The sequence below is a fragment of the Falco cherrug genome, chromosome 3, assembly GCF_023634085.1.
Source record: "Falco cherrug isolate bFalChe1 chromosome 3, bFalChe1.pri, whole genome shotgun sequence".
Taxonomy (NCBI): Eukaryota; Metazoa; Chordata; class Aves; order Falconiformes; family Falconidae; genus Falco; species Falco cherrug.
Window position 1 is genome coordinate 116,932,991 of NC_073699.1, and position 54,493 is coordinate 116,987,483.

Genomic DNA, 54,493 nt, shown 5'->3' on the forward strand with positions numbered 1-54,493 from the left:
AAGCTGCTCTCATTCGTTAGCGTGAGCCTTTTGCAAAACACAAGCGGGTTCATACTTTCACACGACCTTTGTTCGCTCCGAGGTGAATCGCCTTCATCACTCGTATCTTAATCTTCAAAAGGAGCTGGGGGGCTCCAGGCAAAGAGTCAAGAATGCTTTCACATATTTGGGAGCTCCGCTTTACGCAACCGCTCCAGCAACTCACCTTTGCTGGGAGGGATGAACGATACTGAGCCAGTCAGCAAAACACCCACCCTGGGCAGGGGCGGTGGGGGGCGGCGGGGGGCGGCGACTGTGCCTGCTCTTACTCTGGCGTGAATCAACCGGCGTTTCCCTGCACACACCGGAGTAGCCACGATTTACAACCCCACCGAGTGCAGGTTACCCAGAAAAGCACAGAAAAGCACCTGGTTCTCTGCCTCCGCCCCACGAGCAGGAGGTGGGAGGAAGGAGTCTGTGCTGGGTGGACATGCAAAGCTCCAGCCAGGGCAGCTCTCACCCAGCAGAACTTAGGACAGGCTCGTAGCCAGTGTGAAACGACCACCATAAAATCCAGCAAAATCCATCGCTCTGCTGCTGGGAGCCTAAAGTTACAACGCGAGCTGATTTTTGCTGGTGTAGATTTGGAGTAAGGCTACTAGAGTCAATGGCGTTAGGCTGGCGTAACTGAGAAGCAGACGGCTCGCGCTGTGTTTACACTGGTATGAAGTTACCCCCAAGATCAGACTTTTAGAACAACTCACTGAGGGACAAGAGGCCACCAAAAGCCCATAAAATCACACACACAAAACACCCCCCAGCTGCCTGCAGCCCCCCGAGACCAGCACAGCATCCCGCCTCCGCCACCAGGGGCTTTCCCCGGTGCCCCAGCCTCCGCCAGGGCACGGCAGCTCCTTGAGGAGAGCACCAGCACCCTGCAGAAACCTTGAGCGAGCCACCACGGTGCTGCCAGCACTGCCCGTCTGCTCTTTGTACCGATCCCTGGCGTTCAGGCCTCTCCAATGGCGCGGAGGACGCGGTGCTTGCCCTGAGCCACCTGCCCCCTCGCCTCGAAGGGGCTGGGCGCTCCCTCTGCCACAGGCAGTGGGAAGTGTCTGCTTTCACCTGAGCAGCGAGTGCTCTTCACCCTCCGCAGGATGAGCCCTGTGCGCAGAGTCCTGCTGCTGCACGGAGCCCCTGCGCCCACCTGATGCATCAGGGAGATGAGGGGATTCCCGGGTGTCACAGCCATCGATGCTCAGCAGCGGGAGCTCCTGGTGTGCCCACGTTTAACTGGGACTGAAATCCTGCTGTAGCAAAGCTGCAGGTGCAGCCTCACAGCGTGAACGCTGCAGCGGAGAAATCCTGCTGAAAGAGTTTGTGATACGAAGACGAAGGAGCACAGAGTGCCGAGAGATCATCAGAGGTTGATAAGCCTTCAGACTTATCTGAGAGGCCTTCCTCATCGTGATAACGACACTGAAGTGATCCAAAATTCACCAGCCTGATGTGTTTCCACATTGTGAAAACCCCTTCCCAGTGGGAGCGGTGCTGCTCCTTCCCAGTCACGGGACTCAGGTGCAGCTCTGACATGGGCAGAAAAAGCAGAGGATGAAGAGGAAGGAGGAGGAAAGGCCCCGCTTCTCACTGGTCAGAGGGTTAATTAGAAAATCAGTGCTCCCCTTGGTGTTTTTTTAACCTAAATGGGAAGCAGCTGCAAAGCTTTTAGCACAGGGTGAGGGACTGGTGTGAGAGCGAGCCGGTGTGAGGAGGAGCAGCACGTGGAGGGCAGCACGGCTGAGCTGCGCCTCCTGCCAGCAGCAGCAAACCAGGGCATTTTTGACTCACTGAAAATTTCACCAAATCTGTGTAATCCCTCCACCAAAGGGATGTGCCTAGAACCGCTCAGGAACCTCCAGCCACCCACAGCACCGTGCCGGCACGTCTGTGGCGGAACGGGGAGAGCCCTGGCTGGGCTGCGTGCGCTGGTGGAAGCAGAGGCGCAGAGGCGAGCAGGTCGGCAGCACTTGCCGTCTCTCAGCCCTTCACAGCTCAGAGGGACAAACCCCTCGTGCTTGGGCAGCATGCGGTGCTCCACCAGCCTCGAGTCCTTTCTGTGCCTCTGAGGTCACCTCCCTGCCTGGCTCCTGCCCGGCCCTTCCCGACTCCGGCCTCCGGAGCTGGGGGAAAACAGGTCACTTTCCGTCTTTGAACCTTTATTACTACGGAATATCCAAAACAACAAAACCAACAACACAGTTACAAAAGGAGTTCACAGAGAAATGTGAAGCAGCCTGTGTTTGAAATGCTGTGTCACCATACTGAGTCAAATATAAAACGATGCATATTTATCCGTATATAAAATATAAAAGGAACAATACATCAGAAATGTATAAACAAGGGCTATGGAGGCCTTTGTGGTATTTACAACCAGAAATACGGCGGGGGGGGGGGGGGGGGGGGGGGGGGGCGGGGGAGCAGGCAGTGTCCGTTTAACAGGGAGTTTTAAAAGCATCTGTGAAAGTCTCTGTGGACAGAGAGAAGCTCAGTGCCGGGCTCAGCCCAGCTGGAAATGGTTTGAAGGTTCTGCGTGACTGGTGGGGTGGGAGAAAGCCAAAGCCCGGGGTGGCAGCAGCCCCGGGCCAAGGCAGACAGCACGCAGCGGCCGTCCCTGCCTCTGCCCAGCTCTGCCAGCCGTGTTAGTGTAGCTTCGCGTTCCCAGCTGTGAAACAGGAGGTCAGGCCCATCGCCAGAAGGGAATAAAATAAAATAAAATAAAAAATAATAATAATAATAAACTCAACAGAGAGAAGTTCCACGTTCACATCGATAACAGATCTTCCAAGCAGTCTCCGGCCTGGCCCGAGGCGGGTCCCTCCCCAGAGGCCGGGGATTCAAGTAAAAGCAACCAGTTGAGGCACGAGGCTGAGTTCTGTTGGGTCAAACTTGCCGGCTTTGAGAGAAGTCCCAGTAAGTGCTGCCTGCGGCTCTTTATAGCTCCTTGAGGATGATCTGGAACTTGTTCTCTGCTTCCACCATGTCCAGGAGAAAGGCCATGTGGTTGCTGTAGTGCTGGATGATGTTGTTGTCCATGTTCACCAGGATCCTACGGGAGAGGGAGGACGGCTGGGTCAGACAAGGCATGTGGAAAGGTTTGCGGAGTGGCTTGCTCGGGAGGGCTGGGTGTCACCGCACACCCGGGATCCCCTGTCACGAGTGGGAAATCACATCACCGGCAAAGCCTCATGGCATGGGGGTGGCCCTCTTTGAAATGCCTCCGCACAAAATTCCCATTAAAACCCGCCGTTAGCGCCCTGCTATCGATCAGCGTGGCGTTACCGCAGCCGCGCTCCCTGCTGCCTGCCCACCGGGCAGGTTGGCCGCTGCCAGGCTGCTCCGGGAGTCATGGCCCCGGGGAGGAAGAAGAAAGCCCTGCAGCATCCACCCTCCCCAATTTGAGGGGCTCAGCCACGATTAATTAATTAAAGCCACAATACAACACAAAAGGAACATCCTGCAGAGCTTTTCGCAATTCTACCCTCGACATGCCTAGGCCCAGCGTTTGCTCCACAGGCAAATTAGTCTGGATTATGGCAGGGTGTGAATTTAGAGCAGAATTGCTCACTCCTCGCTTCTTGCCTGGATGCTTGTAGGGCTGCGTTATTCGGAACAAGCTGAGACTGCTTTGGGAATGGCTGGAAGTGGTTTGGAATGGAATATCCAGAACAACCTCCCATGCAGACGTGCCCTGAGCCTTGCCTGGGAGCCCTTTCCGCGAGGAACACACGCAGGCAGGCTGAACTCCTGAATTCCCAAGGGCACACCTCCAGCCCTGCTGCGGATCACACCGCTTCTGGAACCAACTACACGGGAGATGCGGGGAGAAGGAAACATTTCAACAGCTGATTTCAACCTGAGGCTGCAGTTCTGTGCCAGGCAAGAGCCCCTCATCACTGTGATGGGAGTAACGGGGCAGCTTTGCGTCGCCCCACTGTGTTCCCATAAATCAGACGTGAAATTTGTAACTGTTTGGAGGAAACAAAGAGAACAAATTATCTTTCTTTGCAGAAAGCACATCCCCTCCAGGTTCCTGCTGGGGTCATTAATGGGGCAATAGCATTAATTGTGCAATGCTCCACAAGCCAAGATTAAAAACAGAAAAAGAAAAGGCTGAGCATCTAACAAACCTAACGGCTTAACAAGCACAAACACGGGGCCCCGCTGTCCCCCCGAGCAACGCCTCGGAGGTCAGCGCAGCCACACCGGGCTCAGCGACCGGCACCTGCCCGTGTGATCCCAGCGTGCGCGGGCAGGCGCAGGGCAGCCCTGCCCCAGCGTGCCCAACTTCAGGGGGGAAGGTGGGAGCTGTGTCCTCGTGTCCAGCCTGTTCTGGTGTGAGCCACGTCCCAGGGCTTGACGCTGAGACACAAACCCCTTCACCAACAGGCTAGCAGTTCTGTCACGGCGCGGCTGGGGAAGGGCATCGCACCCAGCGCAGGGGGAGGCTGGCACAGGTGCTGACACCAGCCACGGAGCTCCCTGGTGAATCATCTCACCCCCGGCACCGGCCAGCAGCGGTGCTGGGGCTGCTGCGGGGCGAGGGGCCCAGGTCCCCGAGCCGGGGATCCCAGGGATGCCAGCCTCTGACAGTGCGGATTCCCAAGGGTGGGCTGTCACAAAAAGCCTTGCAACAGAGCGGCTCCAGTCATCGCTGGCTAGCTTAGAGCAGGAAGCCGGAGAAGTCACCTGTACCTCCTGCCACCGCACTTCCATCTGATTTCTCAACCACAAAAGATTCAAGGGAGCGTTGATGAGGAATCCGAGCCCTGTATTGTTTTTCTAGACCAAACCTCACCAAGATACGAAATTACTTATTATTGCTCTTGAGTCACCCTGAGACTAAGTTCATCTGAATGAGCTCATCACACGAAGGAGGCCCATGGCTGACAGCAGGTCCTCACCTCTGAAATCCAGGTAGCACCGGTGAGCTTCACTAGCTTACACCAGATGAAGATCTGACCCTCAAGCTGTAATTACCAAGAGAGGATTGTTTAGGGTGGAGCAAGAGGATAAGATATTCAAAGGAAAATGAAATCTGGGGGAGCAGGAAACAGCATCTGACCCCACCATCTAGCAGACTAGAGAAAATCTTGTATGACTCCCACCTTCAGCCATAAGCTGTGGCATCAGTCACGTCCAGCTTTCATTAAACTAGGTGTCAAATTTATTCTTTTTTTTCATCTTCATTTCCAGGTGTTGCCTTTTCTTTGCATTAGACACCTCTCTGCTCCTCCGTTTTGGGAAAGAGATGGAAAGGACATCTGTTTGTTTTCCTTCCCGATCGTTATTAAATAACATTCACTACTTATCAGATCGAGTAATGAACCAAACCAAAGCAAAACAAAGTAGAGGTGGCCTCTCCCCTGAAGCGCTGCCATTTCCTGGTCCACCTGCAAACTCATCCCTGCTTGGATCTCTTGCCATGCAGATGCTCACAATCAGCTGGCTCAGAAAACTGCAGCCCAGCTGGAGTTACGCGAGGAGTTGCCCGCTGACAGCCTGATGACCTGTGATGGTCACATCACACGCCACGCCACAGCTGACACACCGGAGTTTTGGCTCAATCCTGAACCTGTGATAATAAACCATCCACCACCCCCGTCCTCTGCAGTTGTGCTCCGCCACCAGCTGCCCGAGGTGCTCCGCAGCTGGAGGTCTGGGGGCAACCCCTCTCCTCAGGCTGCCAGTGTTGCTTTTTTTCTTTGGGGAGAAAATTTCCATTTCTGGGGCTAGTGGATGAGCAGCATCTGACAACGCTGAGCAGTTCAGGAGCAGGTGGAAGAGCCTCCTGACAAAGTTGGGTACCTCCCTATAGCTCATCCATCATCTTAAAATTAGGACCATATCTAGAACCCCTCCTAAATGGGGGAAGGTTGCTCAGTTGTGGATTTAGAGGCGGGGGGGGGGGGGGGGTGTTACAGCTTCCCAGTTCAGTGGCACCACATCAAGGCGTGGAGGAGAAGCCACGGCCTCGTCTGCTCCCACCCGGCAGCTGCCCCCAGCCTCACTTTAGCTCCGCTCCACTCCAGGCACACAGGCTGAGTCCCGTGGGGACCGAGTTATGGTGGCACCAAATGAGCTGGAAGATGCCACCCAAGGAGCTTTAGGACCTTCTCACTGCACTGTCACCAGAAAGCAGAGGCAGAAGCAGAACTTTGGACTAACCCTCGGCTCCCAGGGGCTCTGTTCCCTCGTCCCGTTACGCAGGGGTCCCCTCGGGGCCGGGGGGCCCAGCTAGTGAGAACAGCAGGGCTGCCCAACGCGGGACGGCACCAGCCCTGCTCTTCTTCTGTCTCAGACTCAAACCCTGGACCGGGGCCAGCAACAACAATGAGTTCATCTCCCAGGCAGTCACCGCTGCTGGCAGAGCCCGATCACATCGCGCTCGCTCTGCAAGAAAGGCTCCAGGTTCAGCTTTATGAAAATAAGCTTGAGAGTTGATGAGTCGTTCGTTCCCTTTCTGTCAGCTGAAGGGAGAACTCGCTGCCAGAGATGGGGAGAACCAGAGGGAGTTCTTACTCCAGAAAACGTTTCTGAAAGTAGCACTTGGCCCCACATCTGGACTACTGCCCTCCGCGGAAGACCAGCAGCTGGTTCTCAGCTCACGCAGACCCGCACCATTCCCTGTCAGCCACGGGGGAGATGCACGTGGATCCTTCGCTGATCAACACCACGAGGAAGCTGAGAAGCCATTTCACATTTGCTGCAGACCTCAGTCACCCCCCAGAGCTGTGCTGGTCTCAGCAGCGCCTGGCAGGCGCCTCAAGCAGGACCTGCATTTCTGTACTGGGGCCGCGCGGGAGCCACCAGTGCCCAGAAGGGTCTGATCCAGCACCTCCCAAAGGGAGTGTGAGGTTTCCTATTGACCTCCCTGGGCTGGGGCTGGGATGGCAAAGCTGGGGACAGACGCCCCCCTTTCAGCAATCCCCTCTCCTCCACCAAGGCCACCCATGCTGCTGTTTAGCTGGTACAGTCTGTTTCTGAGCCAGGGACATTTAGGCACTCGATTTGGAGAAGCAAACATTTATACCTCTCTGATGGCAGTAAGATAAGTTCTCCATAACCTCAGGCTTTTAGACTGAGGCACAAAAGATCACCCATTAAACTACCCAAACAATTCCTCCTTCATCCAACTTCCTTTCCTTGGGAGACTTTACACTCCAAACATATAATACAAACAAGCATTATCCCAAATCTTTAAAGCCCAGAAAGATCTGAGTTTTATATGCTCCAAATAGCACAGAGTCACATGGCTTCACTTTTTATTATCTTGTTAAAAGTCTATTTCAGCCTATGGCAGGGTACCAAAGAGAATGGGGGTTTAGAGGCACAGCATTAAAGCAGATGAGAGATTAGCTTACCCTCTTTTGCATTTTTTGTAGACTTTGTAAATGCTTTCTTCAGGAAGCCCATATTTTTCTGAAATCTGTAAGAGAAAACATGGCAATTCTTTGTACTTGTAACATGAAATTCCTATGATAAAAATCAAAGATAACACCAAGCCAGGGGTATTTGGCAGCAAAGGATTCCCCGTCCCTTTTATTTGAGAAAACCGGGCCGAAGCAATGGCCTGAACGGGCCGATTTGAACATGGCTGTGGCTGGCAGTGGGCGGACAGACGGATGGGCTGCGGCTTGGCCTCAGTTCTCTTTCTGATGGCTACTGCCAGGCCAGGAACCCTGGGAACAATCCTCATTTTCTTCCTCTCATTCCCTGGCCTGTTTGGGCCTTGATGCTTCGCCCTGCTGGGCAAAGAGCCTGCTGAGCTCCTCCTCTGCTGATGCATCCAAAGGTGAGAGAAACTGCAGGAGGTGTTTGGCCGTGGCTGCTGTGGCTGCTCTGACGGCAGCTTTTGCTTTGGCTGATGGCAAAGCTTTCCAGAACTCTCTCAGGCAAGCACAGCTACGGCCTTAGGGTGACAGGAGTTCTGAAGCTTTTTCACACGCATTTTCTGTAGAGGTTTTTTGATTCTTTGTGGTGAGGGATGGGGGAGGGAGAAGATGGCAAAGAATCCTCCGTGCTGACATTTTTCAAACTCTCTATTTTTAAAAGTTTGTAAAACAACAGAGCTTAAAGTGCAGCCATAAAGCCACCCCAAATCTGGGAGGTTTATTGTTTGTTTCCTTCCCAGCAATCTCCAAAGACAGGGGGGTTATCAGAGATGCTGCTGATAATCATCACAGAAATATGTCAGTGTGCTCCTCAAACACAGCACAGGGAATTCCAGCATGAGGCCAGAATCGGCTTCAGATTGCACATCTACAGCCTTGAGAATGGAAAGGATGTTTTACAATGGAAAACATGAATGTGTTTTCACAAGAGGAGACTTACAGTGTGATCTGAACAAAACATCTTGCCATGAGGTGTGTTCTTCTAGCAACACACAGCCTGTGCCAGGAGCTGTGGGCAGAATTCACCTGCTGCTCACAATTTCCATTTCCATTCTCAAGAGAAAGCAGGCACGAGATATAAGCAGACTTATGTCCAGCTTCCTATATACCACGTGGCATTGCCCTTTTATCTGCCATTTGTTCATGTGCCACGAGTGTTTTGATAACACTTACAGCTGTTCTGAGGCCCTGGAGATCTGGTGTCTTCAACATGAGAGCATCAAACACTTCCTCTGACTCCCTCCGCACGTACAACAGGACTGCAAGAGACAAAGCACAGCACTGAACCAGGGCTCCTCACAGCGTGCGCTCAGAGCCACGTGGCCTCACGTCATTCCAGATCCAAGGTTACTTGAATCAAATGGGCCACCGCATTCAAGAAGAGCTCCCATCCCAAGGGCTACCTCTCTGAGGATCTTCTTCCTTGGTCTGTTTTGGAGGTATCGGGTCAAACTCGTCCGTGAATGAGGCCCCACTCCGTTTTAAGGGCAGCCTACGCAAAAGGAATACAGTGCTCTCAAGAAGACTGAACAATAGTAACAAACAAAACAATTCCAGCAATTGAACTTTTGATTGAACAACCAATTACTCCAACAAACATTCAGCAATTAAATATCGGGTTTGTAATTACAGCAACTCTACCAGAGTTGCAACTTCCTGCCTAACACATACAGGGACGTCAGTGCGCACAGGCAGTGGTTTTGGGATCACATCATAATCAAAAGCCTTTTGCACCTTCATGTCATTGTTTCTGTGTTGATATCACCGGACAGCGGATCAAGCCCAGGGCAACTACTGGTTCTCCCCACTCCAGACACATTACAAGTGTGATTTCTGCTTCATTCCAGTTTATTTTACAGCAGTATCTGTCTCTGGTTACTCAAATCCTTCAGTGATCTTCCTCCCCTGCCCTTTCCAACATTGTCTCAATAAGAACAGCGGGACGGTCATGGCCACACTCATGCTGGAGTGGCTCACCGATAGGGAAAGGAATGTATCCGTGTTTCTGCATCCCTTGAGTCCATTCTAGGCCAAAGTTTAACACATATTTTGACACTCAGGGGCATCAGGGAGACACCATGCTATGTTACTTTACACCTGTAGATATATACTGCCCGTGGATGTATATATCCCACATATATCCCATACCCAAAGAACCAAAGCAGCTGGTGGATGGGCAATACAACCTGCTGCATCCTTACCTGTTTGCAGAGTTGGGAACAGCAGGAGGGAGAACCTTGAAATGGAAAGGAAACATCAATCTTTCAGTTTGCACAGTATCATTGTGTGCCAGTGAAGCTGGGGAAGGCAACACGGGCACATTTTAAACATGATTTCCCACCTCCCAGTCCATCAGTTTTCCTATGCAATTAAACCCAAACATCCCTATGTGTTTCTTAGATTAAATTAAACCTGATATAAAGAACCTCCACTGCCTGGAAGAGGCCTAACACATCTAGCTAGACCCAAAAGCAGGTCAAATCTCACAACCTGCTTGGGATCTGGGACCAAGTTCTTTGGTTGTAAACCAGAATTCTTCTAGTCCCTGGTTTTGATGCCGATACCTCAGTACAGCGGCCACTACAACAGGATGCTACAGTGTTGTCAGAGGTGGCTTTTCCCCCCTTTTTGATAAACTGAGACAGTTGTTGCTTGCAGGAATACTGCTGAGCTCTGAAGGACGCTGGGTCTGGGTTTCCTTAGGCTCAAGGGGACAGACTGGGGCAGAGGACAAGTGAGAGATGTCCCACACATGCAGGGACTGAAACAGTCACATTTTTCTATAGTTTACTTTCTGCTACCACTCCAGTCCTCTGGAAGCTGCAGGTGATTCCTGTAAACCACAGGAATATCGGGCTGGAAGGAACCTGGAAGGGTTATCTTGCCCATCACTGTTGCATGACTATCTAGGCCACTCCTGACAGCTACATCTTCAAGTTCACCACATTTCCACAGAAGAATTGTGGTTTGGTTTGGTTTTTTTACATAACACAAGTCATGTCTGGGGGACCGATCAGTTTGAAAATGACAGGGGTGACAGATGAGGGCAAGAGGTTGGTTGTTTTTTTGAAGGGACTTACCGTGCCACACCTCTGCAGGTTTGAAAAATGGACGTTGGGGATAAACAGGACTGGCTGGGTTTCGAGGTCAGTCTCTGGCCTCAGGAACGTGATTTCATTCCCTCTGAAGCCAGAGAGCAAACAGCCTTTCAGACCTACAGATGGAAAGTCCAGTTCATCTCAGTTCAGATGGCATGTTAAGAGGCAACTACATGCAGAGAGGGGAAAGCACCTGCCCAAGGCCGCCCAACAGAAGTATTAAAAAAAAGATGGGACCCTGCAGAACCAGGTCTCAAGGGCTCGCCCAGTGCCATCTCCCCTCGGGAAGGCTCCCTGCCAAGACCCCGGGACAATTCGGCAAGGTTGATTAGTGTTAATGAAGGGCTTTGGTAGGAGCCCAGGCACAGACCTGACTGACAAGCTATTTCTGAATGGTGCTGATTTCATCAGGCTTGGAAATACCCAGGGCCAGATCTTGTGGAAGTTAACGGACAAGCCTACATGGATTTCAACACCCTTCTGATCAGGTAACAAACACTAGCACTGACCATTGTTATTGGAGTCCAGGCATTTTCCTTTCCTTCTGAACTGTTTCCTTTCGTCATCCCGCATTTTCCTCTCTGCTCCCTGCGGGGAAGATAAGGCAAAAATCAGGACGTTGTTCTGACATTGTCAAGAAAAAATCAGTTCTGACATTGGCAAGAGAGGGTGTACTGACCATCTCTGGGAGGTAAGCACGCTAAGGTAAAGGCAGCCTTTATTCAAAACTGCTCATCTCAGAAACCTACAGGCCACCCAGAACTTTCTGATACTTAGAAATGAAAAAAAAACCAACCCAACAACAAAAATGAAACTTGCTTTTAAAAATGAAAGGTGCAGACAAAAATAGCTGAGAGAAATTTTTCTGTGGGAACATATCTGAGGGGAAGAAGCTCTAATGAGATTCTCATCTCTTCTGCTGCTTAAAGACTTGTCAAAAATAGAGTTTATTATGAAGCACAATCCCATGTAGGTCTGATGTGGGGAAAACTTTCTAATGAGACTGTTCTACAAAGCCTCAGCAGTGCAGACACATCCTTGCTGTGCTTACTCAGCCGAGGTGGCTAACCACCTCTGTTCCTCAGCCCTGACTGTTCCAGACTCTCACAACCTTTCTTTTTTTTCTCCTGGAGTCACCACACAGCAGTTTAAAATTCCTCTTGGACAACCTGGTGGAAAAGCGGCGTTCTACCTTATCACAGAATATCTTGATCTGGCAGACGGCGCGGTGCACCAGCTGGCTGGTCCCATTGCCGTAGTCGTAAGTGTCTATCTGGAGGTTGAGCGGGACGCCCTTCACCCCCTTCTGAGAGGAGAAGTCAGTGCTCAAGCAATTCACCCCAATAAATACCTGCAAGTAGGAACAGATTGATACAGCTTGTTGGGGCTGCAAATATTCCTGTCCAACAGCGATGACAGCAGCGGGTAGGGGCAAAAGCAGCTACTGAAACGTCCTCCCAACCCTCACAGCGTCAGCCAAGCGTATGAGCTGTGGGTTTCCCACCCGAGCGCAGCCACCAGCCCTTCCCAGCCACAGGCTCCCCCCACACCGGTTGCAGCTCTCCATCTCTTTATTTTAGGCTATCCACCCCCATCTGCCTGGGGATGTTCTTGCTGATATTTCTGATCTTTCATTTGAACAAGGGACCCTCAGACAGCAACACCCTGGAGGAAGGGAGGAGGGCTAGACTACAGCTTCAGGAATTACAAATCATTGCTGCTGGTGAAATAAATATTCATCACGCACCGGTCTCCTTTATGATTAGGATGGAGTTACCTCCAGTGGAAACTTCTGAAAAAATGCTGAGCACAGATATAATCCCACATTGTATCTCCAAATTATAAATTCATTTGTGTGACCTTGAAATTTCCCCTGGACTCTGGGGACAGATTTGCAGCTGGAGAAGCTCCCACAGCTCCCTCAGCAGGGCTCTGGCTGAGGATTTCAGCCCTGAAACCTAATGTCAGATCTAGTCAGTACCTATATTTAGAAAAGAAAACCACTTCACTGTGGTGTGAAATTTAATTGGAAGAAGAGAAGTAACAGGTGCTACAGACGACCCAAATACCTGACCCCTCCTGTCGCAGCTCCCAGCCCTCACAGCTCTCTGAAGTCTCACCTTTACCTGCCCCAGGCCAGTGCATGCACAGAGTTTCTGCTAAGAGTTAAACCCAGTTTTGCTGAGGTGCCCCCGAGGGCTTGCCACATACCTGACATATTTCCATTTCTGACAACTTTGCCTTGAAGACATTTGTTAACCTCTTGGGTTGTAAAAGACCAAGGTCGCCTTTGGGCTAAAAGAAGGGCTTATTGAGATCCCAAAGCAAACCAGAGTTTTCCCAAGCTACCAGCTTCAGAGAGATGGGGTATCTATGCTTTTCTTTTTTTTCTTCATGACTTCATCTTGTTTTTATATGCTTCTTTCAGTCCACACTAGATACAAAGTGTTAAGGAGAGACTCTGAAGGGATGCAGAAGAGACAGCAGAGCAGGAAAGACGTGGATATAAGCTTTATAGATTTTAAGGTCAAAAGGGATCTTGTGACCTGCCTGGCTCCCTTCCACATCACACAAGCCACAGAAGGGTGTCAGTCATTCCTGCCTCAAAATGCTGCCTTGAAAGAAGGGTCTTTGTTTCCTAAGCTGTGGTTTATTTAAATAGGCTTCACCTACATGTGAGCAGAGCCCTGATCTAGGCTGCCTGCTGCAAAAGGCTTTCTTCAGAGTTATCCATCAGCACTAAAAAAACATCTCTGAGCCAGTCTCAGGTATACCCAGAGTGTTTATTAGCTAATGGCAATGCTTAAACACACAGAGAAGCATGGTGTCCTTCCCGGCTGTCCTGGCAGACAAACACTACCTGGGGCCACTGGAACGGCATTGTTTGGATTTGAAACTCTCTCTGTCTTTCAGCTGAGGCATGGGGGGAGCGCGCCTGGGCCGTCAGAAAGGAGGCTGCAGGTTTGCTTCCCAGATCCCTTCCACAAGCAGTTTGTACCTTTGCTTCTTCGTGGATGTTCCACACGAAGGACAGCGCGTTGTAGGCTAACTCCTCGATGTTCTGCACCGTGTTGAAGTTTTCTTTACAGTCAGCTGAAATGCAATGGAGAAGCAGTTTGCATTCTGGCTGCAAAACTAGTTGCACCCCCTAGGCTTTCCGCGCCCCCAGAACCTGCCTCTCACTGACTCCAAGGCTACAAGGAGCCTTGTAATGTAACAGAGGCCGCCCGTGATACCGCTGGATAAGCCTAAGTGCACATATGTAAGGGATAGGCCAGAAATGAGTCACACGTATTGGCTGGTGACTGCTGTGTGAGTAGTGATGTTATGCAAAATCAATGCAGATTACTTCCAAATTCAAACAACCGTGTGTGTCTCGCTGGGAGCCACAAGCTACTCAGCAGGGTGCTCTGCTGGACAGACAAAACCTTCGTCTGGCCAAGCACAACACGCTGTAAAGCCTGTGTGGTGGCAGTGGAGAAGGACAGGCAGTACCAAAGCCTGTTCTAGCTCAGATTCCTAGATTCCAAGAAGCCATAGCTCACACCTGTAAGAGCCAAAATTGTGTCGCAGTTTCTATCTCTCTGACTGAGGCTCTTCTTGACGTCCCTTGGGCTCCTAGTGCGTGTCCCTACACTTGGCAAACAGCCTTAAACCCGCAAGGGCTCCTCAGCCAGAAAGGCTCTGAAGCCAGCAGACCAGCCTGCTCCTCCCCGCTTTCCCCCAGGCCAGATGCTGGAGCTTCAGCTGCGTTACCGTGTATCGGAAACGCAGTAAAATGGTGCTAGAAGTTATTGACCCCACCCAGCCATCGCGATCAAACAGCCCCGCTCATACCGACATCAATGACTCTCTGCTTGGCTGTGGGCTGGCGGGAATGCCAGTGTTTCCAGAACTTGAGCTGCTCCGTTGGGATCTTTTCATTGTCAAAAACAATCATCACAACGCTCTGTAACACAGCGAGGATATCCCGTATCAGGATACACAGCAGCCTAACGCTTGGTGCCCTCACTGCCCTTTCCATCCAGGGCCAGCTTGGCGTCACTGTTAAAGTTTTATAGCTGGGGAAACTGAGGCAGGTGAGGGAAGGGACTTGAACACGGTCCTGAACACAGCCAGGAGCAAAACTGAGATGCCCTGTATGCCCTCTAACTGCGCTGCCCTTGAGTTTCCGCTGACTCCAAGGCATACAAGGATCCTGCACTGGAGGAATGTTTGCAGTGCTCCAGCAGGTATTAGGCTGGGACAGCCAAAATGGTCTTTTTCTAGACTTTCTCAGTTTCAGGAATCCTTTAGGTCTTGAGATGTCCAAAGTCGAGCCCCTAAATACCCCTCAGGATTGGAGGAGCAGGTTTCTTTGTGGGGAACTCAAGCTCAGCTTAGTCTCAGGGATGGCTCTGGGGCTTGTCCACACATCCCAGGAGCAAGATGGGGAACCTCTCTCCAGCTCAGAAGTCTTCCCACCAGGGCCCCCAGCCAGCCATCGGCTAGGGAGGCCTTTTGTACATCCCTGACCATACCGTGAAAGGTTTCAACTGCCAGGTAACATGAAGGCTGCTGCTCTGCATCAGAGGATTAACTTGCTATAAGTGAATCCATCCCATTCATTGCTTTAAGCCAACATGAGCCACAAAGCCATTACTCTTCACGCTCAGCTCTGTTCCCAGGCCAGTACAATTGCTGGATGTCTGATTACAGTGTGTGTCAGCAAAATTGTCAGTTTGTCTCTTACCTTCACTTTATTTGAGGACAAGTGTAAACATTTGCTGTCTCCAGCTGTCCGCAGCGTGATGGGGTAGAACTGTCCTTTGTTGAGGTAGGCCATGGGAGAGTCCCCAGATTTGATGTGAATGGCTTTGGGTGACCCCAGAGTGTATTCAAAGTCACTTGTATGGAACAAAGAGAGAATGATGAATAAGCACACGCTGCTGTTTCACTCCAAAAGCAAAAGAAGAGACATGCAAGTCTCCACCACTACAGGTTACAGACACTGTACACACAGGAGTCTCTGCCCTATTCCCCATCTCACATGCCCCTACACCATCAAGCACCTCCCAGCACAGCACGTACTGATCCTCCCCAACACCCTGTTCTCAGATATCCTCATTTTACCCTTTAGTTTTGGCTTGAAAAACCCAGCCCTGTAGATTATTGTAACCCCTATTTTTCTGTGGATGGCTACAGAACCATTGCATAATCAAAAGCCTCAACAAACCAAACAAAAATAGGGACCTGTGATGAGATTTTTACAACAGCCTCAACTCAGATTCCTGTCTCTAAATTCACACCCATAAATAGCTGGCCCGGGAAGACTGTGTCCTAATGGGTCCTGTAGGAACAGAACGACCTGCAGGACACTGACATCCACTTGTTTATCCAGGTCCTTAAAAATGGACTTGGAAGCCCGCTTGTTGAACTCACGGTCTGGTGGGCAGCAACTTCAGACTTTACAGAAAAGATTTGTAGTGTTGCACAGAGGAAGGTGTCACTGTTGACAAGCACATTTAAAAAAGGAGCCTGACTTTCAAGAAGCCTTGCTCTTGGGCATTCACCAACACCCATGAGGATTCAAACCATGAGGCTACAGCTCAAGCTATTTTCTTCTGTGAGGAATCCGTGCAAGCCACCAGCTGTACACAAGCCTTCACACAGACCCTTCAAGCGCCCTGGAGCTGAGGATCATCGTATTCCTGTTTAGTCACCAACCCATCTCTTTTTCCTGCTCCACCTCCCCTGCGATGCCATCTCTGAAGATAGGCTTGGCAACTCCTCTTATCTAGAGCCAGGAGTGCCAGAGAATGTTAGTGCACAAATAAACAGCAAACAGCAAAGCCTCTCGCTCACAAACACGAGCTGCTGTCTGTGTGAAAATCCCCACGTCTGACAGCTGAGTCACAGAGTCAGGTGACTCAGGAGGCAAATAAAAAGTGGGAGGTGGAATAATGTTACCTGCTGGGAGGTTTGATGCGGTATCTAGAGCAGGAAAGCTCTGCCTGAGAGAGGGGTGGAGAGCAGGAAGAAATCTCTCGCGCGTTTTAGGAATGACAGGCAGTGGCACCTTCTGAAATCAAGGGTCACTTACAGTGCTAAACCCAAAGCGAGAGCCTAAACCTTAGATTAGGAGGAGGCTGCTTATCGCCCTTATCAACTGTCATCCTCATCTTCTCTGTCATTTACCCCATTCCAAGTAGCTTGTGGAAAAATGGTGCAGGAAGCAAGCAGGGCTCCCTGGGAAGGGGGCTGTAATGCACAGCAAACCCTCTCGTGGAAAACTTGGGTGCAGGTCAAGGTGCTGATGAGACGTGACCACAGCAGTGGGAGCAGTTGGTGCTGGAGGTGCTCTGCTGGTCAAAGTGGTATAAAGCCTGAACCCCACACCTCTCCAGCTAAAAACATGAACTGGCACAACTGCATCTGCTTAACTTGAATGGAAGATTGGGTTTGACTCCTTCTCAGCAAAACATTTCAAACCCTAAGCCCCGCTTCATACTACAAACACTAAAATTCATCGCTGTTTTGTGTCTAAAAAGTCACGGAATGGCAACTTGCTCCTAAGGCACCAGGAGACAACTTGTCTCTGCAAAAGCATGAGATCTGTAGGTTTGCAGTGGTCATCGTCAGGACTGGAGTGGGGCGAGGAAAGGGACGCGGTCTTTCCCGAGGAAAGGGACACAGCCAAGTGCACTGGAAACCCAGAGGCTGTGGATCGGTAATTACCTCTTAACACCGTCTGCAGCGTAAGTCTCAGGGCAAGGTGGCTCTGGCTGGGGTTTGAGGATATCACTGAAGAGCAGCGACTGTAGACAAGTGGAAACAAAACAGTCAGAAGTGGAATCTTTCACCGCTTTGTCCATCCACCTTCTCCCAGACCTTACAACAGAGGCCACAGATAAAACATGAACCCTCGTTTCAAAACCTTATCCTACTTCCAAAATCAATGTAACCCCCCAACAATTCCATGGGAATGGCATCAAGCTTCTAATGCAAAAGCAAAGCTCCCAGTGACTCCAGCACGAGCAAACCCCACACTAGACAGCCTTGTGCAGCACCCCCTGGGCAGCACTGCCAGCACGCAACCCACTAACGGCTCTGACCTCCTGGGGATCCTCTTTGAAAGTGCTGTCTGGCTGCCACCTCTGCTGTGGTGGGGCTACAGGGATGGTCTCGAAGAGGGAGTTCAATGAGCTGTTGTCGTATACATCCCCTGGAGGGACCATGTAGTTGTCTGGGGTGACATCCAGCTTGCTAGTGCCTGGTGGAAGCATGACTGGCTTGTGAGGAGTAGGAATGCCTTCAAGACTTAAGCCGTTCTTCTTCTGTGGCTCACAGTATTCTTGGGTCATGGAAACATTTTCAGACAAGAGCTTCATGAGATGGGCTGAGCCATCAAAGGATGCGATGTCTGGGTCGTACTCCATTCCGTGGCAGTGCCTAGTGGAGAGAGGGTCCTGTCTCAAACCAGGGCAGAGCGTGGGCAACCCCAGCAAGCTGTCACAGCAAGAAGCAAGTGCCTTGATGTGCTGCTGGGAAGCAAACTGCACAGTCTAGCTACCAGGTGACCTTGAGTCAGCTGTGTACATCTGCTGCTTGATACGGGAGATCTGACAGGCCCATGGGTGATCTCCACCCACCCACACACCTCTCAGTGCAATCAGCAAGAGTCAGAGGTGTTCAGCAGATAAGGGATGATCACATGGAACCAGAGAATATGGTTTAGATGTGGTTTGGGGCTGCACATCCAGGGCCTACATCCATTATTTCTTTATTTAGGCTATTAAACACGCAGGGCAGCAGGGACAATAAGAAGGATAACTGCTATGTGGTCTTTCCATCTTAGTCTTTTTAGGGCTCATTGACACTGAAAGCTGATTTTTTTAAACTTTTTTCTTTTCCTTTTCCTTTTTTTTTTTTAAGGAAATCTGATTCTTGTGCAAGTTCACAAACTCCAGGAGCTTAGTAAGCAAAACTCCCAGAGAACATGAGATCAGTGAAAAATTGACAGGGCTGCAGTATTGGAAGTGAGGTGTATGGTCCAGACTTCAGAGCAGAAAAGACTAAGTACAGGAGCTATGAGGCGATAAAAACACGTACAAAACCGCACTCCTCTTGCACACAGAAACCATCCCTTTGTGCAGCACCTCAAGAACTGGTCCCTTCTGCAGCAGTGACTTTGTGACCCTGCTGACTCTGCGTCCCTAGCTGAGCTGGGAAGAGATGGCTTATTGCCCCTGTTACCATGCTCAGAAAACAAACCAACCCCCACATTAGCAACCCGCACACCTCTTGGCAGCGCAAGCTACCCCCAAGGGAAGTAAAGCTGAATGAGTAGCTCCCACCCACTCTGCTTCCAGAGCTTCACCTTCAGCTATATGGTGAAATTTCCACAGTTAATAAAAAAACATGCCACTGTCAAGAATGCAGTGGCCTTTCAGAGAGGAGAAAACAGCTTAACTCAGCTTACTTATGAAGAAGGAATGAAGTATCGTTCAGGAGGCTTATTCTGTCAAGTAGTTAAAAACAGACAACCAGAAAGGGTTGCCAAAGTACACAGCATCCAGGAAGGGGAACTGAACTCATAGTGGCAAATGAGCCATTAATTTAATAGTTAATTATCCAAAAACCTCAAAGGACAAATGGGAGTCACTGGAAGAGAATCCTGGGAGACTGGAAGCAAGTGAAACAGAAACCCTTATCAGCTAAGGGAATGGAAGAGGACTTGGTCATTCCCTTCTTGCTGCCAATGCTTAATCCCTTTCCCCCTTCCAGTTGTCACAAAGTAGGAAATAAAGACAAATTCTTCAGCTGCTGCAAATCAGTGCAACTCCCCTGAACACAGCTAGACAGATCCTCAGTTGTGTAAATGGGTGTAGCTCAATTTATACCTGCTTGGGATCTGGCCTAAAGAATTTTAATATATGTCTCAGGGTTAATAACCTCCACTGTTGTTGGTAATAACACTGTGCTTTGATGTCTATTTTATGCAAGCTAAGAGACCCATCATCCATGCAAGCAGCTGCAGGAGAATTAGACAGCTATAGAGAGCAAAAAATGAAGCTAACCTCTTTCCTAGTTCATTGCGTCCCATCATTCCAGATGGAAGAATCCTCTTCTCCTTTGGGACCTAGAACAAGGCAGAACAAAGAGTTTGTTTATTGTTATATTTTATTAATGGAAAAGAGAGGAGAAATTAGCCTTGTCTGTGTGGCAAGTGAAGTCTCATAGATAAAACACTGGGTGAATAACAAACACCGGGTGAGGACGCAGGAGACCAGGGCGCTCTTGCTGGGCTGCTGCCATGGATTCCCAAGGTAACCTTAGGCAAGCCACATCGTCTTGTTCTGGGGAGGATTTTCAAAAGCACCCAAGTGAATAGGAACATCAGAGCTATCGGCTTCAGTTAGGGCTAAATCATATCCACATTTTTTGAAGCTCCACCCTACAGCAGCACTAGAAAAATAAAGATGCTAGGGGCTGCAAAGCACTTTGCTATCGCAGCTCCATGTCTCTCAAAGCATTGCCGTTTCTTACCTGAAAGCTGTCAGGGGAAAAACCCATCAGCCTGAGACTCAAGACACCCAGGTTCAGTTTTCCACCCTGTTCTGGGTCCCCTCTACGGTATAATGGTGGTTTGTGCCTCAGTTTACCACCTGCGCTACACAGATAATAGTGGCACGCTATACCTGTGGGTGTTATGAGGATCACTGCGTAAAAAACACAGACAGCTCAGCAGATGGGTACCCTCCTAAGGTGGCTGAGCGTGTATTTTACCTTCACGCTTCTCCCCTGGTACAAACTCTCCCAAGACACCCAGCCCCAGTGGGCACATACCATGTAGTAGTCATAGAGGAGGCTCAGGGCAGCCACACTGTCGTCATCTCCATTCACCCTCATCATAGCTTTGGTGGCTGCGGTCAGCGGGTTCTCTAGGTAGGTTTTCCAGGCTTCGTCTTCATTGGTGTAGGGGAATTTCTGGAAGTTCATGGTGTCATTCTTCATCAGACGCACAGATCTAAAACTGAGCCAGACAGAGGAAACGGGCAGTGAAGGATACTGATCTTCCACAGCTATTTCCATGCCACCCAGCTGAACACACGAAGGGCTTCCCAAAGGCACTGCTGGAATGGAGAAGGGATGCTCTGCTGGCTCTTAACTCCCACAGTCGTTGGGATTACCAATTCTTCTGCCTGTAGCTATGTACAAGATTAGGCCTGAGCCTCTCTGGTGGGGCCACGCAGAGAGGCAGACGTACCTCTGCTTCCCTCCTCCTGCCCCAGGGATGCAAAACACCACATCGTCGGCAACTGCTCCTTCATCAGCAAGCGCACACTACCAGGCAGCCAGGTCACCGACCGTCAAGGCGGGATGTTGGTCAGTAAATTGAATGCAATGTGACCAGGCAACTTGGCAAAACTTTTTCCTTGAATTTGGAGCTAAAGGCCAGCTCAGCCCACAAATACAAACAATCGCTCAGTGTTCAGAGAACTTGACCTACCCAGATAAAACCAAACCCCGTCATATTTCTTTGCTGTAGTTCATGGTTTTTTGATTTAGTTCCAGACTAACTTGTTTTTTTTTCAAGCATTTGTATATGATTTTACTTAGAGGGAAGTAGACAGGCAGATCACCACGCACTCCCTTCCACTATAAAATTCCTGACAAAGGTGAGGCTCATGGGACTACGTGAGCTGAGAAGCGACATACCAAAATAATGCCCTGCCTGTCCTCTCTTCTGGCACTTTCTCCAGGTCTCTCCCATCTTATGTTAATAAACTGTCAGACACTTAATTACCCAAACATTGGTCATCTTTCCTTTTTCTCCAGCAAATCCTACTAGCAGCCAGCACAGAAGTGCCTCCGCACAGTCTCTGGGTGCTCTGTGCTGCTGGTTCCCCCCTGCTCCGAGAAGAGGATGAATCGGTGGCCACGCTCCTGTCACATCCTTCAGCCACGTGTATATGGTATCACCACAACAGCTCATACTATTCATCATAAGCAACAAGTTTGTGGACAAAAATTACTATTTCATCAAAATGGAAATATGCAGGAAGGGCAGACTGTTTCTTTATTAGCAGAGGTTTAAAAAAATTGTAAGAAGATTTCTTTAAATATTCAAAGCTGCCAAGCGCAGACTTTTTTTAATTGCTGATTTTTTTTATGGAAAGGCAAAGAAAATCTACAGGAGTTTATGAATGAATGCTGCACTTTAATGGCCTTTCTATAAGGAATATGTTGTTTCCACTAAGCTACTCTCCATGTGTTTATAACAAGTCTTGGGCTAGACTTTTAAGTGAATCATTTGCAGAACAATAATTCCTCTCGAAAGGAATCTGGCATCTCTGAAACTCCCAGTTATTGCTAACCACGACAGATACTGCCAGCCCATTTGGTGCGAGCTGCCCACGCTGACAGGGTGAAAAGCCAGGTGCTCAGCAGATGCTCCTGGGCTGGAAACTAGACGGGCACAGAGGTGGACCTTGGATGGAGTGAAGGATGCTGGTCCATCCTCCCTGAGAGCCCAGCTAAGATGGCTTCACTCCTGGCCATGCACCGATCTCTCACACTGCCACATCTCCAGCAGGGAATACACATATAAACCGTGCATGGATAGTTTTGGTGACGCTCCTGGATCAGACTCGAGAGCTCTCCTTGGCTGAGCAGAGTAGCAACTCTGTGCTGGTCCACAGTCCCTCCCAGAGCAGCCAGGATGAAGCCATCAAGGGCTGCCTCTGCTGTTCTTGTTGACTTTTTATTAAAGAATATGTTGCTTCCACGCAGAGTCCCTCCCCATCTGAGCTGCACAGGAGAGCAGCTGGTAACAGCTTTGCTAACGGCCTCAGGCATCCAATTCCCACTGGTTTCTGTGCTCACGTGGCAGCGGGCTCTGAGCTCAGGTTGGTACAGACACCAGCTGCTTCCACCTTACGGTTCTGGCCACCGCCAGCTTCCATCACGCACTGGTATAACGGAGACGCTGAGTCTGGATTGCACATCGGGATGATCCACTAACACCGGTTTCACCCCGCGCATGAAACTTCACCAGGTGTTTTGCGAGTTTCGTTGTCTTTAGTGTTTCTCACGCAGCCCTCCCGCCCCTTCAGTGCCGCTGCTGTCTCCAAGGGAAGCAATCGGCATGACTCAGATTTCACTGCTGTCGACTTGGCGATGGGCTGTTCAGTCCTGTCTGGACAGGAATCCTCACCCGTTCTCAATCCGATCTTCTCAAGGAAGACTAGGCAGCAACAGAGCTTGCTCTCAGGGTGAGACTCAGCTCCTATCACTCGTAATCAACATAGATAAACACACCACGGTAAGATGTAGCAATAAAGCATTCAGGAGCTGAAAAAAAAAGGGATATTACAAGGAAAAATGCTTCGGAGCTTTATTCTCCCCCAACTGAAGCACTCCTTGTTGTATGACCCCATTCTGCCTCCCTGCCTTGTTGCTTTGGCGTGACACAACCACTGCATGCACGAGAGGCTGATGTTTTACTGTTTTATCACCTGGTCTGCACTCTGGAGGCAGAGTGAAGTTGGAGAGGAGGCCTGAGAGCTCAGCCACTTGTAGCTGTGTCCAGTTTATGGAGAATACAAGTTTGACAAGTGCCCTATGAGCCTGCATCTCATTTTCACATGTGGCTCCTGGCTTTGCTGGGTAGTTCTGGCTGTGCTGCTTGCAGACATCACCACCTCATCACTGCCTGCCCCAGGCCTCTGCTAGGAGAAACTGTCCCTGTAGCAGAGATGGCACAATGGAAAATCTGTCCTACCCTCAGCCTGGCACTTACCTAAAGTCATACGCCATGCCCTGAACTTGAGAGCGCAAAAACGTGGGCATACGCTGCCTGATGGCACTCCTGTTACAAAGCCACAAACACCAGCAGAGAGGAGGGACCGGAAGATTAGGATAGCAACATTTTAGGCTACTCCAGCAAGATTCACTGGAAGCTTCTGTCAGGACCCCGTAGTGCTTAGAAACAGCAAAGTCTTTGAAAGTCAACGAGCCAATGGCAGAGCAACGCAGCAGCTCCTCCCATGCACTGAGAACTGCTTTGGTCCAGGGGAGCCTGCACTGATTCCGTCAGCTGAGGACTTGTACAAAGGTGACATGAAGGGGATTGCACATTTATTCCATCTTGTTTATTCTCCAGAGTTCGTATGATCCCTAGCCATCACTGAAATATATTTGAGTGCAGCCACGTTAATTGCCTCAGATAAAACTCTGCAGCTGGGACAGCTCTGCAGATACGACGTAATGCCACTCCATCCCACCTTACTTTTCCAGAGAGGTCACCTCTACTCTGACCCTATTCCAGAAGGTCAACAGGGCTAACCAATATCTGAAGAAAGAAGGTGATCTGAGAAGATAAGCAGATATGATGACATATTTAGAGGCACCTTTTTGACATCTGATGCATTTCAGTTCATGCAGATACAGGATGATCGTGTCAGTTTGCTTCTACAGCCTGCTTCCGACTCAGCATTAGCAATCTCTGGGAAGCAGAGATGCAGGAAAGAGGTATCTAAATCCAGATCCAAATACACGTGAACTTTACTTTCATCACTCCTTGCGACGCCCCTTCCATGTGACTATGGCATATTTGTCCACTGCAAACTGTCTGCTCTCTGGCAAAACAATCTTCCCTTCTGCAGGTAGTTGCCTTGATGCAGCGGCTCACACAAAGCGAGGATCAGTGAGTGAAACACAAACACGTGGGACCAGCGGCCTCCCTTCTTGTGTGCACAGACTCACCCGGCTGGGGCCTCGGGGTCAGGTGCAAAGCAGCGCACGATTTCGGGAAGGGAGCAGTCTATTTGTTTCCAAACTGTTTAGAATTTGACACAAGGTGATACCAGCCCCCTTTCCCTGCTCCATCCCACCCAATCTCTGTTTCCCCTATTTATCTGCCAAGTCTACCATAACAGTGGCCTCCTGATTATGAATAAACACTCAGGGCTACACTGAAACAGGAGAATATGCCCAGTGGGTCTAGGTGAGGAGATCAGCCAAGCAGGAAAGAAAACGCTTGTATTCCTTTTGCCTTTTGTTGGGTTTCAGTGGGTGGTTTTGCTGGCCTTTAAGCTTTGTGTTACTTGTCTTTGTTCTCCCCCCTATAACCGATTAAGCTTCCAACCTAAATATTAGCCATGCCAGATGCTGATGGCTACAGAGAAACATCACATTGTCAAAGGAGCAGAGAATCCATGGCAACCAGCAGCAGGAATTCAAAGCCACAGAATAGAGCCCCCAGCCTGCAGGACTTCAGAGATACCCCAGGCAGTTCACGTGGGGACCGTCATTAGCTCTGGCTTTGTGCGTGGCACTCACCTCCTGTTGAAATAACCCTGATGTTCCCCAAGAGCCCCGTATCAGTAATACGGGGAAGGATCAACCCTGCACTCAATGAAAAGCGGCACTTACCATGAGCGCTTTCTGGGGTAGAGATTGTAGCCTGTAAACCAGGCCCCTCGGCCAAGGAAGAACAGCATCCCACAAAGCAGCCTCATTACTAAATCCAAACTTCTCAGCTGAATTCTGATTTTATCCTATCTTGGCAAGTTTAATAAATAAGCACATCTGAAGACAATGTGACAATACAGCCACCAGTAAGCATACTGTCACAGGCCCATTCACAGAACCAGGAAAAAAAAAACCCCAAAAACCACAGAAAGAAACATAACACACAGACTAACGATGGGAAACCTTGCCTAGATGCCAAGTACAATACAGTGTCGATCCATAGGCAAAGGCATAGGAGACCACTAATCTCACGGACCCTGACCTGCGCTACCTACAAGACCAAAATATTTTCTCTGGCAGCTGGATAACAATGTGGCCTCTGTCACTGGATTTCTTTAGGGACGTTTCAGCATCACAATCAGCCCCAGGGTAGTGCAGCGTTAGCTCAGCACAACGGCTGGATGTTTCCCAGCCATCCTTCGGCTCTGTTTCACCCACAAAGACAGCACAAGAGCCTCTCTTTTCCTGGGAGTGCTCAGCCTGCGTGGCACATGCATGAGACAGGCTAACCCCACCACAGATGCACACAACAGGTCATCTACTTGCATTTAGTAAGTGCAGAGCAGTAATGTGTGGTGGCTGGGAAGGAAAGAAGAGGCCATCATCAGCATCTGTGAGAAATGGCTCCTGTTTCCCAAAAGGGTGCTGAGAGTCCTCACTGTCGATACAAGCCAGTGGTGCTCAGCACCACCCAGAAGGATGGGTTAGCCGTGGAGCTGGCTCTGGCCATGCAGCGGGGAAGGTGTGGTGCGTCCCTGCGGGTGGGATGGAGGAGGGTGGGGACCGGGGCGATGTGTGTTGTGCTGACACTCGGGGAGATAGAGCCCTGCCAAGCTCTTTGACAGAATCCCCCACCCCATCCCTCCTGCAGAGCTGAAACCAGTTGGAACGGTTTGCAGGCTGAATCCAAAGCGTCCTGGAGCCAGACAAACCTCCCAGGGGCAGGCCCTACCTGGGCGATATAAAGGGAACTCACCCATCTTGGGTTCCTTACAGCTCTTTAGGACACATCAACCCAAGATCTGAGCTCATTATTCTTCAGTTTTACACCAGCCTAACTCCCTGCTTTTGATGCTATTTATTATCACAGGAGGAGAAACTGAGGCATGGGGATTGACATTAAGATAACTTATCCAGAGAACAGAACCAGACCTGAACCTCTGCTATAAATCTCACAGCACTGGACTGTTCCCGCCTTTCTAGCCTGCAGGGTTCCATGAGACATCCAGTGTTGAGTGATGTTTGGGGGACACCAGCTGGCATTGTGTTTCACCTGATAACATCATCCTTGAGGTATCCACCCACACAATCACATTTCACAAAAGATTCGAGCTTTAGTGCCTTCCCTGCCTAACAAAACAAATTACAGCACAGAATTACTTTGCAGTTCAGGAATTATAGCTGACTTTTTCCAGAAGCAGTTTATGACGTTGGACGCTTTAGTTTTGAGTTGCCTTGAGTTTCAGGGTGATCAGCCTCCAAAGGGAAGACACAAAAACCAGTCCCTGAACAGTTCTACCACCTGGTACTTCTAAAATACTGGTCTAAACTTTACTCTCTTTCCTATTTTCATTGTAAGCAGATAAGGACACCTTATGTACACATGTATTCATGAACACAAACCTTCATCTCCACCAACACATAACACACACACACGCACACTGCATTGAAGCTCCCAGTCCTTCAAACACTGTAAGAAAAACTACACATGATGAGAAGCGCTTCATAACTCCAAGAGTTTAGGTGCTTTCAGTTATCCTTTTTTGTTTTCAGTGCTTATGGATTCCACCCCCAGTTTCCACATCTCAAAACCTAACTACTTGTTATTTTATTTTTTAATTCTCGTATATTCACTGACTCCAAGAACTGTGGCTTTTAAATGAAAGAAGTAAAAAAAAATCGAAGTTTTACAAGACTTGGATTAAAAAAAGAACAATGGTAGCAACAAAGAAGTATGCAATCTTTTGTGACAAAGTTTGTTACTTTTCTACTGCTCTTCAGGTAATCTCATTTAAATCTAGTAATCAATTACTGTGGGTTATTTGTACTGTAGCAGGGCACAGAGGCCCTGACTAAGAACAGAGCCCAGTTTTACTCAAGGTTCTATACTTATCACATCCTATCAGAGGATCCTGCAGTAACACACTAAATGATGGTAGTTATTTCCTCAGCGCTCATTGAAGAGAGCAGTAAGAGCAGAGATTAATATTAAACCTCACGAGAGGTTTGCCACTTCAGAGTTACGTGCTGAGTCTCAGGCTTCCTATGTGCTCTGGGAGCCAAGGGGACAATTTGGTCCTCCCATTTGAGACTGGGATGTGCCGATCTCTTCCTACCGCCTGCAAACTCAGCCAGCTAACAAGCTTGGCACCTGGGTTTAAGCTGGCTGAAGGTGGGTGAGGGGAATCCTCCAGCGAGTTGCTCAAGAGGGCACAGGAAGCATGTGTCAGGGCAGGACACTCGACACAAGCTCAGGCGACGCAGCCTGCTCCCCTGCACTACCAGGCTATCCTTGCGCCACATCTGGCAGCAGCTGTACCTTCTTCAGCTGCGCTGTGGACTATGTGCAGACCTGGCAAGACACAGCCTGGGTTGGCTCTCTCCTTCTGTTTTCCTCTTTCTTCCCATCCATGAGGGCCAGATCTCAGCTGCCCAGATCTCCTATAATGTGCTTGGCTGATGTACACTCATGTATTCTGATTCATAGCATCCTCTGAACTCATGTTCCCCAAGGTCAGGCAAGCCTTTTGCTTTACTGTTTAATAATAAAAAAAAAATAATAGCATAATGTGCTTCAAACAATGTTTTTGCCGAACAAATACGATTCATCCCATTCTACCTAAACCCCTATTAAACAATGCATTTCTGGAGAGCAAGTGTCACAGCTCAGGCAGCAAAGACAGAATGATGAAAAGAAACAAAACCATGGCACAGCAGGTGGCTGGCACCCAGGAGCCAAGTGCTTTGGTAAATGACGTCTGGGCTTTTCCTCTGAACACCTGTGGCTATGAACACTCTAGGGACAAGGACTGTTTCTGAATCAGAGCTACCCTCACCCATACCATAATCACAGCTATCAGCCAGAACAACGTAAAACAAAGAAATAACAAAAAACAAGCCACTACATTTTCTTAACTTCCGAGCCTTTGAAACTTGGGTATTAGCAATGGAGTCCCAGCCAGAATATAATTGTATGCTATATAACCATTTCCACTGATTAATGTATTTTTCAGCTGTTGCCTTTATCATCCTCGAGCACATGCGATTCGAGAAGCCGAGGCACTGATCAGGAGCAGTCTCCCTGCCAATCAGCTGAACTGAAGTGCTTGCAGGTGCAATGTAAGCGCAAGTGCATTTTCAGATGAATACTTTACAATTATCAACAATTTAAACACCAGACTGAACAGAGAAGGAGTAGATCCTCATCAGTGTAGCTGTCTTTATTTTACAGATTTCTCTGGAATTATACGGATGTACCAATCAGTTGAAAATGTGACCCAAAGCATCAAAGCAGAGATACTATGTAAATGTTGATTTATCTCTGCTTTGAGTCTAGAGTTTATTCAGAGGGCTTTTACTCCTTTGTTGTGAATTGCATAGCAGTTATTTGATTGTTGTTTCTTTTAATTTACAAATCTCTAGTTCTCTTTACATAACTTAAAATAAAACCCACGTCTCCCTTGAAAGCGTACCTTGCTTCAGCATGGTTATCCCTTGTGTGCTTTACTGCCAGGATTTTATAAAAAGGGCTTTAACTTTTCATTCACCAGGAGCATAACTCAAGTTTTAATAACACACCTTATGCATGACAAAAATTTGCTTCTGGCGATCATGGTTTCGACCACAAAACCACAACTGGGAGTAACTCCTGGTTAACTCTTTCAAGCCCACACATTACAGAGTTAGGCATAAGTTCAATTTAGAAGACTATGGAAATTATCAGTTAGAATATTTTATAATAGGCAAAACATCTCATTCTCTCATGCCACACTAGTCTCTTCCCAGTCGTTCCGTAAAATTAAAGTGGCAAAGGAAGAGATGAGATTATTCTCCCTGTCATTTTGGGTGACAGCACCAGTGCCTGGGGATTTCACAGCTCCCTCAAAATCAGCTACATCTGGGCACAGGCTCACAGCTCAGATCCATCCTCCCAGTGCTCAGCTTGTTGTGGGGGTTGTGTAAAGAACAATGGCTGTGTGAGACACAGACACACACTGCTGCCCTTATCAGATCCTCTAAGCACTGCTCCCGAGAGAGCCAGCCTTTTCCTTCCACTGATGTCTACAAAGCTACACCCGGTATGACTTTGGCCTGCGTGATTAACCAGAGGTTAACAGCTACTACAACAGCCCCACTGCTCAGGGTTGGGCTGTAGCAGCCTCTTCACATGGTTCCTCCTCCTCAGTGACACCTTTTCCCCCTCACAGTAAGCCCAAAAGCCATCTGAAGGTTTCAGCCTTTGGTACCACGGAGTTCCCAGCTCCCTTACCTCCTATCACTGCTCTCCGTCAGCCCCTGGGGAGCTTTTGGGTGAGGCACTCCAGGCCCACTGTGCTCCCTAAGGCTTTCCGCAGGAGAGCTGGCACTGCCTGCCCCTGCCCCTCGACCAGGCACCAACAAGCTGCTGGTGTTACACCCACCTGCCTGCACTCCCCAAAGAATTTCCCCCCCCCCCCCCCAGCTGTGGGCTAGCGAACTAAAAATGAAATTTTCACAGAGACTGGCAAATGTTTCCTCAAGTTCAATCTATAGGAAAATGTTGTACTGAGCCTTTTACCTCCGGGGGTTACCACACAGAGCCCCACGCTGAGATCTGTCCTCAGGAGCAGATGGCAACCTCTGCACTTTTATCTGTCTTTGGAGCTGAGATCTGAATCACAAAAGGGATGCTGCTCCCATCAATTCCCCCTTTCTCATGTGAAAGGCACAGGGGTTAACAGTCCGTTAGCAAGAGAAGAGTCAAGCAACCATGTAATTCATCAGGTAACTTAATGCCCCAGACCATAATTAGTAATACATCAATCTAATCCTGCAACGCACCCGTGTACACACACACACTCTGTAGCATTTTGAGAGTAAACCACATGGCCTGACTCTTAAGTTCAAAAAGCATCAACTATAAATTACCCAAAGAGTTGAGAAAGTGAAAATTTGAGTCACTGATTCTTAATCCATCCAAGCAGATTGATCCCCATATTTACATAAAACAATAATTAGTGCTGCACCTTTCAGGGTTAATAGTTAAAGAGATTAGCTGTCACAACACCTCTGTCAGGCTTGTAAACACATACAGGTATGTGTTTTTCTTTCAAAATATATGGAAGCACTGTATCTGTACACAGATGTATAAATACTGACATATATTTCTTTGTAAATTTTATTATATACAAGTACTTCATGCAGGGTTAAATACCTCGAAAACTTTTTAAGACTGGATTGACAGCAGCATTCAATATTCAACCATTGTTCAATATTCTTCCAGCCTTTACTACATCGTGTCATACTAATATGACATTACTGTGATATTATTCCAGAGGTATGAGGCATGGTATGCTGTGCAAATGCATACCATCAGCAAGTGTTAAATGCTTTTTCTTGTTAAAAAAAATAAAATCTGTTATAATTACTCGATAGGATCATAAAGTGGATTCATTTACTTTAAAAGAGAAAAAAAAAAAACTGGAAGAAAAAAGAAAAAAAAAAAAAGACCACCACACAACTCCTGCCCCCAAAAAACCTAGAAACTGGTAAATACTTTGGAAGGTGTTTTCTAAGAAAAACACACACCAGAATTACTGTAACTTATGTTGGATTTTGTTGGACAGAGGCAGAACAGGCTTGCCTCTAGACAGAAAGCCCAGGTGTCAACTTCTAGTCTGGGGGAAAAAAATAAATCATCAGGATCATGATTTTAAACAACTCTTAAATAACAACGCTAACAAGTGATTCCTCCAAAGAGCAGCAACACGTTAGTAAAGAACAGGGAGTCTGAAAAACGCTCCCATCCTGTTCTTTCACTTCCACTTGCAAACAGCTGGACAGGCAGATTAACCCAAGGAGCCCAGCTCATTCAGACCCAAAGCACTTCACAAGCCTCAGAAGAAACACTCAGCAGAGAGGAGTGGGTAAACAGAACAAAACCTCTACTTACTCAAGTTCATTAGACATATTTCCCCACGTTTCCAAATCCTTGCCGCCCGTAAATTCTGATGACTTCTCTCTCCTAGTCGCTGCTCCAGACAGACATTGCCTGCGAAGTGTTTGATTTATGGTGAGGTTTTACGTACAGGTATGCTGCTGACAGGCCGCCAGGGCCGGGGATTGGCTGCCGGCACAGGTGCCCTGGGACAGGTACACCCAGACAGGTGCAGCCCGTAACCCTCCGCCTGCCGGCCCCAGAGGATGGAGGAGAGGGAGGTGGGTGGGGAAGGAGGGAAAAGCCCTCCGGGGAAAAAAGATAGGATAAAGGAGTGGAATCAGTTATTCATCTCTGCGATAATTAGTTTCAGTTTGGTGGACATGTTCCATATACTGCGATGCCAAATAGCTGTCATTTTTATGAATCTGGGGGTTGATTTGTCCTTTGCTGTTTCTTTATATATAAATATTACAGACAAAAATACATACATATATATATAAAGGGAATATAATAATTAGGGAAGAAGAAAAGCCTCTTAGTTTCCTCTCATTCCTAAATGGTGATTGTACTGACAGGCTAACCCTTTCTTTCCTTTTCTCACCTGTTCTTAGCTGCTTGCTCCATAAAGTCTCCCTAAGTGGTTTTGGGTTTCTTTTCCCTTAAAAAAGTAACCTTAAACCCCCTGACTTTAGGTGCCAAGAACATGCAGCAACATACTGGCTCAGGGAATCTTTGCATTACACTGGATAAGAAAGGAAACAGGTCTGTGGGATAACCTTTTTCCTTACCGTTCACACACGCTGCCCTGCCTGCTGTAGCACAGACAAGAGCCTTATTCCAGCACACGCAGGATGGCAGCGGGAAACTCAGACACACGCCGTTTGGGAACAGCTGCAGGAATACCACCCAGGCAATAGCTCTGTAGCAACTCACCTGTAAACGGGGAAAAGATTTATGCAATAGAACAAAACTCATCATGGATTCAAGCACTCTTGTTGGATGGTTTCTGTCATCCGTGTTGCAATGAGGAGGCAAAGGATGGGCTCAGCGGGTGACTCATGTTGGCTGGATTTGGAAGGCAGGAGAGGATTTTAGAAGACATGTTGGTACAAGCCTTAAAACAAAGGGAAAAAGAAAGGCTTCCACCACTCGTTCCCACCCCCCATCACTGCCTCGCTCACTGAATCTGTCCCACTCAGTGCCCTGCGCCAGCAGGTGAATACCAGAAAGCACAAAAGTCTTCCTTCACCTAACAGTTAAGTTCAGCTCTCCCAGCTCGGTGACAAGTGGCCTTAGCAGCCCACTCAGGCAGGCATAAGGCATGTCTACACAGGCACGTGTGAAGACAGAGCGTATTAATTTGGGTACAACACCCTCCAAATACATCTCCATGGCTTGTGACTCAGCGCACGGCCAGCTCGGCGCGCAGGATGAAGGGTGACTGCGGTGTATCTGCACTGGCTGATAAGGACGTGCTGGGCTGAGCTTCGCCTGACCAGCCAGCAACTATCGCCCTCCAGTTCGCTGTGCAAACTCCTGCCTGCCAGGGATCTGGGGACTGGACAAAGTCTGTTTTCTGGGAATGAAAAACAAAGGTCTGGAGTAATACAGACTCCACTGGGGATCACTGGAGAGCGCCAGCTGCCAAGACCTTGTACAGCAGAGGACAGCAGTACACAAAAGTCAGCTGAATGAGAGCTGAAGATCAGAATCCATGCCATAGCAGAGACCATGCAGCGGTGAGAACACAAAAAAAGGAAAGGAAAGAACACCTATGTCCTATCCAGCCAGGGAAAGCACAAATCTTAGGTGATGGTGGCATTAGTTGATCAATATTCTGATTATATCTCTAAATTAAGGAAACCTCGCCCAGTTCACGATGACCAGAGTTGTAGTGCTGGGTGCTCGTCCTTTACCCAGACCCAGGCAGAGAGTATTTCACTGACACTGGGTAGTGCAAGGAGCAGCAACATCCCCTCAGGGGATTTCCAAGTTTCTTTTAACCTTTCAGTGAGACTTACCAGATTCCAGCAACAAAAGTGAAGGAGGAGAAAACACTAGCTGAGCCAGACCATGCAGGGGAACGGCAGGGCACCGGATTCTGACCTCTGAGGGGAAAAACCTGTGTCAAAGAAGAGAGAGGGAGAAATGTGTCCAGCAAAACTGAGCAGTGACAGGCTTGCCTTAGCAAAAGGTGCCCTGCGGGCCTCAGCACCACCATGGCCAGGCCAAATCCACCTCTGGATGGAAACGTTCAGGTTTTCAAACTTGGCCTTTTGCAAAACAGCAGGGATGATGCTGTCTGCTACTCTATGATAGCAGACAGGAGACAAAGCCACCGGACCCTTCTGCCTGCCTGGAGCTAGGCTCTGCAACCAGCACGCTGCTGACAGAGCCTTGTTTCTACCTTTGGGGGTTTAAACCCACCACTGCCGCACTCCCACTTCATGCACCTCGGCTCCAGTGGAAGTGGGGACAGCCAGGGATGATCTGGGCTTACCAGGCTCTTGGTGCTGCCTGCCAGTCGCCGGTGAGGCTGCATGCCCTGCCCTGCGTCAGTGTGTCTGGAGCCTGCCTGAGGAGCCACAAGGTCCCTTGGGAAGCTGGGAAGGGCTGGCAGAAAGGACAGAAACACAGATTCTCCTTTGAACAAACCCACTGGGACTCCAAAAGGACAGTGGTGACTGTCTCCCTGATTTTCACTAATTCTCTCTCTCTCTCTGTTTTTAAGCATGAAGTTTCTTCTTAGCTTTGCTGCCACTGATCCAGGACCTCGTCTTTTTCCTGCGAGGATCTTGCTGCAATGGCAGAATGAGAGACTTTGCCAGGTAGGCTCACATACAGTCTTATTTCTTATGCAATCAGCTACGCGCCTACCCGCAGCACTGAGGCACTCTCCCAGCCTCCAGGAATTATGGCGCTTCTGTAAAATGGTTCACAGCAGAAACCAGCTCCTTTGCGTCAGTAAAGTGGGGCCCATGTACATGTCTCTCTTCTTTACGGTAACACCAGCTGGAGTTTGCTCTCTCAGACACCTTTCCAAGGCCAGGTGAAAATGCTACCAACTCCCTACCGCCAATCGTTCCACAGACAGGACCCTCACAGCCTCCCTCGAGTTAACTTTACTCTATTACCAGTGAAAGAGGATCAGGACCACCCCAGCAAGCACGCGTCAGTCTAGGTGTGATGTGTCCTGGTGGGAAGCAGGGACAGCCAGCGCTGCCTGGGCACCACGCTGCCTCCAGCACCCACCAGCTCCTGCCAGACAGGACCACCCTTGCCCTGCCTCTTCCATTCTCTTGGGCACCTTGTCTTTTTTGTGATAATATATGTTTTATGGCGCCTGGGAGGCCTCCAGGCCTGGACGCCTAGACAATCCCTTTGACTATGATTTCAGTATTTTTAATTATTATTTTCTCTCTTTTTTTTTTTCATTTATACTCCACCCTCCAAGAGTATCTGGTGAGGGGGTGGGTTAGAAAAAAAGAGACCAAGAGATACATTCTCTATGCACAAAACCCTCCCACTTCCCTTCCACTCCCCTGTTAAATATACCTTGGAACAAAAGCCCTTTATGATGCTCTAAAAATAAAGCATGCAGCAGTCAAGACAAACTGCAAAGTTTAAAAGAGAGGGCCAAATTTTGCTCACAGCTACACCCTCTCTAAGGCAACAGGGTTGCACTTGTGTTTGGATTGTTAAACCCTCTTTAAACATCCAGGGGCTGACGGTGATTAGCTGCATTCCGTCAGCAAGAGATCAGCAGCTGCATGATTGACGACAAAATCATTCATTGGGTCTCCAGCCCTCAGATGCCACTGCCCTGTCAGGAGCTGGCTGGGTCTGCATCTGGAGGAGCTGCCCAAGGTGCGGCATGGCCTGTGACCATGCCACCCTGATCCTCTTTCTCCCTCCGCCACTGATTGTGGTGTGACCTCGGATAAGTCATTTCACGCTCACTGTTCCCAGTCTGGCTTCTTTTCTGTATAACTTGTAAGAAACTTCAAAGCAAGGGCTTTAATCCCTTTAGGATACACGGCTTTTCCCACTGACAGCTGTCAAACATCCTTTCCAGTTGTCCTCTGATGTGCCAGGAATTTCAGCTGGTTTTGACCAAAGGTTATTAAAACACTTCAACAATTAATACGCAGTAAGAGGAAGCAGCCTGAAGCAGGTTAAAGTGAGCTGTTCTCCAAAGGGAGATGTGGCTGCTTCAGCTGCTTTTCCAGCAAAAAATATAGCGTGTGCCATGTAAACCTGTAGGAACCTTTGATATCCAGACCAGACACTCTTTCCCAGTGAGACTCCCTCTGCCTCCCAGAGCCTTTTCCTTGGGAAGGCAGAACAAAAAGCTGAACTGGAACTTCCTTGGACTGCAAGTCTTAGTCTGGCAGGACTGCTCTTTTCGCTCTGTTTGTACAACACATAGCACAACAGAGGCTGCAGAAGTCACTCTATAGCGCTATTGTCATAGCAATAATGAGGAAAAGGAAAAAAAGACTTTGTCCTTCTGAAGCGAGAGACAGACAACCCCCTCGCTGACCCTTTCTCAAGCAGTTGTTTTCCAGTTAGGTGAATACCCCTATCTGCAGGGTATCTGGGAAGCCGGTTGGCTCTTCTGTATCCCAGTACCACTAAACAACATGACCTGATGCTTAAATGTCTTTTTAATAGAGTCAGGCCACTTTGTTATTATCTGTTGTAGCCCACGGGGCTACAGGAAAATTCCTGTTGTCTTTATCTAGTTCTACCAGTTTTTACACAGTAACAAGTTTGGGTTGCAAACAACTGACCCAACTAACAGTCTTCAGGGCAGCCACCTTCAGTTTAAATAAACAAACATGACCTACCGTCTCAGCCAGCTCCTCTGTGTGGAAGAAGCTTCATTTTTTCTCCGCGTGCTCTGACCTGAGCTTGTCCCATGCTCTCACTCTGGAGCTTTCAGTACATACATTTAGCTGACACCTGTCAATCCAAACCCAGCTAGAAGAAACCCACAGCAGGGAATGGACATACCAGTTTAGTCTACAGAGGGAGCTGATTGCAGATGTCACAAGGATGTTTTCCATTTCAGCTAAATTTGCTGGCCAGGCTTCTTGTGATATTCAGCTACAAGTATCTACAGGGGAGGAGTTGGGGAAGGTTTCACAGAAGAAAACTGGGTCTTCCTTGAAAGGGGTTTCAGACTGGCCTCAAATAAACTTTGTCTTCTAACCCCAGCGCCCAGCAGTGTGAGCACATGCTGCAGCTTTTCAGCCATAGCTAATTCACAGGACTTCCCTCCTATCAACTGCATCACACATGCAAGTCGAAACACATTTCCTCTTGCAAAAAAATACAAGGAGCTGAATCCCCCCAGCAAATACCATATCAGGAGCAGAAGGTGCTGACAATGACGCCACCAGTGCAGGGAAGGGCTTAGGGCTGGGCCTACAGTTACCACAGTGCTCTGACTCCTCACTGAGAGAAACTTATTTTTAAACATGAAAACAGTTTTTTAAAATGGACCAGATGCAAAACATCAGGCATTGCTCCTAACCATTTCCCCCACTGCTGCAGCTTGATCAAAGCTGCCTCCCTTCAGGAAGTTATCTGATGTCAGCCAGTGACACTATAGCAGAGATGAGCTTGGTCTCGGATACCTCAGTTGACTCCATTCATGATTAATCAGCCCTTTATGAGCAGAGATATGGAAATGTCACTGGCAGAGGTGTCCCAGGCTGCTCAGAATAAATTACCCTTATCAGCCAGCGGGCTAGATCCCGGCAGCAGAGACTAGGCTCAGATTCAGACTCCAGCTGAAGCACAAAGTGTGTTTGGATCCCGGCGTCTGCTTGGTTCACGCAGTTGCAGAAATGCCAGTTCCAACTCGAATCTAAGTACGGCACAGCAATGGGATTTCATTCATAAATACCTAAGTCACAAATTTAAAAAAAAAAAAAAAAAGAAATATTATGAACTAATATCAGTCTGTCCCGGCGGACTGTAATGAATCCACTCGTTCACAGAGCCTTGAAAGACACCTTGACGTGACAACTTAAGTTTCTGTAGCTAATTAGAAAAGCTCAGGCCAAAGATACTTATCTGTGTGCAACATCTGGAACTCACAAGGTCTCAGGTTTGCCAGCTTTCATGGTCTCATTACAAATCTGCTGATACTTGCTGTTATTAGCTTATTTAGTTGCCATTTTAAAGCCTGACTTCCTGTAATCACATCGTCATGTGAAAGTTTTCTCTACATAAAAACTCTGTCCTTCATGATTGTTGCAGAATGCCTCAAAACACAATCCCTATAGGCTCAGGAATGAAGAGACAGAAATGAAAACAACTCCTTCACACCCCACACAAAGTTAAGCAATTTTAAAGCCAATCTTACATCCACCGGGGACCTGGCTTGTGGTTTCTAAGCCAGCCCTGTGTTTGGCAGGACCATGGCTCACGCCGTATTATTGCTAAGGCTGGTCAGTATTGGAATCATCAAAGCACTCTGCAAATTTTAATTATTTCTCACTTCTGTTCTACACCTGTCATTACTCATCTGAATAAGTCATGGGATACTGGTACAGGGGATGTTTTGGGATGGCTAGAATTGGCACACAGCAGCAGTCGTCCTGCCTTTCTCTGTCAGCACTTTGGCAAGAGCTGATTTTCCCACAATAGCTTGAGAAGACAGCTGTTGGACCTGATTATTTATAGAGAAGCGGAAGAAGAAATTGGCTCTGCAATCTTGATTTGACTCTAAAATTGTCCCTAGAGTTGGGATTTCATGCTTAGATCCTGGGCCTGGTTTGGAGACACCTTCTGCTCCCGAAGCATTCAAATGAAAAGGCAAAACGCAGAGGGAGGGGAGAAGAAGCAAGGCTGGGCAGGGGCTTGGTACATCAACTGTGGGAACTGAATCTCATTTCCACTGAGAAAACTGGAAACCCCTGCCAAAGGCCCTGCATGAGTCACCAAGCTATCGCCTCGCTGGCTGATACCGCGCAGGTCACACAGCACAGACTTCTCAGCAACCTCATGTGGGAGAAGCAGCCGGCACTTGGAGCTCTAGTTCTCAGCTCTTCACCGGCAGGGAGGGATTTCCCTTTGAAAATCTTCTGCAAACAGGCCCAGCGCTGGCCCTGCTCACTCCCCCAGAGCTCCAGCTTTGTCATGCTAACATGCAGCCATCAAAGGAAAAAGGAGAGCCCTCTTCAGGAGCCTACCCTGTGTGGGATGCTGCAGCAAACCCCAAGCAAAGCTGACAGTGCTGAAGCCTCTTGTAAAAATTACAGTTCTGGGCTGGAGAAAGGGGAAACTTGAATTTTTGGACTTTATCTTCTTTTGCAAGCAGAGCTCGAGGGAGTTGCTGCAGTATGCCATCTTCATCTGACAGCACAAGGGAGTCAGTGGCTCTCTGGCTTCCCGTTGGTGCTGCACACCACTGCTGTGACCAGCACTCTGCCAGCACAGCTAACAGCAGGCAAAGCTTTATCAGGGGGTCATGGGACCTTCCAAGTCTCTCTGGCAGCCCCTCAGCTGCATAGTCCTCCTCCATCCACACTGCAGCTGCACCCACTCTGGATGAAGCTCTGATCTGGTGAGGATACAGATAATCACAGCCGTGTACCAGGTCTTCACCTGCCGGAGCCCCCACAACACAGCCCAGCTCCTGCTGACACCTCTGTCAAAGAGACCAAAAGCTGCAAGGAACCGGGGCTTTGCTCTTATGCCTCCCTGTCAGGGCTACAGTACATGAGCAGGCACATGGCAGCTCGGAGGAGCCCTGAAACTCCACTGGCATCGTCTCTCCGAACATCCTCCCCAAGACTGAAGTCTAGGAGAGAAAGGAAAACCGATACCCACCTACTCCACCCTCTGGCAGTGGCCAAGCTCTCTTTGCTCCCTAGCTGGCACTTGTCTATCATATTTGATACCATACAAAGGCCCACTTAATTCTGACTTACTCTACCTGCTCATACTGCTCACTTTTCCTGGCCAGGCCATAACCCAACACCTAGGGTGAAAAATCTTGCCATCCTAATTGAAGCCTAAATTCAAATCCTATCAGTGCATCGCCTTCTCAGATAACAAATCTAACCAAACCTCGTAAGAGCTTATTAGATTGTTTGTAGATTGCCCAGCATCTAGGTCAAATGTATAAATCCACGAGTCTTCCTGCACAGCAAATCCAGATTACTTTTCATCAGGCTCTGTAGGGCTGGAACTCCCTTCTCAGGGCAGGTTGTTGGTGGGGGATTAAGAGAAAGTTCACTGCAGGGTACCAGTTATCCCATGGAGTGGAAAATATCAGGTAGTTTTGCAACATTTAAAGAGATGCACCAAGAACATCTTGGGTGGCAGTTAGCACATAAGGGCTGCTGGCCCTTAGGGGCTTGGAGATTTTCCTTCCTCACAGAAAATGCCTCCTGCAAGAAGCGCATACCTCTTACAAAACAAACTGTTGCTTTGTCTTTGCTAAATAAATCAATCAATCTTCTTTTACTTCAAGTCCTGAGAATCAGCCTCCCTTCTATGCTGATACTTCCATACCCTCCCCACAAATACTACACGGCACCCAAACACCAGGCACAGGTGGCTAGGTCAGCCTTCTGAGAATGGCAAACCCCATCTACCTGCAAAGCTCTGATGCTGGCTCTGAGCAGCAACAGCACTCAGCATTGATATTCAGGGAAGATCTGTTGCCATCACTTGTCTCTAAGGCACTGACATGGAAAGCAGGAGACCAAAGGGCTGCTCGCTGCACGTCACTGTGCCTGAGCTTTGCCTCTCACAACCTTTGTGCCTGTTCCAGTTGGAGACCTGTTTGGGCAGTCCCTGCACTAAGCACTTGGAGAGATGCCGCCCCTGGGGCTCTCATGGGATTTGCAGCCATGACCGTACTGCAAGTAATTTTATGCGAGTCTTAGAAAAATTTGCCTACCTTGAGTGTCTAGTCACCCACGCAAACCACTAGTGGAGATGTGACTTATAGCAATGCATTTTTACCCCAGTTTGAAACAAGATCAAACAAATTATACTGCACCAGCATAAACCGTGTCTCTACTGGAGCCGGAACTGGTACTTGTGGCCAAACCCCAAGTACAGATGAGTTCTAAAAAGGTGCAAAAAGGAAGCTACAATTTTACCTGAACCTGAAGGATTTATAACCTTAACAATGAGACCTTTTCCTGTGCGTTCCTACAGTAGCTTTAGGATTAATCGCTGCCAGTGAAATCAGTGCCTGCTGCTCTGATTTTCAGCACAGAATGAAATCATTTTAGGGTAAACTAGAAATCTAAGTCAGACCCAGGAAGAGCCAGATTCACAGCTCAGTGGAGAGACAAAGCTGAAGACCAGGTTCAGGTGAAGGATGCCAGAAGGTCCAAGAAAGCCTTGTTACAAGAATTTAGATGTATTTTAGCCATTCTTGAATAAAAGGTCAGATAAACGAAACGTGAGGCTCCCACCTGGCCTACTTGCCTCTCCATTTAGGTTCCTGCATTTGGAGGTGCTCAGCAGGAAGGCAGGGATAGGTTTACTCCTTGTCTTAAGTCTGCACTGCCTTTGCATTCCAGCTGATGGGATTAATTGCATTAGGCTACTTTAGCTCAACCACAATTTGGAAGGAGCAGGAGGACCATACATGGGGAAGACAACACAACCTAAGGAGGCCTCCTTGCACCCAGCTAATTAGTCCCACTATATGAGATGACATTTGGGGAGCCCAGCCAGCTGTCTGGAGCCAGCATTGAATCTTGAGCATAGACAAGTACCAAACAGGGCCGTGCAGGGCCATTGCGAGCCTTCCCAGGGGACATTTTGGATTGTTCTTTTCTTCCACACAAGAAAAACTGCTCTTTGCAGAGCCTTGTGGTGCAAGTTGGCATTATGTGGCAGCAGGCAGGCAAGGGTATTTGGAGACTTTCCCCCTTGACCTGAGCATGACATTTGGCTGACATTACTACAGAGCCCATCCCTGCAGTATCAGATCCTTTCTCCCTGTGATCTCCAGTGTCCTAAAGACCCCAGGCAGCTCCCCTGGCTAACAGGAACCCAGATCGAATTCTGGCCATTCACTGCCTGAGGTCAAGCTGTAAACTGAACAATCCAAAATTGCCCCGAAAGGCAGATGTACTAATTAGAGAAACCTTGGGTGGCAGTTCTGAGTATGATGCTTTTAATAACTGCAGGGATGTTGAGAAGCAAATAAATTATATGATGAAAGTCTACCAGGCTGCAGAACCCAGATATGTAATAAGCAAGACTGGCACCAAGACTGAAATTTTGCCCCCTGGGCTTGGCATTTTGTCTGATTGCCTTTCCAGATGGGAAGGTATCTGGAGCTTCCGGTCCTGCCGACTGCTTGGCAGAAAGGTATTTCTCAACAACCACCTGGGGAATCATCTGGGAAGGCTGGAATTAGAGAGCCAGCCCGCACTGGCACCCAGGGAAGTATGGCCAGGTTTTCACCAGGAATGAGCGACCAAGGTTTCTCTCCTGACTTCTGGACTTAAAAGTGGACAGAAATCATATGGAAACTTTAAACGTGCTTAATATTGTAAAAAGCTACCTGGTTAAGGCTTGGAGTTCCTCTCTTTGCCAGTGCACAGATAAAGAGGCTCTGGCAGCTCTAGGGGTCTGGCCTGTTCCCTGTCTGCCTGTGGCCTCTGATCCCATCAAGTGCCCCACTCTCTAATTTCTTTATCTTCCCAGCACTCTTGTGACACCGGGAAAACCTCTTCTCTCTTTACAGAGGTCCCCATGAAAAGAGACACAAATTGTTCATGTCTGCACAGGACAGCCTACACAACTGGGCTTGCCAGCCTAAAGCCACACGCAGTGAGTTACATGCACGAGGCTCTCCTGTTTCCAGCCTAAGCCCATTCTCCCAGCCTCAGTGGCCTCTGCAGGGCCCGTACACCCAAAATGCCCAGCACAGGCTCATACAAGGGATCCCTGCAGAGCCAGGGCCCTGCACACTCAGTTACGTGGCAGTAGGGACAGGAGGGACACCCACCTTCCTGGTTTTGCCCATCCATGGTGTGCAGCAAGGCTCCTTGAGTCACTTCCCTCCCTCCAGCTCAGGATGTTACACCCTCCCGTGCTTCCTTCCATCACTCTGTGACCTCTCTGTACTACATTTGGGCCATCTGTGCCCACCTTCCTGCTGAGCCCTGCCACAACAGCCTGGCCCACACTCCTCCCTTGGCTGGGATCTGCATGCACCCATTGCCTCACCCAGCACACACTAGGAGCACCCATTGGCCTCCACTGACACTGGGCTCTTTTCCCATAACCCCACCTTTGTGTCTTGACCAACAGCTCTAATAAATCTTGCAGATGCGGGTCCACAGTTACAAGAGGTTTATGGCTCCCTGACAGTCTGCTTAGTCCCACAGGTCATCAGAGCTTTCCCCCAGGGTGGACCTTGCTTGCAAGCAAACTCCCCCACATACACAGACCCACTTCAGATGTTTTGACCAGCAGAGCCTATTGCTCTCGCTGACCAGGAGCATCCCCAGCCCATAACTGCCCAAGAAAGGAGGACACCAGTGTCTGTATCACGCCTGTAAAAGCTCCCATTCACTCACAGGCTGCTACATGTCCCAGACAAGCCACACACAGTTATTTTCAATGGCAATTAAAGACTAGCTCTTGTTTCAAGGGCTGGACAATGAAATTGCAGAAAGAGCTGCCCTGACCCAGCAACCATTAAGTCAATGAATACGCTGGACTGGGAGATGCTGACGCTCATCTCAGCTCCAATCCACTTTTAATTCTCCTGGCCTGAAACCCTGCAGGAATAATATGGGGAGCTTGTAGCCATTGCATGGGGATTTAGGACCAGCACCTGTTTTAGGAATAATCAGCCCAGCAGGAGGAAAGTTTCTCTCTGCCAGTCTCAGAGTATTTACGTTTTTGACCCCTGTCTCGGCATGATAATAGTGCACTTTGTCAATCTTGCACAAAACCTGGCAGGGCTCTGTGACTGGTTTGTCCTGACTCCTGCATGGCTCTATTATGATTTTTCAAAAGACCTCCCATAAGGGTTAAATGACCTCACATTAGTGCTAATTTGGGGCTAACTTTCCTATTCAGCACATAACAAAGAAATTGGTGTTTACCCAAGTCCCATAAAGTGACAGGGACCACACACAACCTAACTGCACTCAGCCTGGACACAGACAAAACTCCACCCCAGCCCTTTCATAACCATTGCCATTTTGAAAGGGGCGGGGGGTGGGTGGGGGGGGAGAGAGGGAGTAAAAAATAAAAGAGGCTGACTGAAAATCTTTACCAAGCCCGTGCCCAAAGCACAACAGGCTGAATTAAGCACCCAACAGGTCAACCTGAAGCAGCTCCACTGCTGTCCCCAACAAGACTGCAATGGGAAGCGACAGTGGCCATCCCTTCCATTCCCCTATGTGGCCTAATTGCAACCTGCTGAGTCACAGACCCACAAAACACTTGGCTGCCTCATTCCTTAGCTGCTTTTCTTCTCCACAGGCTCCTTGTGAATTTAGCTCGTATTAATTTGAAGCCAGTAAATCACCCTGAACAGCTAATAAATTAAATGTCTCATTGACCCTGCTTCTGGGAAAGGAAAGGTTCGATGGAAAGAAAGTGGCGCACAGGCTGACTGCAAACCGAGGGCTGTGTGACTGTCACCACAAAAGGAATTGCCAGTCTGGTCCCCATCCCATCTACCTCTCCATGATTAATGACAGTGCAAAGTAGGGCAGGCTGAAAATAACAACAAACCATGACTGATGTTCCCAAACACAGAGCTACACACAGATCTTCAGCTACAGTGAACTGGTGTCACAAATGGAGCTGAACAGCACATTTTACACCAGCTCAGCCTGCGCTGCTGTGATGCAACAAGACCCAGCAACGCCAGCCAAGGATTTATTCCGTACATCATTTCAGTTAATCAGAGACCATATATTTGCCCCCTTCCCATTGCAATTAAATAAGGTCAAAAAAAAAAAAAAAAAAAAGGAGGGAACACAAACATGTTATTGGCCGAGTGAGTAAACATTTCAGGCTCTTTTGCAATCATTAATGATAGTACAAGGCGTGTGTGAACTTCCTGCACACTGCACTGCAGTTCATTCTGAATTCACCAATGCAATTAGGGTGTCTTTTATGCAAGAGCTGAAATTCGTCTAGATTGATTTAACGAGTATAATTTCCTCTTTGGAACTGCTGGAAATTAATCATCACTTCTCCAAGCTTCATCTGGAATTCACTCCGTCAGCACAACACACAGCTATAATGGTGGCACCTAAAGAGAACTGCATGCTGACTACACTGTTGTTGACTTTGTTCAAGTATTTCCTATACTTAGAATGGGAAATATCTCAAATATGCAGCAAAGTCAACTATCCCAGTGCAAACTGATTTTTTTCTCTAGTGACAACCATCACACTGACAACAAACCAAATTCTCTTCTTGCTCTTACTAGTTTTCATTGAAGCAACTGCACCAATTTAATTGGATTGACCCTAACTTGCAGCAAGTGAAAGCGGCAGAAGAAACTGATGGACTGTTTTAAAGAGAAGCGAAATAAATACACCTAACCAGTTACCATCTCTAAGAAGCTGCACTCACACATAAAAATGTCAATTTGTGCATGCAAGTCAGGTAACTAGCCGCCTAATTCTCTATTTTCATGGCTACCTGCCCGATTTGGGTGTACAACTGTAGAATTTGAGAACCAAGAGCAGTGACACCTCTGAGAATGCGCCAGTGACAGAATTATCTGGGCTGCAAGAAATCTATTCTTTCTTGCCCATATCAAACTCAATAAAAACCTATAAATGGAATCAGACAAAGAAAAACCAAGGACAACTTCACAGCGTACGGCGACACTGCTTAAGTGACTAGCAGCTAAACGAATAGAATGCTCTAGAAAGAAAATTGTTTTGTTTATTAAAACAATTAATACAGCTTAAAAGGAAGAGCACTGAAGTAGGTGTGAATGAACTGCCCTTCTCAAAACTGAGGTGTGGCTGCTCCAGAGGTTTTCCCAGCATTTTGGTGTCTTTTGATGTAAACCACAGAAACTAAACTACATGAATTAAAATCAGAGCTCCTTAAAATTCACTAGTTCCAGGATTACTCTTGGGAGCTGACCCATCCCTAGAATACCCCACAGGTGTACAGTCACAAAGGAACTCACATGAAAGTTCAAGCAAGTCTTTGTCGACTTCTTCCACCCCGGTGGTGACCCATTTCTAGCCATCAGTAGTTTCCAGCATTTTTTGGATGGGAATCTCTATAATTTTTCCATTCTTCTGTATATAAGCCATTTAAATCAACTGACAATAAGCTTCCTTTTCTCACTTACCATCTGCAGACCCACTAGAGGTCATGCAAATCCCTTAGGAGTCTGTGGTTAAAAGGAATTGATCCCCATCCCTTTATTGCTTCTCCAGCTCATCTCATACCCTTTATTCAGCCTCTCGGGAAGAGCCAGAATTTACTCCAGCATATTTTTTTTTCCTCTGGACAATAACAGTTAGCTCTGCCACAGAAAGCTTTGTATTGGAAGTACTCTACAAGGACCATCTAATTAAAGATTACAGCATCCCTGGGAGATATACCAACCCATTTGATTTTGTCTATTGATAACTGGGGAAAACAGACTTAAAGCTGAAGTGCCTTGCCCAAGAACACAGCACAAGAGTGCAGCAGACCTAAGATAACAACAGGCACTACTGATTCCTGCCACAGTGTTTTCAGATTTTAGTCGGGACTAAGAAAAAAAACCTCAAACAGCTCCTAAAGTCTTCCTTTGCTAAATTTCTGCCTCTCTGGAGCAAGGACAGCTGGAAAAGAAATTAAAATATCTTGTCTTAGAAGACCTCTATCCAGTTTTGCAAATAAACAGATAAGCAGCCACCCAGTGGGGGAAAAAGATAATAACTAGCTGGGCTCCGGGATGCAGAAAGGAGTGTAAAAATAGAAAAAAGTTTCAAGGATGGTAAGATGGATGTGTAGGAGATGGAATTACAGACAATCCTAATAAGGGAAAGCAGAGTTTGAACTTCCTGTGAAAAAGAAAAACCACAAACAAACCTGGGAGATTCTCAGAGCCATGGAGAAAGGAGTAGGGAGAGGAGAGGCAGGGTAAAACTACACGAAGTAGGAAACTGCCACAGAAGACTTTGAGCTTTAAAAGTCTTCCCTTTTATCTAGAGAGCTTTGGGGTAAGAATGGAGCAAGAGGGAGTAATAAGCATAGGTGCTAATTGCATGGAGCATCTCCATGGAGCTTTAGATTAAAGACTCCAGCACCTCGGGGGGTAAAGGAATCTGTTGATCTTGGAGACAGTATATGGGGCAGGCAGCTGCACCCTTTGTTACTAACCTGCCTCCCTTCCCCATCTGATCATGTAAATGAAAGCTACAAATGCTGGAGTTTACAGCATGCAACATCTGAGTTGGGATCTCTGGAGAGACAGGGATGGATTTATTTACATGCTCCGAGTTATCTGCAAATGATCTAACAGGGGCCCCTTCACATCTGTAGAGCCCTGATGAAAGTAAAAACATTGTACCCAGGTATTTGTGTTTGTGCTTGTGGCACTGGAGACAAAAGGGCCAGATTCTCTGCCTGTTCTACACCCTTTAGCACTAACATTCATTATAGTCTGCTCCTGCAAAAGCATGGCATGTCCTTGACATTGAATGTGTTTCCAGGGGAAGAACCAGGGCCAGATTCAGTCTGATTTGCCAGCTCTGCTTCAGATCTCCCCCAGGTGCCAGCCCAGCATAGCTGATGATCCCCGCTCCCCTAGAGAAGCCGCATGGCAGCAGTAACTTCTTAGAGGGACCTCCCTGCCACAGCAAAAGGCTGGGAGGGTGGCAGAGTGGAGGACAGGCCAGATTAGCCATAATCCAAGTTATGGTGAAGCTCTCCCCATATCCCTACCACCAGGGCCTCAGGGAAAATGACTTCTCCACCTGCAATCCAAGTGTGGGTGAACCTGGTGCTTGGCAGCAAAGATCAGCCTAGGTAACTGTAATCCTATTTGGAGCCAAGAGGAAGGCAGGAGGGAGAACAGCAATCCCTCTGCTCTCCTTTGCCAACAGCAAACAGCAAAACAATAAGAAGCAAAGCCTCAGGTGTTGGAGGAGCAGAAATAATTTTTTTGCATAGACACTGGGCCTACTTGGCATAACACCCCCCATGCTGTGCCTGCACTGTCGTTCCCAGGAAGATCCAAGCAGAGGAAAAGCAGCCGCAGCCCTCAAATGCGGTACCCATTGTATTCTGTGAGTTGCCTGCCTGCCCTGCAATGTTTAAATACCTTCTCTTGCTGCAGGATGATGGTAGCCCAGGACTGCTGAATTCACCATTTTTCACATGCTTCCATGCCTTCTATGTGGCTGACATCACATCCACTTTACTGGCAGATTTTGGTTTTGAAGAGTAGATGCTCATATATTAACCAAGCAGTCCTTCCTGTCAGCAAAGCAAGCCAGAAGGGCAGCAGGGGAAGGGGGGAAGCATCAAATAAACCAGGGGTCCTCAAACTTTTTAAACGGGGGTCTGGCGCATGGATTAAGTGGCAGGAAGTCATCTGCAGCTGCTTGGTTTTGCCCCCCCCCCCCCCCCCCGGAGGGGGGGGGGAAGCAGCAGGGGGTTCTATAAATACCAGGCACTGAATTGAGGACCCGGGGGGGGGGGGGCGCGCAGCGCAGTGCGCTGGCTGGCTGGCCAGCCAGCCCACAGGCTGTAGTTTGAGGACCCCTGAAATAAACCAACCCATGAATCAGCCTCTGGAGCTATTTGTAACAGATGCACTGGCAGGTGTGTAATTGCCTTCCTACCGTTATCAGCTGGAGCTCATGCAGGCCCCGCAATCACCTGTAGCTCTGCAGCAGGGATCCCCTGGGAGCTAGCTTTTGCCTCCACCCAAGTGCACCAATCACCTTCCTTTAAGTGTTGAGCCTCTTCCCAATCTGGTGCTACCCTGCAGACTCAGCGTTCTGTGTGAGAATGAAAGCGATTATTGCTGAGGACCATGGCTTTGTCTTAGACCCACTATGAGAGCTGTGCAGCAGTTATTAAATCTAGAAGCTCAGGAGATAGATGAGAAACAAGCCTCTGGATTCCTAGATCTCTGGATCTCTTCCTTTTTTATATAGCATCCCCTTGCCTTCCCTTTCATGTAGATTACTGCAGAAAAGTATCTGCTATAGAGTAGTTTGCACCCTTCCCTACCACATTCACTACAAAGAGTATCAATGCTGCCTTAGAGGTCATACCACATTGTGAGAAAGCAACTTGTGCTTTGCATTTTACCAGAGTAGCCACTCTTGGACATCTTTGTAGATGATCTTGCTTTCAACAGTATTCATTCTTTGAAATAAAAAGATTTCATATGCTTTCATACAGCCCCAAAGCCTGCAAACCTCTTGGTTTGGGAGAATCTGCGTCATTTGAAAAGGAGAGGGAAGTTCTCATCCTTGCTTATTGGAAAAAAATATAAAACCTAGAACCAAAGAACAAATAAAACTAATTGAGCCCCACAGTTTCTACAGTGCAATTCCTGATTTTTGAATGCTCATTTAAAGAGCAACAAAGATGGGTGGGGATACCATCAAATTTCCTTGGCCTGTGCTATGGAAAGATGATTCAGAGAGCTCTCAACAGGGCTGCCCTGCTTGTGGAGGGCATTGCAAAAACTGCACCCTTTGCTAACAGAACCGCAGTGATGAGCAAAGCAAACAGCTCCTCCAGCCTGGCCTTGCTAAGGGGGGGCTATTTGCTCCACAGCTGTGACTCCCTTTCATACCTGCGCGTCTCTTCTTGAAGTCTTGCTAACTCTAAGGAGAGCACTGAGCAGCAAGCTCCATCCTGTGAGGTGCTGAGCACTCTCAGCCAGACCCTGTGGGAAAAAGCGGGCTCTGAGTGAAATTAAAGGGCAGCATATGGCGGGCTCCTAAAAGGAAATAGCTGTGTCCAGTGCATAGCACAGCAGAGGAATTTGCAGCCGCAGGAAGGCAACTGAGACAAACAATGTTGACTGGGTTTCAAACTTGAGTTGGAAAATTTTATGACTGTAAATAACACTGGCAGTCATATAACCCAAGGGAAAAAAATAAGGGTAATGAAACCTCCTGCTTCAGGGCATGAGCTGGTGGCCTTTAGGGACAACAGAAGAATTTTTTCTCCCATTCACAGCATTGCTCAAGTAGCTGGGTGCATTCTGTAGGTGTTTCACCATCCATAGAAAAACCAGGCATCAAGTGCTGATGGTAAAAAATAAAAAAGATACTGCACCGGACAAGCCGCTGGCTTGATTTGGTAAGGACATCTAACAAATAAGTCAGGCAGCAATATTGCCATGAAATAAAAGGGGCACTGGATCAGAGTCCAGCCCTGGGGTCCTAAGGAATCAAAAGGGATGCTCCTCAAGGACCAGAAATGAATACAGCAGACACAAAGAAAAAGAAAAATGCAGGCCAAACCACTGTGTTTTGACTCTAAGCTGGAGCAGACTACCCAATATTGTTATGTTGGCCAGCCAAATAATCTGTCTGTGGAACTGATTTTAAATTCCCATCTCTGGTGGCTAAAGAATGGGCAGCTGGATCCGTTGTTCGGTCTGGACTCCTGTTCCTCCTCAACACTGCCAATCTACTGACACAGGGAGCGGAGGATGTTTGCTGGATGCCTCCAAAATGTGTTATCTTTAGAGTCTACTCATTGTTAGTCTAAAACAACCCAGGGGCACTTTAGATTTACTAATTATTATGTCAGTATTGTCCTTCCTCTGAAATAGTTCTAATTTTCCCAGTGTTCACTCTTGATACGTTTACGGTGAGTGACCATATTCCCACTCAGCGGGGTCTTTGCTGGGTCCAGAGCCAGCCCTTGCAGGCTGGTTGTTCTGGGACCCCCACTGTGAACCTCTCACTGTCAACCCACCTACCACTGACCGCTGATAACTGCACTTATAGACATTGTTTCTGGTGAAGTTTTCCCTGGCTTTGTGCAAGGGCACTGGGACTTCTCTAGCTCCCCTGCTAATACTCTCTTCCCCCATGCATCCTCATATCACATTTAGCTTTCTTTTACTTCTGCTTCTCTCCCCACAGCTCACAGATCTGCTGCGATCAGTTAGCATAGCCAGGTCCTTCTCTTCTTTATTTCCACATGAAACACTCACTATTTATAGCTGATTAGTTAATATTCCCTGAATGCACTAATTTGCATTTTGTACTTTGAATGTCATCTTTTTTTTACTGCTCAGGTCCCAAAGGTCACACTGCTCTTTTTGCAGAATGCCCTGACCCTCCCTTGCTTTCGATGATAAAGATGAGAGTGATCAGTTTCTATCAGTACACACTTATCTGTTTCTTCTGAAAAAAATGGGTGAGATTGAGCCCAAAATTGATTCTGGAAGAACTCCTCTAGTAACCTCCTTCCTGCCTAGTACTTCAGCTTTCAACATTTACCCATGGGGTAAGTCCTGCCTCAGTTTTCTTGTCTGCTTCAAGTGAATTATCATGTCCAGATAGAATCTCATTTTTACAATGTCTCAGACATTGCTACACACACAGGCACATGTGCGTGCGCATGCACGTGTGCTCACTAAGGAACCTGCAAGGAAGGCTTTTCTCAGGGGAAAAATGACGGTCTGTGCAGTCCTGAAGTGGTACAAACCTCAGCTTCCAGGAAATCTCATTCTCAGATCTAAGCAGGCTCAGAGCCACTTCGTAATATCACTCCCAGCACCCCCATCATAAGTAGCTTAAAATCCCAGACATCAGGACTCGTGAGTCTAGCAAACGGGCACAACAGCATCTTCTCCCCCATAACACTTTCAGCAGCTCCGAAGGTGCTCGGATACGAAGGGATTAGGTGGTTTACAGGACCAAAGCTTGGCAGATTTCCCTCCAGGGCCCCCAGCCATTTGCTCTGTTGGTCACCATTCCTGTCAGGCTAGTTCAGAGTGTCTCTGCCTTTACTCTTAGTGGATTAAGGGGTGGTTGAGCAGTTATTTTCACCTGCTTTGTTGCTTGGAGATGGGGCTGCAGAGGGGAATGAATTACATCAGATAAATACATCGAACTGTCACTCTGAGAATTAACTGGAAACCCTAGTCCCTCCAGGAAAACAGTAGAAATGGCAAGAAAAGAAAGTGCCGCAGAAGGCATCTCTACTGTCATTCACATGGATGGATCAACATAGACATAATTTTTCTTCCCAGTAATTAATTTCAGTGTATTATTAATTGTAATAACCATCAATTTCTAATGAATACACCAGGCCTCACCAAAATCCTGGCACTAGTTGCCACAATTAAAGTAACTGTAGTATGCCCTGATCAGCGGGCTCAGTCCTTCCATCTACTCCCGCTCAGATCAGAGTCCAAAGCAGCCAGGCGATTGCAGCATTATCCCAGAACTCAGGGTCTCTGCTGCAGATTTTCTATAGGACTTTGAGGAAAACTCTCTTCACCTCCCTCTCATCCAGTCATTAACATCAGTCCTCTACTGCACTCATTTATTGGGAGGTAAGCTTGTTAAAAATGCAGGGATGATTTTCAGATATTTAGATAAGAGGATCCACAACAAACTGTCTGCTGAGAAAAAAAACATCCTAGGAAATCCTGCTAAAAATGCCTCCAAAACCAGACCCAAGTCAGGTGCTGAAGTAGTTTAAGTCAGTATAAATTCCATGTCATATCAGGAGACAATTACACTAGTTGAAAGCTTAATCCAGACTCACAGAGCGACAGCAACATGAGTGTTTGTCATTTCCTCTGCACAACTTCACCAATTAGAAACAAAACAATGGATTGCTACACATGCCATTAAGCTTATACTTCTTACATCAGAAGCACACTATAATCAAATATAAAGAGACAAGTATTAATTACAGCATGAATATCTTAGTCACTATCCTGATCAAAACAAAATCTAAGAATTTTATCATTAACCATTCTTTCAAATGAGAAGCAAGAAAACTACATGAACGTATTGATGACACACCCCATGGTAGCTGTAGTCCCTTTAGGACAGGGACTGCCTTCTGTTCTGAGTTGGTCCAGCACTTAGCACAGGGGTCCTGGGATTGCAGACACTACTACAACAGCAATTAGATTTCCCATTAAGACGCGTGTAGCTCATTATCAACAGGTAGTAGTTACCATTACTATAGCAAAATACTCAAAGGCAAGTTAGTGAATGTATCAGTTAATTGTTTTCTTCCATTTCACCATATTCCTTAAAAGAACATATTCTGAGAATGGCATAAAGGCTGTAAGAAACATAACAGTTTAAAAGTTCAGTAATTTTCAGGTTAGAGTTAAGGACGTGATGTGACATTAAAGTACGCTTCTCTATATAGTGGAAATCCTGACTTTGTGAAGCTGCATGGGGAACTCCTACAATACCAAGATTTCCCCGTGTCAAGGTAAGATTTGCGGCAAGGGACATTATCCTTTACCACTCCTGCTGATGGCAGTGTAATCAGGATTTCACAGTGTGTTTAAGCAAGGCAAAGACTTGTAGTGAGAGGCATTATCTTTTACAAACCAGCTGCTATAGCTGAAAAAAACAGAGGTGCTTTTCAGCACTCAAAAATGCATATAGGTCTGATTCAAGAGCAACAAATTTCAAGCTACATTCAGGCCAAGAAAACGGTCTTTGAGTTTAACAAAATTATGCTGTTCAATTAGACAAACAGAGAAAAAGTGGTGAATGTTTGTGACAACTTTTTGCTCATTAGCACAAGTTCATGTGATGTTAATAAGGCTAATGGACTTCCAGGCTGAAACAACTTCATATTTCGTTGGCTCAGGGCATGGACAGATGAGATTCATGATTACTTGGCCTGTCCATGTAAATATGGCCTGAGATGTGGGAAGTTATTTACTTAGTCACTTCCGTGCTCTGACACGATCACGATTTACAAATCCTGTAAGTACATATAATGTTATCACCTAGCAATGTTTTTTTAATGAAAATTTTTAATTCTGGACTATGACCCAGCTAAATGGTTTAGAACAACAGGTGAATCTCTGGATCTCTCACTGTTGTAACCTTCATCCTCCCCTACGAGTCTCCTCCCCTTTGTTTACTGCAGTTCTTCCCTTGCACTTAGATTGTGAGATCCTGCGAGCAGGGCCCTATCCAGCCTTTGTTCAGACTGTGATATATAAACAGCTATTTGCATTTAATGGGAGACTTACCTGACCCAGGACTCACTCAGAGTGGTGGGATCAAGATTAAATACATTTACATACATGTAAATTTTTGCCATTTGCTGTGCAAAAATATCCTGTCTCTGAGATACAGGAAAATATGGTTCTGACTCAGAATTGATGCTATCTTTCCAGTCAAGATTGGAGTCTAAATTGTGCAATCCAGCTTAACTCACAGTATCAGTTGCTATGCAAAAGACAGTGTTTCATACAGAGGTGTGGTCTTTCCAATGATTGCAACAAATACAGACCACAGCTGGCTTGTCATTTAGATCAAATACAATTGGAAAGCACAGCCAATTTTTCAGGTTTGATCCTAAAAGAAACTGATTATTACTCATAAGTTGAAGACTGGCCCTAAATCATGATGAAACTAGTGGGATCAAGAGCTTTTGAATGCCTGTGAAGAAACTGTCCCTAAAGACAAAAACCAGAAAAGGTGAAAGCACTTTAAAAAAAAAAAGAAGAAAAAAAAATCTTTTTTTCCCACAGGAAACTTCCATCACTATTGTATCTTCCCTAAGGACATTTCTGTATCTGTCACTAAAAATTACTGCTGTCAGCGGTAATGCACCAGCACAAATCAGAGGGCTGGGCTTTGGTGGTCTGAAAAGGGATGTAAACCACAGTTGTTTTTAACCACCAACTCACCTTAGCTATAGCAAACATATTTATTATTCAATAAATCCAATTTTGTCTGGAAGAAAAATGATGTTGCAAAGAAAAATCGTGTGTTGTTTTCACAAGTGCATTCCCGGTGCCTAATCAAGGCTGAGAGACATTTCACTCACAGAAGGCTGAGCAACTGCCAAAACACAGGTAGGAGAAAGGTACGTGATAGGGAAACAACTGCAGATGAATGCCAAAGCCCTTCAAACCCCTGAAACAGCAAAACTGCCTTCCATCAAAGCCCCTAAACAAATGCCTTACAATTTCAGTGGCAAAAGAAACAAGCCTAAAACAGATTTTCCCCATAATGTGAAATAACACCCTTGAAAATTGCACTACCAATAAAAAGCTAATGAAAAGGTCTACCGGGAACAGTTTTGCCCTACAGATAACTTGTCCCTCCTGATCTTAATGAATTCACTTGCAATTT

General features: G+C 47.7%; 1 protein-coding gene across 1 annotated transcript; it reads right to left on the reverse strand.

Annotated features, from left to right (window-relative positions):
• Positions 1-2,448: 2,448 nt before the first annotated feature.
• On the reverse strand, positions 2,449-32,103 carry GRHL3 (grainyhead like transcription factor 3). Its single transcript, XM_005433052.4, has 17 exons — positions 31,973-32,103; positions 31,197-31,295; positions 20,357-20,543; positions 19,588-19,649; positions 17,623-17,959; positions 17,246-17,325; positions 15,261-15,414; positions 14,366-14,477; positions 13,527-13,621; positions 11,721-11,879; positions 11,038-11,116; positions 10,511-10,644; positions 9,632-9,666; positions 8,834-8,922; positions 8,604-8,689; positions 7,401-7,465; positions 2,449-3,085 (listed from the first exon to the last, which is right to left on the reverse strand). The coding sequence occupies exons 2-17, from the start codon at positions 31,211-31,213 to the stop codon at positions 2,971-2,973; spliced, it is 1,806 nt and encodes a 601-aa protein (XP_005433109.2). The 5' UTR covers positions 31,214-31,295; positions 31,973-32,103; the 3' UTR covers positions 2,449-2,970.
• Between the last annotated feature and the right edge of the window lie 22,390 nt (positions 32,104-54,493).

Bases quoted from the DNA above. Each gene is read 5' to 3' on its own strand.
- GRHL3 (XM_005433052.4), bottom strand. The intron at 13,622-14,365 runs GTATGAGCGGGG...ATTGCATTTCAG, and splicing joins GCAGAGAGTCATTGATGTCG to CTGACTGTAAAGAAAACTTC. The intron at 8,923-9,631 runs GTAAGGATGCAG...CCTTTTGCGTAG, and splicing joins GTTCCCAACTCTGCAAACAG to GCTGCCCTTAAAACGGAGTG.